The following is a 69,388-nucleotide window of genomic DNA, read 5'->3' as shown; positions in this document are numbered from 1 at the left end:
GACCTCTGAGCTCCCAGAAGCCCAACCCCGGCAGGGAGATCCACCGCCCCCCCCCAACTCCCCCAGAATCCCTGAAGAGCCCTCAACATCCCTGTAAAACCCTCCAAGACCACCTCAAAGACCCCAGCAGCTCCCAGTGCCACCCCAGTATTCCTCAAGACCCCGCCCTGGGATGATCCAGGAATCCCTGAAGACCCCTCCAAAGATCCCAGCAGTCAGAGCCAAGGTCACTGGGGCTCAGTCCCCACCATGTCAGGGGCTGTGGGTGCCACCCCATGGCCCCCCAGTCTTGGGGCCTCTCTCCAAACAAAGGAGCCCCATCCACCCCCATTGTCACCCACCCTTGTGTTGCCACCACTGACAGCTCATGGTGACTCCCAGCAGCAGGACCAGGAACAACAGGGACGCAGCAACCCCTGCAGCCACTGCTGGGGAATGAGGGGTTCTGTGCGTGCTTCCACCTGGAGACAGAAGGTCCTCATCACCCAGGACTGTGACCCACGGCGGCAGCAGCTGTCACGCAGAGTGGGTTGGGATGGGGATGTGATGGATGGGATGGGTGAGATGGGGGCTGCTGTGACTCGTGGGGCCCCCAACCCCGCACTCACTGCGCACCGTGACGCGGAGCCGGGCGCTGCTCTTCCGCACGGCCCCCGCTCGGAGCGCACCTGGCAGCTGTAATTCCCCGAGTGGGAGACCCCCACGGCGGGCAGCAGGAGCTGCGGGGACCCCTGTGGGCCCCCCACCAACCGCCTGTCCCGGTAGAAGAGGTGCAGGAGAGGGGCTCGGGGCCGCAGAGGGCTGGGGGTGCTGAGGCAGCTGAGATTCAGGGGGGACCCCTTGGTGGGCTCGGGGGGACCCTCCAGCACCAGCACCGGGAAGAGCTCTGGGAAGGAGATGGGGTGGGGGCGGTCACCCCGAGCCAGCAGGGGAGGGGATGCTGAGGTGAGGGATTGTGGGGTGCTCACTGTGCAGTATCAGCAGGGGGACGCGGTGATGCACAACCTGCTGGGGATGAGAGTGGGGGTATCAGAGTATTTGGGGTGGCGGCCGTGGGGATGCTCACCGTGCAGTGTCACAGTCACTGGCACTGACTCCAGCCGGTTGGTTCCCATTTGGCAATTGCAGCGGTAGCGGCCACTGTGGTGCAGCTGCAGGGGAGACAGGGACAACTCTGTCCCATTGAGGGGCCCCCCCCAGATCCTTCTCCTTGTACTAAAATCGCACCCTGGTGACTGACTTGTTCTGCCAGGCCCGGCAGCGCAGTGTCACCGTGTCCCCCTCCACCAGCGCCCGTGCCGGCACCTGCAGCACCAGCCGGTCTGTGGGACAGGGGGATCCCGTCACACTGAGGGGATCGAGACAGGTCCCAGGTGGGTCCCCACGGCACTGGGGACCTCTGGGGGGAGTCTCCATTGCCGGGAGGATCCCAGGGACACCAGGGGTAACCCCATGGCACAGTTGTTGCCATGAGGGTCCCATTGCACTGGGATGCACTGGGGTGCACTGGGATGCTCTGGGATGTCCCGGTATGCAGGGGACAGGCTCCCGCCCCATGAGGGGTGTGAAGCCACCCATGGAGTGGAGCCCACCCTGATCTATTATGATCCCCCCTCACCATTGGAGATGCTCACGGGGGGCTCAGCCCCGTGCCGGGTCTGTCACACTGGTAGGTGCCACTCTCGGTGACAATGAATCGGTCGGGTCCCTGCAGCCGCCAGTGCTGCCCGTCCTTGTCCCAGGGATGGGCAGTGCCTGGGGGGGCTCGTGAGTCGCAGCTCCTTCACCGGGTGCCTCAGATTTTGGGGTGACTCAAAGCCCAGCACGGCCCCCCCGGGGCGCTCATTACCTGGGGTGGCATCACAGGGGGGTCCTGGGTAGCTCCGGTTCTGTGTCCCCCCCACCCTTTGGCTTTTTCCTCTTTATTTCTCTTTTGTCCTTCATTTCCTCACATTTGGGCCACGCTGCCTCACACCCCAGTGTGCGGCTCAGTGATCCTGGGGAGCTCCTGAGCAGGGAACGGGTTGGGGAGACCCTGTGCAGGGGGAATAGGGGGTGCGGGGGGGTAGAGAGGGGTGGGGGGGCAGTGGGGGATGGGGGTGTCCGGCTGTGCCCCACAACACTTTCACTTTCTCTCTCTGGCAGCAGAAGGAAGAGGCCGTTTGTGCTGAGAGTCAGACGGGGGCGGGTTCTGACCTGGGGGGGCACATCCAGAGGGGTCCTGTCCTGGGGGGTCCGTGTTCTGGGGGTGACACGTCCTGGGGGGATCCTGTCCCAGGGCTGCCCCATCCCAGCCAGGGGGGTCCTGTCCTGGGGGATGACGGTGCTGGGGGGGTCTCTGGACACATTCCTTGGTGGGGGGGGTGCCCTCTCCCAGTGGTGGCACATCCTGGGGACCCCTGTCCTGGAAGGGCCCTGCCGGCTCCCACTGTCCCTGCTTGGGCACTGTGACCTCTGCAGGGCACAAATTTGGGGCTGCCCTGTCCCTTCTAGGTCCCTTCCCCTTGACGGTCCCCTCCACTCTGGGAGCCCCCAATCCCCCTTTGGGATCCCCCAAGGTGCAGCCCCTCTTCCCCATCCTGCAGCCCCCTATCACCCTTCTGTGGGTGAGAAGCCCCACGGGATGCCAGTGGGGGTGACAGGGGGTGGGTGTCAGTCGGGGAGGGCACAGACCCCGCCACAACCTCCCACAGCCACCCCAAGCCCCCAGCCCTGGCAGGGTCTCAGCGCTGGCAACCAGGAAATGGATGAGACCCTGCAGATGAAACACTCGTGACACTCCTGGCTGTGCCCCGCTCTGCCCACAACACCTGAGCACCAACCTGCCCCCTCTGCCTCAACATCCGCATGGAAAAATGGAGCTTTTTCCCTTCTGGAAATGGCTGATTTGGCCAAAAATTGATACCACACCACTGAGACACCGCAAATGTGGGGGGGCTGAAGCTGTTGTGAGGCTGCACCCCCCTCTCCAGCTCCCACTGCCCCCCTGTGTGGTTTCCATCCTGGGGGGTTGGGACACTTTGGGTTTGTTGGTTTTGGGAGAAAACCTATTCCAGACTTCTCTTCTCGCTCATCCCCTGCAGGATCTGAGCCGGCAAGAGCAGCTTGGGAATGGAGCCCCAGGCAGGAAGGAACTCCCAAACTCCTCCGTGCAGCCAGTGGCCATCCAAGTGTGGGGCCAGGCCACACCACAGCCCCACTGCGAAGGGATGGGCATTGGCCAGCCCTGCTCTGGCCAGCCCCAGGGGCAGCCAGGACCTGAGGGTCCCCCTGCCTCCTGGGCTTTGACTCTCGCAGCTTTAGAGCTGCTGCAAGGTGAGAATTGTGTGGGGAAAAGGCGTGGCTGTGATTTGCTCAGGCCTGTGAGAAGCACAAAAGCCAAGGGGAGCCCAAGCAGTGGCTCTGCGAGCGAGGGCCTTTGATGGTTTGCAGAGCAGGGCTGGCTGGAAAGCGCCCCTGCAGGGGCAGCTGCGAGGGAAGCAGCCCGGAAATGCAGCAATGCATCATTTTGTGCCTCTGCCCAAGGCACTGAGGAAGCCCCAAAACTCAGGCAAATCCCACAAGGATCTGCTCAACACCCTGAGCGGGACCCTCCTCCTTCCCGAGATGAGCAGGCAGAGCTCAACAAACCAACCCCATTTCTCCCCCTTTAATCCAAACGCTGCCTTTTGGGTCCAAGAAGCGGGAAAAGGGTCCTGTGCCCAACCCCCGGCACTGGGAGGGGGAATGGGGAGGCCCTGGGGTGCTGTGAAGGGCAGTGAGGGACCCCTGGGGGGACTCGATGCCTCCCAGTGATCCCCAATTTCCCCCCAGGGTCACATCACACTCTCGTAGGTGGCACCGGGGTCCTGCTGTCCCTCGTAGGGTCCCGGCAGCTGCGCGTTGGTCACTTGTGGATGCCGAGGGGGGGCAGGGCCGGGGGACACCCGTGGGGGCACTGACAGAGACAGCGGTTGTGGGGACCCGGGAGGGGGTGACACCCGTGGGGGACGTGTCCCTGTCCCCAGCCCCGTACTCACCCCCCGCCCGCTCGCTGCCCACGCCGTGGGGCTCCAGCAGCTCCCCCTCCTCCAGGGGGGCCCTGCGGTGATAAGGGGGGGGGTCTGAGGGGGTGTCTGGGGAAGGGGGAAAGGGGAGTCACGGCCGGAGCCCCCCCACTCACCTGTCCTGGGGCTTCCTGGCGGCTGCAAGGAAAAGTGGAGGGGGTGACCGTGGGACCCCGGGACCCCTGGACCTTCCCGGAATCGCTGCAGCTCCGACCACCCACGGGACCCCCAAATGCCCACTGGAGCCCCGATTCCCACCGCCCCCCTGATTCCCCCCTGGACACTCCAAGCACCCCTGAACCCCCAGAACTTCTGCACCACTGCAGTGCCCCTGAGACCCCCGGTGCCCCGGACCCCCTGAGCCCCCACAACCCCAAGCCTAACAGGGAGGGGCACCGCTAAACTCCCCCAGGACCCCACAATGTACCCTCAACATCCCTGCACGGCCCTCCATCAACTCCTCAAACCCTCCAGGAGCTCCCACTTCCAGCCCAATGTTCCTCAAAGCCCACCCAGGGCTGCCCCTAGAGCCCAACCAAGACCCTCCAGAATCCTCCTAAAGCTCCCAGGACCCCCAGCCGAGGTCACTGTGGGCTCCGTTTCCCCCAGGTCAGGGGCTGTGGGTGCTGCCCCATCGCCCCCCCACTCTGGGGCTTCCCCTCACTCCAGCACCCCCGTTGGCCCCATTCTCACCCACCCAGGCGCTGCCACCAGTGACAGCCCCCGATGACACCCAGGAGCAGGACCAGGAACAGGAGGCTCCTGCCAATGTTCACAGCCACTGCTGGGGACAGAGGGGGACACATCAGGGTCAGCTGCCATGCCGGGGCTTCTGCACCCTCCAGTAACCCCGAGTGACCCCACCTGTGTCCCAGTGTCCCCGCAGTGTCACCGTCAGTGCCAGCTCGGGGCTGAGCGCCCAGAACACGCGGTGCCCGTCCTGTCCCAGCTGGTTGGTGGCCACGCACTGGTAGGTGCCGGAATGTCCCACATGGACGTCGCCGAGCTCCAGGAGGGGACCCCGGGCCACCTCGCTGCCGTTGTGCAGCCAGGTGAAGGTGACAGGGGCTGAGCCCACCTGCACCGAGCAGCGCAGGGTCACGGGGTCACCTGCGCGCACCGGCTGTGCCAGGGCACCGGGGCTGATGGTGGCATTGGCCACTGGAACTGCAGGGACACAGACAGGGCTGGCACCTGGCATGGGGGGATGGGAACGGCAGGATCAAAGTGGGATGGGCATGATGGGGTTTACCATGGATGGGGTCACCCCATTCCTGAGGGTCCCACTCACCCAGGACGGTGACATTCATGGGGACACTCTCGGCCACGCTGTCCCCATTGCTGGCCCTGCACTGGTAGTGGCCGCTGTCATTGTCCCCAACGTGGCGCAGCTCCAGGCGGGGGCCGGTGCCCAGCGGTGCCCACGAGTCCCCCCGGTGCCAGGAGAAGGACAGGGGACCTGTCCCCGCGGCCACCGTGCAGCTCAGCACCAGGTGGTCCCCCAGTGTCACCGTGTCCCCCTCCAGCAGCGCCCGCGCCGGCACCTGCAGCACCAGCCAGTCTGGGGGACAGGGGGGTCCGGTCACACCGTGGGGTTCCATGGAGTCCCGATGGCACCGGGACCCCCTATTTGGGTCACACCCAGTGCACCAGGGGTCCCCAATGCCAACACGAGGGTCTGCTTGCACTGGGATGCTCTGGGATGTCCCAGTGCGCAGGACACCGAGGGCCTCTCGTCACACGAAGGGGGGGTGACCCATGGAGCAGAGCACACCCATAGCCCTCGGAGATTCTGTGGGTGCCAGGCCTGGGACACCAAACCCCCCTCACCATTTAAGACGCTCACGGGGGGGCTCAGCCCGGTGCCAGGTCTGTAACATTTGTAGGTGCCACTCTCGGTGACAACGAATCGGTCGGGTCCCTGCAGCCGCCAGCGCTGCCCGTCCTTGTACCAGGTGGTGGCAGCGGCGGTGCCCGAGCCCTGGCAGGTCAGTGTCACCCGGTCCCACAGCACCGGCGGCGTCCAGGGGGGCTCCACGAGGAGCTGGGTGGTCTGGGCGCCTGCGGGTGACAGGGGACACCAGCCTGCCAGGGCCAGCGCGGGATGGGGACAGCGGGGCGGGGACGTGGCATCCCCCCGAGGACTCACCAGCGAGGCCGAGGGTCTGGGCTGGAAGGGAGAAGGGACAGGGCTGGGTGGGGGTGGCATCGTGGGGACAGCGGCACCCGGCACACGGAGTGTGGGGCTGTCCCCAAACTGTCCCCACGGGGTCACCGGTTTAGAATGGAGGACTCAGGGATTGGGACACCTCTGTCACCCTGGGCTGAGGCAGGACATGGGGACACTGTGGACACCCCACGCTTGTCCAAGTCACCTCCACCCACCCCACAGCACCTGTCCTCACGGCCACATCCCCACGGCCCTCTGCCCAGGATCCCATCCCAATGGCACCTGGCCCCATGGCCCATCCTGATGGTGCTTGGCCCTTGTCCCTGTCCCTGCATCCCTGTGCCCCTGGCCCTGTCCCCACAGCTGCCCCAGCCCCAAGGTTCCTTTTGCTACATCCCACTCCCTCCATTCCTGTCTCCCCCTCTTCCTGTCCCCACAGCCACCCCATGACTCAGGTCACATTTAAGGGGTCCATGCCCATGCTCGGGCTCTGCTGGCCTTGGGGACCTCAGGGAAACCCCGAAGCCCCCCTCTGCCCCTCCCCACCACTCTCGGCCTCACCAGGGCCCATCCCTTGGGCGTCAAGCCCGTGCCCGGGGCACTCACCCCAAAGGAGCAGCGCCACCTTCCCGGCCATCCCGCTGTCCCCGGCCACCCGGGCTGGCTGTCACACGCTGCGGGGCCACCTGTCCCCTGGCTGGTGGGCAGGAAGCGAGGTCACGTCTCATCCCCACGTGTTGGTGGCCCTTGGTGGGGGCAGGGTGTTGCAGGGTGGAGACACAGCAGGGGACAGGCTGGAGCCCTGGTGGGACATGGTGTTCCCAGGAGTGGGGGGCTCAGGGCATGTGGGGATCTCAGGATGGGTGTCCCAGGGGAATGGGGAGAGAGGGGAAGTGACAGGGAGTGTCTGTCTGGGGAATGGGGGTCCCCATGTGTCGGGAGGTCCCCAGGATGGGGGCTCCTGAGGGAATGGGGGCAAAGGGGATGGGGGAAGGCGACGGGGATTCTGGGCAACAGGAGACCCAGGATGGGGCTCCGAGAAAAGGGGGACACAGGGAATGGGGCTGCCACAGTCGGGTTCCCAGGAGAATGGGGGTCCCAGGGATGGGCAGTGGCTGGGGGGGCTCGTGGGTCACAGCTCCTTCACCGGGTGCCTCAGATTTTGGGGTGGCTCAGGGCCCAGCACGGCCCCCCGGGGCGCTCATTACCTGGGGGGGCATCACAGGGGGGTCCTGGGTAGCTCCGGTTCTGTGTCCCCCCCACCCTTTGGCTTTTTCCTCTTTATTTCTCTTTTGTCCTTCATTTCCTCACGGTTGTGCCACGCTGCCTCACCCCCCAGTGTGCGGCTCAGTGATCCTGGGGAGCTCCTGAGCAGGGAACGGGTTGGGGGGACCCTGTGCAGGGGGAGCAGGGGGTGGAGGGGCAAAGAGAGTGGTGGGGGGGCAGTGGGGGATGGGGGTGTCCGGCTGTGCCCCACAACACTTTCACTTTCTCTCTGTGGCAGCAGAAGGAAGAGGCCGTTTGTGCTGAGAGTCAGACGGGGGCGGGTTCTGACTTGGGGGGGCACATCCAGAGGGGTCCTGTCCTGCGGGAGGTCCCTGTTCTGGGGGTGACACATCCTGGGGGGATCCTGTCCCAGGGCTGCCCCATCGCGGCCAAGGGGGTCCTGTCCTGGTGGATGGCGGTGCTGGGGGGGTCTCTGGACACATTCCTGGGGGGGTCCCTCTCCCACTGGTGGCACATCCTGGAGAGCCCTGTCCTGGAAGGGCCCTGCCGGCTCCCACTGTCTCTGCTTGGGCACTGTGACCTCTGCAGGGCACAAATTTGGGGCTGCCCTGTCCCTTCTAGGTCCCTTCCCCATGATGATCCCCTCCACTCTGGGAGCCCCCAATCCCCCTTTGGGATCCCCCAAGGTGCAGCCCCTCTTCCCCATCCTGCAGCCCCCTGTGACCCTTCTGTGGGTGAGGAGCCCCACGGGGTGCCAGTGGGGGTGACAGGGGGTGGGTGTCAGTCGGGGAGGGCACAGACCCCGCCACAACCTCCCACAGCCACCCCAAGCCCCCAGCCCTGGCAGGGTCTCAGCGCTGGCAACCAGGAAATGGATGAGACCCTGCAGATGAAACGCTCGGGACACTCCTGGCTGTGCCCTGCTCTGCCTACAACACCTGAGCACCAACCTGCCCCCTCTGCCTCAACACCCACATGAAAAAACGGAGCTTTTTTCCTTCTGGAAATGGCTGATTTGGCCAAAAATTGATACCACACCACTGAGACACCACAAATGTGAGGGGGCTGAAGCTGTTGTGAGGCTGCCCTGCCTCTCCTGCTCCCACTGCCCCCCCGTGTGGTTTCCATCCTGGGGGGTTGGGACACTTTGGGTTTGTTGGTTTTGGGAGAAAACCTATTCCACACTTCTCCATTCTCGCTCATCCCCTGCAGGATCTGAGGCGGCAAGAGCAGCTTGGGAATGGAGCCCCAGGCAGGAAGCAGCTCCCAAACTCCTCCGTGCAGCCAGTGGCCATCCAAGTGTGGGGCCAGGCCACGCCACAGCCCCACTGCGCAGGGATGGGCATTGGCCAGCCCTGCTCTGGCCAGCCCCAGGGGCAGCCAGGACCTGAGGGTCCCCCCCACCCCCTGGGCTTTGACTCTCACAGCTTTAGAGCTGCTGCAAGGTGAGAATTGTGTGGGGAAAAGGCGTGGCTGTGGTTTGCTCTGCTCTGTGAGAAGCACAAAAGCCAAGGGGAGCCCAAGCAGTGGCTCTGGGAGCGAGGGCCTTTGATGGTTTGCAGAGCAGGGCTGGCTGGAAAGCGCCCCTGCAGGGGCAGCTGCGAGGGAAGCAGCCCGGAAATGCAGCAATGCATCATTTTGTGCCTCTGCCCAAGGCACTGAGGGAGCCCCAAAACTCAGGCAAATCCCACAAGGATTTGCTCAGCACCCTGAGTGGGACCCTCCTCCTTCCCGAGCTGAGCAGGCAGAGCTCAACAAACCAACCCCATTTCTTCCACTTTAATCCAAACGCTGCCTTTTGGGTCCAAGAAGAGGCAAAAGGGTCCTGTGCCCCACCCCCGGCACTGGGAGGGGGAATGGGGAGGCCCTGGGGTGCTGTGAAGGGCAGTGAGGGACCCCTGGGGGGACTCGATGCCTCCCAGTGATCCCCAATTTCCCCCCAGGGTCACATCACACTCTTGTAGGTGGCACCCGGGTCCTGCTGTCCCTCGTAGGGTCCCGGCAGCTGCGCGTTGGTCACTTGTGGATGCCGAGGGGGGGCAGGGCCGGGGGACACCCGTGGGGGCGCTGACAGAGACAGCGGTTGTGGGGACCTGGGAGGGGGTGACACCCGTGGGGGACGTGTCCCTGTCCCCAGCCCCGTACTCACCCCCTGCCCGCTTGCTGCCCACGCCGTGGGGCTCCAGCAGCTCCCCCTCCTCCGGAGGGGCCCTGCGGAGATAAGGGGGGGCCTGCGGGGGTGTCTGGGGAAGGGGGAAAGGGGAGTCACGGCCGGAGCCCCCCCACTCACCTGTCCTGGGGCTTCCTGGCGGCTGCAAGGAAAAGGGGAGGGGGTGACTGTGGGGACCCCGGGACCCCTGAACCTTCCTGGGACCTCGGCAGATCCGACCACCCACGGGACCCTCAAATCCCCACTGGAGCCCTGATTCCCACCGCCCCCCTGATTCCCCCCTGGACACTCCAAGCACCACTGAACCCCCAGAACTTCTGCACCACCGCAGTTCCCCAGAGCCCCCCGGTGCCCCCGACCCTATAAACCCCCAGAACCCCAAGCCCGACAGGGAGGGGCATCCCCAAATCTCCCCCAGGACCCCAGAAAGGTCCCCCAGCATCGCTGCATGGCCCTCCAGGAACTCCCCAAACCCTCCAGGAGCTCCCACTGCCAGCCCAATGTTCCTCAAAGCCCACCCAGGGCTGCCCATGGAGACCAACCAAGACCCTCCAGAATCCTCCTCAAGCCCCCAGGACCCTCAGCCGAGGTCACTGTGGGCTCCAATTCCCCCAGCTCAGGGGCTGTGGGTGCTGCCCCATCGCCCCCCCACTCTGGGGGCTTCCCCTCACTCCAGCACCCCCGTAGGCCCCATTGTCACCCACCCAGGCGCTGCCACCGGTGACAGCCCCCGATGACACCCAGGAGCAGGACCAGGAACAGGAGGCTCCTGCCGATGCTCACAGCCACTGCCGGGGGCAGAGGGGGACACATCAGGGTCAGCTGCCATGCCGGGGCTTCTGCACCCTCCAGTAACCCCGAGTGAGCCCACCTGTGTCCCAGTGTCCCCGCGGTGTCACCGTCAGTGCCAGCTCGGGGCTGAGCGCCCAGAACACGCGGTGCCCGTCCTGTCCCAGCTGGTTGGTGGCCACGCACTGGTAGGTGCCGGAATGTCCCACATGGACGTCCCCGAGCTCCAGGAGGGGACCCCGGGCCACCTCGCGGCCGTTGTGCAGCCAGGTGAAGGTGACAGGGGCTGAGCCCACCTGCACCGAGCAGTGCAGGGTCACGGGGTCACCTGTGCGCACCGGGTGTGCCAGGGCACCGGGGCTGATGGTGGCATTGGCCACGGGCACTGCGGGGACACAGACGGGGCTGGCACCAGGCATGGGGGGATGGGGATGTGGTGGGTGGGGTCACCCCATTCCTGAGGGTCCTGCTCACCCAGGACGGTGACATTCATGGGGACACTCTCGGCCACGCTGTCCCCGTTGCTGGCCCTGCACTGGTAGTGGCCACTGTCATTGTCCCCAACGTGGCGCAGCTCCAGGCGGGGGCCGGTGCCCAGCAGTGCCCACGAGTCCCCCCAGTGCCAGGAGAAGGACAGGGGACCTGTCCCCGCGGCCACCGCGCAGCTCAGCACCAGGCGGTCCCCCAGTGCCACCTGTGCCCCGGGGAGCTGCGCCGACACGGACACCCCCGAGAGCGGGACCCCTGCGGGAGGGGGACACCAGCAGGCAGTGAAAGACCTGGGGAGGGGGGGGAGGGGCAGGGTGAGTCCTGTGAGGAAGAGGGGGCCTGAGGCCTGGGAACGGCTTGGAAAGTGTGGGAAGGGACCCTGAGGAAGGATGGGGGTGTTTAGGGAGGGGACACCTGGAGAGGGATGGGGGCGACTCCAGGGAGAAGTGGAGACCCGGAAGGGGATGGTGGGACCTGGGGACCAGGAGGGAGCTCAGAGAGGGCAGAAGGGGGGAGCCGGTGACAGATGGGGGGACCTGGGGTAGGAAGTGGGAAGGGGTGGGAGGACACTGGGCAGGGGTCAGGAAGAGCTGGGTGTCCCCAGGCAAGACTGGGGGACCCGTGGCGGCTGTCGGGGCTCCCCGCGCCCATCCCCGCACTCACTGCGCACCGTGACGCGGAGCCGGGCGCTGCTCTTCTGCACGGCCCCCGCTCGGAGCGCACCTGGCAGCTGTAATTCCCCGAGTGGGAGACCCCCACGGTGGGCAGCAGGAGCTGCGGGGACCCCTGCGGGCCCCCCACCAACCGCCCGTGCCGGTAGAAGAGGTGCAGGAGGGGGGCTCGGGGCCGCAGGGGGCTGGGGGTGCTGAGGCAGCTGAGATTCAGTGGGGACCCCTTGGTGGGCTCGGGGGGACCCTCCAGCACCAGCACCGGGAACAACACTGGGAAGGAGATGGGGCAGGGGGAGCGTGACCCCGAGATTGCTGTGAAGGGGCTGTGGGGGTGTCGGGGTGTCAGGGTGGCTGCTGTGGGATGCTCACCGCGCACTGTCACTGTCACCGGCGCCGACTCCTTTCTGCCGTGACTGCACGGTGTCCACCAAGTCCCTGCAGTGGTAGCGGCCACTGTGGTGCAGCCGCAGAGGGGACAGGGACAGCTCGGACCCACCGCGGGTCTTCTGTTGCTGCCGTTTCCGAGCTTCCCCTCCCCCTCCCAAAGACACATGCTCCTGCCCATGTGCTCCAAGCTCCTTTGTTCCAAGCGCGGGCAAAGCCAAATGTAACTCAGACTCTTTAGCAATGTCTGATTGGCCGGTCACCCCGGGTCCGCCCCCAGTCCTCCCCTTTCCCCTTCTCCTAATAAAAGATGGTCGAGGGGAGGCTACGCCCTCTCTCTCAGCTCAGCGACTTTCCTGTGAACATCTCTGATTTTCTGTCTCATTTGAAATCTTCTAACTGCAGGGAATTGAGCGAGCAGGGAGCTATATTTCTCCCTCTTTGCTTCTGCTGATGGTATTTGCTCTGCAGCTGATTCAGGTACCGATTTTAGAGCTACTAAAGTGCTAGATCACCCTTGCTACCTCTCAAGGCTGCTCGAGGCTTTCTAAGGCATTGAAATACAAGCGCTAGCCGGTATAAAGCTGAAAAGATACCTTCCACAACTTCTGCAGTTGTTTCTCCTCGCGGTAGAAGGACACCCAGGACTCCGGTTTGTCCAACCAGCTCCGGCAGTGCAGTGTCACCGTGTCCCCCTCCAGCAGCACCCGCGCTGGCACCTGCAGCACCAGCCAGGCTGGGGAACAGGGGGGATCCCGTCACACCGCAGGGATCCGTGGGGTCCCGATGGCACTGGGACGCCCCGATTGGGTCACACCCCTCACACCAGGGGTCCCCAATTCCAACACGGGGCTCTGCTCGCACTGGGATGCTCTGGGATGTCCCCGTGTGCAGGGGACGGGCTCTCGTCACACAAAGGGGGGGTGACCCAAGGAGTGGAGCCCACCCAGAGCCCTCGGGGACTCTGCGGGTGCCAGGCTGGGGACACCCAACCCCCCTCACCATTTAGGATGTTCGTGGAGGACCTCAGCCTGGTGCCGGGTCTGTCACACTGGTAGGTGCCACTCTCGGTGACAATAAAGTGGTCGGGTCCCTGCAGCCTCCAGCGCTGCCCGTCCTTGTACCAGGTGGTGGCACCAGCGGTGCCCGAGCCCTGGCAGGTCAGTGTCACCCGGTCCCACAGCACTGGTGGCATCCAGGAGGGCTGCACAGGGAGCTGGGTGGTCTGGGCACATGCGGGTGACAGGGGACACCAGCCTGCCAGGGCCAGCGCGGGATGGGGACAGTGGGGCGGGGACGTGGCATCCCCCCGAGGACTCACCAGTGAGGCCGAGGGTCTGAGCTGGAAGGGAGAAGGGACAGGGCTGGGTGGGGGTGGCACCACAGGGACAGCGGCACCCGAGGCACGGAGTGTGGGGCTGTCCCTGAACTGTTCCCAGTGGGTCACTGGTTTAGCATGGAGGTCTTGAGGACAGGGACACCTCTGTCACCCTGGGCTGAGGCAGGACATGGGGACACTGTGGACACCCCATGCTTGGACAAGTCACCTCCACCCACCCCATAGCACCTGTCCAAATGGCCACATCCCCACGGCCCTCTGCCCAGGATCCCATCCCAATGGCACCTGGCCTCGTGGCCCATCCTGATGGTGCTTGGCTCTTGTCCCTGTCCCTGCATCCCTGTCCCCCTGACCCTGTCCCCACAGCTGCCCCAGCCCCAAGGTTCCTTTTGCTACATCCCTGTAACTCCATTCCTGTTCCCCTGTTCCTGTCCTCCCGTTCCTGTCCCCACAGCCACCCCATGACTCCGGTCACATTTAAGGGGTCCATGCCCATGCTCAGGCTCTGATGGCCTTGGGGACCTCAGGGCACCCCGCAGACCCCCTCTGCCCCCTCCCCACCGCTCTCTGCCTCACCAGGGCCCATCTCCAGGGTGTCAGGCCCTTGCCCGGGGCACTCACCCCAAAGGAGCAGCGCCACTTTCCCAGCCATCCCGCTGTCCCCAGCCGCCCGGGCTGGCTGTCGCATGCTGCCGGGGCCACCTGTCCCCTGGGTTGCGGCTCTTTGGCCAAATGGAAGGAAGAAAGGCCATGTTTCATCCCCACATGTTGGTGGCCCTTGATGGGGGCAGGGTGTAGCAGGGTGGTGCAGGGTGGAGACACAGCAGGGGACAGGCTGGGGACATGGTGGGACATGGTGTTCCCAGGAGTGGGGGGCCCAGGGGATGTGGGGGTCTCAGGATGGGTTTCCCAGGGGAATGGGGAGTGAGGGGAAGTGACAGGGAGTGGCTGTCTGGGGAATGGGGGCCACCATGTGTCGGGGGTTCCCCAGGATTGGTTGGGTTCCTGAGGAAACGGGTGACAAAGGGGTTGGGGGGAAGGGGATGGAGATGCTGGGCAGCAGGAGACCCAGGATGGGGCTCCGAGAAAAGGGGGACACAGGGAATGGGGCTCCCACGGTCGGGTTCCCAGGGGAATGGGGGTCCCAGGGATGGGCAGTGCCTGGGGGAGCTCGTGGGTCACAGCTCCTTCACGGGGTGCCTCAGATTTTGGGGTGACTCAGGGCCCAGCACGGCCCCCCCGGGGCACTCATTACCTGGGGCGGCATCACAGGGGGGTCCTGGGTAGCTCCGGTTCTGTGTCCCCCCCACCCTTTGGCTTTTTCCTCTTTATTTCTGTTTTGTCCTTCATTTCCTCACGTTTGTGCCACGCTGCCTCACCCCCCAGTGTGTGGCTCAATGATCCTGGGGGGTCCTGAGCAGGGAACCAGGGGGGGACTCTGTGCAGTTGGAAGAGCAGGGGCGGGGGCACAGAGAGGGCAGTGGGGGATGGGGGTGTCCGTCTGTGCCCCCCAACATTTTCTTTCTGCAGCAGCAGAAGGAAGAGGCCGTTTGTGCTGAGAGTCAGACGGGGGCTGGGTTCTGACCTGGAGGGGCACATCCAGAGGGGTCCTGTCCTGGGGTGGTTCCCTGTTCTGGGGGTGACACGTCCTGGGGGGATCCTGTCCCAGGGCTGCCCCATCCCGGCCAGGGGGGGCTTGTTCTGGAGGATGGCGGTGCTGGGGGGGTCTCTGGACACATTCCTGGGGGTCCCTCTCCCAGTGGTGGCACATCCTGGGGACCCCTTTCCTGGAAGGGCCCTGCCGGCTCCCACTATCTCCAATTGGGCACTGTGACCTCTGGAGGGCACAAATTTGGGGCGGTCCTTTCCCTTCTATGTCCCTTCCCCTTGACGGTCCCCTCCAGTCTGGGAGTCCAAAACCCCCCTTTGGGATCCCCCAAGGTGCAGCCCCTCTTCCCCATCCTGCAGCCCCCTGTCTTGGTTTGAAAGACAGGAGCCTCCCTTGGAATGGGTGATGAGACCCCCCTCCCCTCCGAGTTATTACAAGTTTTGAAATCAAGGGGCTTTTAGGCAAAGATGTGGAAAATAGGAATAACAGTTCTTTACTATTATGTGTCTAACCAGTCAAACAGTCAACAATAACTATGGCAGTAAAAGCAAACAATCCCAAACCCAGTCCCAGCCTTCTCGGCTGTCGGGCCCTTTCCCCTCGGGTGCAGTTCCGCTCGCAGCCGGCAGGGGCGCTGGCGGCTCCCGGTGAGCAGGGCAGGTGCGATGGTTCCCCCGCGGCTGCAGGGGGCGCTCCGGAGAGAGCTCAGGGAGCACGCAGCACCGGTTGCCTGGGATCCTGGGAAGGGATTGGGCAAAAAAGCTTCACAAACCCCTGGGCAGCTGATCTCGGTGTCCGGCTGGACCCTCGGGAACAGCAGGCTGGGACAGCAGGCTTGAACGGCAGGACGAGCACAAATCCCGACTGGCAGATGAGATGTATCCAAACGGGGAAACCCCTGGAGGTCTGGCCAGGCAGGGCAAGCAGGGCTACAACGCAGCAAAGGCTCCAATTAACGGCAGGGGCAGGGCGGCCACGGCCGGACACCCAGCGGGGCAGGGAAGGTGGGCTTGGGATCCCGGGGTTTCTCTGGCAGGAGGAAAAGCAGCCGAAGAGATCAGCCTCCCTCTCAGTCCAAAGGCTGGGCACCGACTGTCTGCACAACCAGGTGAAACAAAAGAGTAGCCAGATGCACCCCACCCTCCTTGGCCAGGTCTTTTGTTTTTCTGAACTACCCAGCAATATGACCCGATAGCAACACGTATGGGGAAAATTCCTTTAACTGAAAAAAAACCCAGGAGAGCTCCAAAAACCCCAATACCCCCTATGAACCTTCTGTGGGTGAGAAGCCCGACAAGGTGACAGCTGGGGTGACTAGGAGTGGGTGTCAGTCGGGGAGGGCACAGACCCCGCCACAACCTCCCACAGCCACCCCAAGCCCCCAGCCCTGGCAGGGTCTCAGTGCTGGCAACCAGGAAATGGATGAGACCCTGCAGATGAAACGCTCGGGACACTCCTGGCTGTGCCCCGCTCTGCCCACAACACCTGAGCACCAACCTGCCCCCTCTGCCTCAACACCCGCATGGAGAAATGGAGATTTTTCCTTCTGGAAATGGCTGATTTGGCCAAAAATTGATACCACACCACTGAGACACCGCAAATGTGAGGGGGCTGAAGCTGTTGTGGGGCTGCCCCCCCTCTCCTGCTCCCACTGCCCCCCATGTGGTTTCTGTCCTGGGGGGTACGGACACTTTGGGTTTATTGGTTTTGGGAGAAAATCTATTCCAGACTTCTCCATTCTCACTCATCCCCTGCAGGATCTGAGGCGGCAAGAGCAGCTTGGGAATGGAGCCCCAGGCAGGAAGCAGCTCCCAAACTCCTCCGTGCAGCCAGTGGTCATCCAAGTGTGGGGCCAGGCCACACCACAGCCCCACTGCGCGGGGATGGGCATTGGCCAGCCCTGCTGTGGCCAGCCCCAGGGGCAGCCAGGACCTGAGGGTCCCCCCCGCCCCCTGGGCTTTGACTCTCGCAGCTTTAGAGCTGCTGCAAGGTGAGAATTGTGTGGGGGAAAAGGCGTGGCTGTGGTTTGCTCAGGCCTGCGAGAAGCACAAAAGCCAAGGGGAGCCCAAGCAGTGGCTCTGCAAGCGAGGGCCTTTGATGGTTTGCAGAGCAGGGCTGGCTGGAAAGAGCCCCTGCAGGGGCAGCTGCGAGGGAAGCAGCCCGGAAATGCAGCAATGGATCATTTTGTCCCTCTGCCCAAGGCACTGAGGGAGCCCCAAAACTCAGGCAAATCCCACAAGGATCTGCATAGCACCCTGAGCGGGACCCTCCTCCTTCCTGCCTTGCCGTGGGCTGACGCTGCCCGCATGCCCCGCACCCACCAAAGACGCTCTCTCACTGCCCTCCGCAGCCAGACGGGGAGAGAAAGTTTTTAGAAGAAGTAAGAAATTGGATAATCCCATTCGTGAAGACAGAGAGAGTCTAACAAAGAAACACCATTTCTCCCAGTTTCAGCAAAAAGCTGCATTTTGGGCCCAGCAGAAGTCAGTCAGGTCCTCCAGTGTCCCCCAGCGCCCTCAGTGTCCCTGCATGTTCCCGTAGATGTCGCTGGGTGCCCGCGGTCACCCGTGGGGTCCCGGCAGCTCGGCGTAGGTCACTTGGGTATCCTGGGGCGGAGCGGTGCGGGTGGGCCCTGCAGGAGACCCTGGCTGTGGCACCTGTGTGACACCCCCCGTGGGTGACATGTCCCTGTGTGTGTCCCACCCCGTACTCACCATGCTTTGTCATCGTGACGTGGGTGTACAACACCTTCCCCTCCTCCGGGGGGGCCAGGGGCTCCTGGGGAGCCCTGCAGGGATGGGGGGATGTGTGAGAGGGGATGAGAGGTCTTGGAGGCTGTATAAAAGGGGGGGGTCATGGCTGGAACCCCCCACTCACCTTTCCTGGTGCTTCCTGGAGGCTGCAAAGGAAAGGGGTGGGGGTGACTGTGGGGTCCCCAAGGCCCTGACCACCCTCGGGAATCCTCAATTCCCACAGGGCTCTCAATTCCCCCCAGGAGCCCCCAGCATTCCTGGAGACCCCCAAAACCCCTGAACCACACCAGTGCTCCCTGGTCCTGATGCCCCCAGAGCCCCAAGGCTGGCAGAGACGAGCACCCTCCACACTGCCCCAGGATTCCTGAAAGAGCCCCCAGCATCCCTGCACCACCCTCCAACACCAACCCAAATCCTTGAGGACCTCGAGCAAAGGTCACTGGGGGCTCAGCACTGCCCAAGTCAGGGGCTGTAGGTGCTGCCCCATCATCCCCACATTCTCGGTGGCCTCCCAGATCCACAGGGCCCCCATTGGCCCCATTGTCACCCACCCAGGCGCTGCCACCGGTGCCAGCCCCCAGTGACACCCACGAGCAGGACCAGGAACAGGAGGGACCCGGCAACCCCTGCGGCCACTGCTGGGGACAGAGGGGGACACATCAGGGTCACCGGTCACTGCGGGGGTGCTGCAATCCCAATGACCCTGAGTGACCCCACCTGTGTCCCAGTGTCCCCGCGGTGTCACCGTCAGTGCCAGCTCAGGGCTGAGCGCCCGGAACACGCGGTGCCCGTCCTGTCCCAGCTGGTTGGTGGCCACGCACTGGTAGGTGCCGGAATGTCCCACATGGACGTCGCCGAGCTCCAGGAGGGGACCCCGGGCCACCTCGCTGCCGTTGTGCAGCCAGGTGAAGGTGACAGGGGCTGAGCCCACCTGCACCGAGCAGCGCAGGGTCACGGGGGTCACCTGCGCGCACCGGCTGTGCCAGGGCACCGGGGCTGATGGTGGCATTGGCCACGGGCACTGCGGGGACACAGACGGGGCTGGCACCGGGCCGGGGGAATGGGGATGTGGTGGGTGGGGTCACCCCATTCCTGAGGTTCCGCTCACCCAGGACAGTGACATTCATGGGGTCACTCTCGGCCATGCTGTCCCCGTCACTGGCCCTGCACTGGTAGTGGCCACTGTCATTGTCCCCAACGTGGTTCAGCTCCAGGTGGGGGCCGGTGCCCAGCAGTGCCCACGAGTCCCCCCGGTGCCAGGAGAAGGACAGGGGACCTGTCCCCGCGGCCACCGTGCAGCTCAGCACCAGGCGGTCCCCCAGTGCAACCTGTGCCCCGGGGGGCTGCGCCGACACAGACACCCCCGAGAGCGGGACCCCTGTGGGAGGGGCAGAAAGGGAATGGGGGACTTGGGAGGAGTGGGAGACACCAGGGACCAATGAAGGACTCAGGGAAGGGGAGGATCAGGGAGGGGTGGGGGGATCCCAGTGAGGAAGAAGGGGGCCAAGAGATGGGGGAGAGGTTTGAAAGGGATGGAAGGGACCCTAGGGAGGGATGGGAGATTAAGGGAGTGGAGACCGGGAGACGGTTGGAGGGAACCATAGGGAAGGTTTTTTGGAGCCAGGAATGGATGGGACCTGTGGACCATGGAGGGACCTCAGTGAGGGAGACGGGTACCTAGGGAGGGGTGAGGGGACCCCGGTTAGGGATTCAGGGATCAGGGAATGTGAAGGGAGGGTCCAGGGAAGGACCTGGGAAGGAAAGGAGGCACGCAGAGGGTTGAGCAGTACTGAGGGACCTGTGGCGGCTGTCGGGGCTCCCCGCGCCCATCCCCGCACTCACTGCGCACCGTGACATGGAGCCGGGCGCTGCTCTTCCGCACGGCCCCCTGCTCGGAGCGCACCTGGCAGCTGTAATTCCCCGAGTGGGAGACCTCCACGGCGGGCAGCAGGAGCTGCGGGGACCCCTGCGGGCCCCCCACCAATTGCCCGTCCCGGTAGAAGAGGTGCAGGAGGGGGGCTCGGGGCCTTAGGGGGCTGGGGGTGCTGAGGCAGCTGAGATTCAGAGGGGACCCGTCAGCGGGCTCGGGGGGACCCTCCAGCACCGGCACCGGGAACAGCACTGGGAAGCAGATGGGAGGAGGGAAGCGTGACCCCGAGTCCCTGGGAAGTGGTTTGGGACTGTCGGGATATTGGAGTTCCCGCTGTGGGGTGCTCACCATGCACTGTCACTGTCACGGGCACTGACCGTGACAGCCCGAAGCCCTCCAAACCCTTGCAGTGGTAGCGGCCACTGTGGTGTGGCTGTAGGGGGCACAGGGACAGCTCTGCCCCCTTGAGTTTCCCTTCCAAATCCTTCTCGTCCTGGTAAAATCGCACCCTGGTGACCGATGTATCCTTCCTGGTCCGGCAGCGCAGTGTCACCGTGTCCCCCTCCAGCAGCGCCCAGGCCGGCACCTGCAGCACCAGCTGGTCTGTGGGGCAGGAGGGTCCCATCGCACTGAGGGGCTCAAAACAGGTCTGAGGTGGGTCCCCACAGCAGCGGGAACCTCTGGGGGAGTCTCCATTATGCGGGAGGATCCCAGAGACACCAGGGGTAACCCCAAGGCACTGTTGTCGCCATGAGGATCCCATTACACTGGGATGCACTGGGGTGCACTGGGATGCACTGGCATGAACTTGTATGCAGGGGACAGGCTTTCGACATCCGAGGAGGTGAGGCCACCCACGGAGTGGAGCCCACCCAGACTCACTGGGGACCAGCCTGAACATTTAAGATTCCCCCGCACCATTGGAGACGCTCACGTGGGGGCTGCGCCCGGTGCCAGGTCTGTCACACTGGTAGGTGCCACTCTCGGTGACAACGAATCGGTCGGGTCCCTGCAGCCGCCAGCGCTGCCCGTCCTTGTACCAGGTGGTGGCAGCGGCGGTGCCCGAGCCCTGGCAGGTCAGTGTCACCCGGTCCCACAGCACCGGCGGTGTCCAGGGGGGCTGCACTCGGAGCTGGGTGGTCTGGGCGTCTGTGGGTGACAGGGGACACCAGCCTGCCAGGGCCAGGGCGGGATGGGGACAGCGGGGCGGGGACGTGGCATCCCCCCGAGGACTCACCAGCGAGGCCGAGGGTCTGGGCTGGAAGGGAGAAGGGACAGGGCTGGGTGGGGGTGGCACCGCAGGGACAGCGGCACCCGGGGCACGGAGTGTGGGGCTGTCCCCAAACTGTCCCCACGGGGTCACCGGTTTAGCACAGAGGTTTTGGAGGACAGGGACACCTCTGTCACCCTGGGCTGAGGCAGGACATGGGGACACTGTGGACACCCCGTGCTCATACAAGTCACCTTCACCCACCCCATAGCACCTGTCCACATGGCCACATCCCCACGGCCCTCTGCCCATGATCCCATCCCAATGGCACCTGGCCCCATGGCCCATCCTGATGGTGCTTGGCCCTTGTCCCTGTCCCTGCATCCCTGTGCCCCTGGCCCTGTCCCCACAGCTGCCCCAGCCCCAACGTTCCTTTTGCTACACCCCACTCCCTCCATTCCTGTCCCCCTGGCCCTGTCCCCACAGCCACCCCACGACTACAGTCACATTTAAGGGGTCCATTCCCTTGCGTGGGCTCTGCTGCCCTTGGGGACCTCAGGGCACCCCACAGCCCCCGTCTGCCCCCTCCCCACCGCTCTCTGCCTCACCAGGGCCCATTCCCGAGGTGTCAGGCCCGTGCCCGGGGCACTCACCCCACAAGAGCAGCACCACCTTCCCGGCCATCCCGCTGTCCCCGGCCACCAGGGCCGGCTGTCACACACTGCGGAGGCCACCTGTCCCCTGGGCGGCGGCTCTTGGGACCAAGGGGAAGGAAGCGAGGTCACGTTTCATCCCCACGTGTTGGTGGCCCTTGGTGGTGGCAGGGTGGGGGCAGGGTGGAGACACAGCAGGGGACAGGCTGGGGCCATGGTGGGACATGGTGTTCCCAGGACTGGGGGGCTCAGGGCATGTGGGGATCTCAGGATGGGTGTCCCAGGAGAATGGGGAGAGAGGGGAAGTGACAGGGAGTGTCTGTCTGGGGAATGGGGGTCCCCATGTGTCGGGGGGTGCTGGGGATGGGGGTCCTGAGGGAATGGGGGGCAAAGGGGTTGGGGGGAAGGGGATGGAGATGCTGGGCAACAGGAGACCCAGGATGGGGCACCTAGAAAAGGGGGACACAGGGAATGGGGCTGCCACGGTCGGGTTCCCAGGGGAATGGGGGTCCCAGGGATGGGCAGTGGCTGGGGGGGCTCGTGGGTCACAGCTCCTTCACCGGGTGCCTCAGATTTTGGGGTGACTCAGGGCCCAGCACGGTGCCCCCGGGGCGCTCATTACCTGGGGCGGCATCACAGGGGGGTCCTGGGTAGCTCCGACTCTGTGTCCCCCCCCCACCCTTTGGCTTTTTCCTCTTTATTTCTGTTTTGTCCTTCATTTCCTCACGGTTGTGCCACGCAGCCTCACTCCCCAGTGTGCGGCTCAGTGATCCTGGGGAGCTCCTGAGCAGGGAACGGGCTGGGGGGACCCTGTGCAGGGGGAATAGGGGGTGCGGGGGCGCAGAGAGGGGTGGGGGGGCAGTGGGGGATGGGGGGGTCCGTCTGTGCCCACCAACATTTTCACTTTCTCTCTCTGGCAGCAGAAGGAAGAGGCCGTTTGTGCTGAGAGTCAGACGGGGGCGGGTTCTGACCTGGGGGGGCACATCCAGAGGGGTCCTGTCCTGGGGGAAAAGGGCTCCTCTGCTGTGGTGACACCTGGGTCTTGTCCCAGGCAGGTCCTCGTTCTGGGGGTGTCACGTCCTGGGGATTCCTGCCCCAGATGTGGCACATCCCGGGGATCCCTCTCCCGGGGTGCCCTGAGCATTCCCGCTGGGGCACTGTGACCTCCAGGGTGCCCCAAATTCCAGCCTTCCCTGTCACAACCTGCCCCTGACAATGGTAACTGCCAGGCTAAATTTGGTTGAATTCCCCTCATTCTCAATTGGTTTAGACAAAATCCTACATCCATAGGATAAAGGCACAAAGCTTTTCCCACACCAATTTTTTCCCAGTAAACAAAAATCTACTCAGCCAAAATCAAACCGACACTGTTACAAAATGCTCTGGTTTATAGAATCCTTTCAATCATTGATCTCCCAACAGGTCTCTCACAATAAAAACCCAAACAAATCACAGAGAAATGAGGCTTTTTGGTTTCTTTTAGGAGCCCATTGGTGCATCCCACAGCCGCGTTTGCCTGTGGGTAACACGGAGTGGGAAATCTCCCTGAGTGTCCAACAGGTGCATGGGATTGTTCCCTGTCTGCTGGGCAGCAACCCAGCCCACAAGGATGGCTTTTCTGGGGCCATATTTAGGAACTCTTCCCATTTTTCTCATTGTCACCCTGAGACTTGATTGACTTCCCATGGCTTCTGCTGCCAAAAGGGAACAACTCTGTCCATCCTGGGAGCACTGCACAGGAAGCTGTGGAAATGCCTGTGTGTCCCTCAGGGTCTGATTCCCTGGTAAATCCACTCCATCCTACTCTGAATTCCCCTGCCTGGGCACTCCCTGCTCCTGCTCCCACCGCCCATTCCCCAGATCCACGTGTGGAGCCACGGCTCGATATTTCCACACTTCTCCCTCACGTCCGTCAGCTGCAGCCAGAACCCAAACATTCTTTCCAGGAGCTTCCAAAGGGCGGCAGGTTTGAGCCAGGAAGGAGGAGGGTCCCGCTCAGGGTGCTGAGCAGATCCTTGTGGCATTTGCCTGAGTTTTGGGGCTCTCTCAGTGCCTTGGGCAGAGGGACAAAATGATGCATTGCTGCATTTCCGGGCTGCTTCCCTCGCAGCTGCCCCTGCAGGGGCGCTTTCCAGCCAGCCCTGCTCTGCAAACCATCAAAGGCCCTCGCTCGCAGAGCCTCTGCTTGGGCTCCCCTTGGCTTTTGTGCTTCTCACAGAGCAGAGCAAACCACAGCCACGCCTTTTCCCCCACACAATTCTCACCTTGCAGCAGCTCTAAAGCTGCGAGAGTCAAAGCCCAGGGGGCGGGGGGACCCTCAGGTCCGGGCTGCCCCTGGGGCTGGCCAGAGCAGGGCTGGCCAATGCCCATCCCTGCACAGTGAGGCTGTGGCGTGGCCTGGCCCCACACTTGGATGGCCACTGGCTGCACAGAGGAGTTCGGGAGCTGCTTCCTGCCTGGGGCTCCATTCCCAAGCTGCTCTTGCCAGCTCAGATCCTGCAGGGGATGAGCGAGAATGGAGAAGTCTGGAATAGGTTTTCTCCCAAAACCAATAAACCCAAAGTGTCCCAACCTCTCAGGACAGAAACCCCATGGCAGCGGGGGAATGTGGGGATAGGGGCGGGGTAGCCCCACAACAGCTTAACATCCTCCGCCCCCCCCCCCCCCCCCCCCCGATTTACAGGGTCTCAGCCCAGCGCATCAAACTGGGGCCAGATCCGCCACTTCCAGGGGAAAATACCTGCAGTTTTTACAGTCCTTCAGGGGAGGGGGCAGAATGGTCCTCGGGTGTTGTGGGCAGAGGAGGGGACGGTCACGAGCGTTCCAGCCTGGTTCCCAGCACTGAGACCCTGAAGGAGGTGTGGGGGCTGGCTTTGGAGGTTTTTAGGGTTTCCTCCCCTAATGACACCCAGCCCCTCTCACCCCCTGCTGTCCCCCCCAGCGGGGCTTCTTACTTGCGCAAGAGTCTTGGAGGGATGTGGGATTGGAGGGACAGGCTGCATCTTAGCGGCTCCCAAAGGGGAATTTGGGCTTCCCAAATAGGGGGGGACTGTCAAATGGGGGAGTAGAGGGGACAGAGTACCCCCCAGATTGGGCCACGCCCGAGGTCACAGTGCCCCAAGGAGGTCCAGAGAATGGGGATCCTGAGGAGGGGGAGTCACAATGGATGGGTCTTCTGGGGAATGGGGGTCCCATGGGTGGGGGAAGAAAGGGATGAGGCTCCCAGGAGAATGTGGGCTCCAGGGATTTAGTGTCATGGGATGCTGGTCCCAGGGATGGGGCTGGCTGGGGAATGCAGGGTCCTGTGGGACTCTGGATCCTGGGGCAATGGGGAACAATAGGATGGGATCAAGGGTAGGGGAGTGGTGGGGAATGGAGATCCTAGGAAATGGGAGTCCTGGCATGGTGGTCCCAGGGAGGGGGGAGATAAAGAATGGTGGTCCCATAGTTTGGTTCTATGGCGAATGGGGGTCCAAAGGACTGGGAGCGGTTGGGTGGCATGTGGGTCACAGTTCCTTCACTGGGTGCCTCAAATTTTGGGGTGACCCAGGGCCCAGCACACCCCCCCTCATAAGAATGTCCCCATGGTGCTCCAAGTCTGCTACACTGCCCTCGCCCAGGGCTTTTTCCTCTCTTTATTCAATTTTTTCCCTTATTTTCCTCACTATTGCACCACTCCCTCCACCCCAGTTTCTGGCTTGGCGATCCTGGAGGTGCAGGGGCTGCAGAGAGGAGGGGGAGGGGGGCTGTGGGGAATGGGGGTTTTTGGCCGTGCTCCCCAACACTTTCACTTTCTCTCTCGGGCAGCAGAAGGAAGAGGCCGTTTGTGCTGAGAGTCAGACGGGGGGTGGGTTCTGACCTGCGGGGGCACATCCAGAGGGGTCCTGTCCTGGGGGATGGTGGTGCTGGGGCGGTCTCTGGACACATTCCTGGGGGGGGGCCCTCTCCCAGTGGTGGCACATCCTGGAGAGCCCTGTGCAGGGGGAGTCCTGCTGGCTCCCACTGTCCCCAGCTGCCCCTGCTTTTTAGGGTGTTGGAGATCAGCATTTTTCCTTTTGTTTTCTTTCTCTCCGAGAATTTTCTCCCATTTGTTGTTAAGAGACAATAAGGACCATACTTTAGAGAGACAAGGAAGTGGCCAAGGTGTGGGGAAGAGCTGCAGCTGGCTGAAGCCTCTTAGCCAGTGGAGCTTTTCTCTTGGGAAGGGCAGAGATACCGAGAGATTTTGGCTTGAGAGTGAGGGGTGGGCTTAGCTCCAGCTCTCTCTTGGTCTGGGGATCAGAGGGAACAGTCGAGCTGCTGCTCAGTGCAGGGAGAATTCAGAGTCCAGCCCTGTCCTGCTTCTCCCTTACTGTGGGTGAGCCTTTGCTCAGAAGAGCAGCTGTTGAACTGCGACCTTATTAACAGCAGACCCCACTGGAAAAGGACCCTCACCATCTGCTCGGGTGCCTCAGGGGAAAACCTGGGGTCCCGAGCCCCTCCCTCTCCGAGGGAGCCTCTCCCAGCTGCGTTTGGGAGCCGGGCTGCTGCTGCCCAGCCCCGCTGTTTTTCTGCCACTGCTCTGGTTTTTTTCACTACACTCTAACCCAGCACCGCCTGCCTGCCGGGACACCCCGCGGCTCCTGCTACAGCTGCGGAGCTTCTGTTGCATTTTGTTTTGCCACTCCGGGCTCCACTGGCCTATGCCGCCCCAGCTGCCGCTCCCAGGTTCCTGCTGCAGCCCCTTTCACCATCCCGAGGGGCACCGGGCCTGGCTGCCCTTGGGGGTTTGTAAAGGAAGCCGCTTTTCCATCCCTCCCGCCGGCTGCGCCGCCATCGCCGCGTGAGGGAGAGACAGGGCCGAGCTCGCGCCACAGCGCCCCCTGCTGGCGGGCGGGGGGAATCACCGCACCTGCCCCGCCCGGCCGGGAGCCACCAGTGCCCCTGGCGGCCTCGAGCAGAACTGCAGCGAGGGGAACGGGCCCACAGCGAGAGAGGCACCAGCACTGGGTCTGGTTCCAGCGCCGGGTCTGGTCCTGCCACCAGGTTCTGGTTCTTTCACCGGGTTCTGGCTCTGGCACCGAAGTCTGGTTCTGGCACCGGGGTCTGGTCTTGGGACCGGGTTCTGGTTGTGCCACTGGGTTTGTGGTCCTGGCACCGGGTTCTGGTCTTTTCAGTGGATTCTGGTTTTTTCACCGGGTTCTGGTTCCGGCACCGCGTCTGGTGCTGGCACCAGGGTCTGGTCCTGGCACTGGGTTCTGGTTCTGGCACCGGGTTCTGGCACAGGGTTTGTGGTTCTGGCACCGGGTTTGTGGTTCTTTCATCAGGTTCTGGTTCTGGCGCCGGGTTTGTGGTTCTGGCACTGGGTTCTGGTCCTGGCCCCGGGATCTGGTTCTGGCACAGGGTTGTAATTCTGGCCCTGGGTTCTGGTTCTGTTTGCTGTTGCTGCCATTGTTGTTGCTTTGCCCTGTTGTACATATATACACTCACTAGTCAAGAACTGTTATTCCTGTTCCCATATCTTGGCCTGAAAGCCCCATAATTTCACAGTTGCAATAATTCGGAGGATAGGGGGTCACATTCTCCATCCCAAAGGAGGTTCCCACCTTCCTGGGCAGACATGTGTCTTTCAAACCAAGACATAGTGGCAGCCCAAAACTGGAGAATCCCATTCCTAAAGCCCATCAGAGCCGAACAAGCAAACAGCATTTCTGCCAGTTTAACCAAAAAGATGCATTTTTGTCCCAGGAGGACGGAACCAGGTCCTGTGCCCCTTGGAACTGGCAGGGGGGACGGTAAGCCACTTGTTGTATTGGGAGCACTGGGAAGGGGATTGCAGAGACGCTGGGAGCATGGGGGTTGAGAGGAACCAATCTGATTTTCATTTAGGCCTCAACATATGTTACACATGAAGTGGAAAATTACTCTAGGGGGTCTACACGTCATGGGAAGCCTGTCCCAGGGAGGCTTCAGATGGCAGCCAATCAGGGGAGAGAAAGCTTCCATGATGGGGCTGTGAGTGACCCCGCACTGGCCGGTGGGACAGATGCCCGGAGGCCTGGAAAAATGCCCGGGAAAAAATGCCCAGGAAATTGGGCTGTGGGAGGAACCTTAGCACATAAAAGCAGTTAATTCACACAGGAGCCATTTTACTTTGGGTTTCTTGGAGGGATCAGGAGCTTGCTCGGAAGGTCAGCTTGGCCTTCCTCCCCTGCGCCAGTTTGGCCAAATTTAGAACGACATCCTCTGAGAGAAGGCAGGTTCCAAAGCATCCCTCCCCCACCAGGTTTGGGAATAAACACTTTTTCCTCAAAGTGTTGGGGTTTTAGGAGCTCGCCTGGTTTTTTGTTCTTTGTCTTTTGTTTTGGTTTTTTTTCTGTTAAAGGAATTCCCCCATGCATTTTGCTAGGGGAACAAATGGCTGGGTATTTCAGAAAAACAAAAGAGCTCGCTGCTCTTTTTGTTTCACCGGGGTATGTGGGCAGTCGGTCTTGGCGTTCTGACAGAGAGGGAAGCTGCTTTCTTCAGCCACTTTTCCTTCTGCCAGAGAAACCCCGGGATCCCAAGCCCGCCGTCCCTTCCCCACTGGGGAGCCAGGCCATGGCCGCCCTGCCCCACCGTTAATTCGAGCCTTCGCTAAGTTGAATCCCTGCTCACCCTGCCTCCCCAGACCTCTGGGGTGTACCCCGTTTGGATACATCTTGTCTGCCACCCAGGATCTGTGCTTGTCCCTGCCCCTCCAGCCTGCCTTTCCAGCCTGCTGTTCCCACGGGTCCGGCCGGACACCGGGATCAGCTGCCCAGGGGTTTGTGAAGCTCCTTTGTTCCATCCCTTCCCGGGATCCCAGGCCACCAGTGCCGCGTGCTCCCCGAGCTCACTCTGGAGCGCCCCCTGCAGCCACGGGGGAACCATCGCACCTGGAGGAGGAACCATTGCCCTGCTCACCAGGAGCCGCCAGCGCCCCTGCAGGCTGCGACCGGAACCACACCCAAGGGGAAAGGGCCTGACAGCCGAGAAGGCTGGGACTGGGTTTGGGATTGTTTGCTGTTACTGCCATAGTTATTGTTGTTTGTTTGACTGGTGATACACATATAGATACATAATAGTAAAGAACTGTTATTCCTCTTTCCCACATCTTTGCCTAAAAGCCCCTTGATTTCAAAATCATAATACCTCAGAGGGAAGGGGGGTTGCATCTGCCATTCCAAGGGAGGTTTCTGCCTTCCTTAGCAGACATCTGTCTTTCAAACCAAGAAAGGGACCCTCCAGCACTGACACCTGGAAGAGCTATGGGGATGAGATGAAGCAGGGGGAGCATGACCCCAAGTCTCCTGTGAAGAGGCTGTAAGGGTGCTGAGGTGTGTGGGTGTCAGGGTGGCGGCTGGGGGTGCTCAACGTGCACTGTCACTGTCACTGGTGCGGACTCCTTCCACTGTGGCAGCACAGAATACACGCAGCCCCTGCAGCGGTAGTGGCCGCTGTGGTGCAGCCGCAGAGGGGATAGGGACAGCTCGGTCCCACCGCGGAACCTCTGCAGTTGTTTCTCTTCGTTGCAGAAGGACACTGAGGTCACCGATCTGTCCTGCAAGCCCCGGCAGCACAGTGTCACCATGTCCCCCTTCAGCAGCGCCCCCGCCGGCACCTGCAGAACCAGCCAGGCTGGGGGACGGGGGGGTCCCGTCACACCGTGGGGATCCGTGGGGTCCCGATGGCACTGGGTTGCGCTGATTGGGTCACACCCAGTGCACCAGGGGTCCCCAATTCCAACACAGGTGTCCGCTTGCTCTGGGATGCTCTGTGATGTCCCTGTGTGCAGGGGACGGGCTCTCGTCACACCAGGGGGGTGACCCATGGAGCGGAGCCCATCCAGAGCCCTCAGGGACCCCGCAGGTGCCAGGCTGGGGACACCCAACCCCCCCTCACCATTGGAGACACTCACGGGGGGGCTGAGCCCAGTGCCAGCTCTGTCACACTGGTAGGTGCCACTCTCGGTGGCAGCGAATCGGTCGGGTCCCTGCAGCCACCAGCGCTGCCCGTCCTTGTACCAGGTGTACCTTGTACCAGGTGTACCTTGTACCAGGTCAGTGTCACCCGGTCCCACAGCACCGGCGGCGTCCAGGGGGGCTCCACGAGGAGCTGGGTGGTCTGGGCAGCTGCAGGTGACAGGGAACACCAGCCTGCCAGGGCCAGCGCGGGATGGGGACAGCGGGGCGGGGACGTGGCATCCCCCCGAGGACTCACCAGCGAGGCCGAGGGTCTGGGCTGGAAGGGAGAAGGGTGGGGGTGGCAGCGCGGGGACAGGAGCACCCAGGGCACGGAGTGTGGGGCTGTCCCCAAACTGTCCCCATGGGGTCACCGGTTTAGCACAGAGGTCTTGAGGACAGGGACACCTCTGTCACCCTGGGCTGAGGCAGGACATGAGGACACTGTGGACACCCCATGCTTGTCCAAGTCACTTCCACCCACCCCACAGCACCTGTCCTCACGGCCACATCCCCACAGCCCTCTGCCCATGATCCCATCCCAATGGCACCTGGCCCCGTGGCCCATCCTGATGGTGCTTGGCCTTTGTCCCTGTCCCTGCATCCCTTTCCCCCTGGCCCTGTCCCCACAGCTGCCCCAGCCCCAGGGTTCCTTTTGCTACATACCTGTCACTCCATTCCCGTCCCCCTGATCTGGTCCCGACAGCCAGCGCATGATCCCGGTAACCTCATGCATGGGCTCTGCTGGCCTTGGGGACCTCAGGGAAACCCGCAGACCCCCTCTGCCCCCTCCTCACCAGTCTCTGCCTCATCAGGGCCCATCCCCAGAGCGTCAGGCCCGTGCCCAGGGCACTCACCCCACAGGAGCAGCACCACCTTCCCGGCCATCCTGGTGTCCCTGGCCACCCGGGCTGGCTGTCACATGCTGCCGGAGGCCACCTGTCCCCAGGGTGGTGGGCAGGAAGCGAGGTCACGTCTCGTCCCCACATGTTAGTGGCGCTTGGTGGGGGAAGGGTGGTGGCAGGGTGGGGGCAGGGTGGAGACAAAGCAGGGGACAGGCTGGGGACATGGTGGGACATGGTGTTCCCAGGAGTGGGTTGCTCAGGGCATGTGGGGATCTCAGGATGGGTGTCCCAGGGGAATGGGGAGAGAGGGGCAGTCACAGCTAGTGGTTGTCAGGGGAATGGGGTCCCTGTGTTTTTTGGACGTCCCCGGGATGGGAGTCCTGAGGGAATGGGGGGTAAAGTGGGTGGGGGGAATGGATGGAGATGCTGGGCAACAGGAGACCCAGGATGGAGCTCCGAGAAAAGGGGGACACAGGGAATGGGGCTCCCACGGTCGGATTCCCAGGAGAATGGGGGTCCCAGGGATGGGCAGTGGCTGGGGGGGCTCGTGGGTCGCGGCTCCTTCACGGGGTGCCTCAGATTTTGGGGTGACTCAGGGCCCAGCACGGCCCCCCCGGGGCGCTCATTACCTGGGGCGGCATCACAGGGGGGTCCTGGGTAGCTCCGGTTCTGTGTCCCCCCCACCCTTTGGCTTTTTCCTCTTTCTGTTTTGTCCTTCATTTCCTCACGGTTGTGCCATGCTGCCTCACCCCCCAGTGTGCGGCTCAGTGATCCTGGGGAGCTCCTGAGCAGGGAACGGATTGGGGGGACCCTGTGCAGGGGGAATAGGGGGTGCGGGGGCGCAGAGAGTGGTGGGGGGCAGTGGGAATGGGGGTGTCTGGCTGTGCCCCGCAACACTTTCACTTTCTCTCTCCGGCAGCAGAAGAAAGAGGCCGTTTGTGCTGAGAGTCAGATGGGGGGGCAGGTTCTGACCTGGGGGGGCACATCCAGAGGGGTCCCGTCCTCGGGGGAGTCCCTGTTCTGGGGGTGACACGTCCTGAGGGGATCCTGTCCCAGGGCTGCCCCATCCCGGCCATGGGGGTCCTGTCCTGGGGGATGGCGGTGCTGGGGGGGTCTCTGGATACATTCCTTGGGGTCCCTCTCCCAGTGTTGGCACATCCTGGGGACCCCTGTCCTGGAAGGGCCCTGCCGGCTCCCACTGTCCCTGCTTGGGCACTGTGACCTCTGCAGGGCACAAATTTGGCAGTGCCCTGTCCCTTCTAGGTCCCTTCCCCTTGACGGTCCCCTCCACTCTGGGAGCCCCCAATCCCCCTTTGGGATCCCCCAAGGTGCAGCCCCTCTTCCCTGTTGGGGTCTCCTCCCCTGCCGTGCAGCCCTGGCAGAGGGGCCCTGAGGGCACAGACACGGGGTTTCCCTGCCCCTGCTCAGCCTCGTTCCCATTGGTTGGTTTGTGTTCCCTGCGTGGGCAGAAGGACCCTTGGTCCGGTGACTGGAACAGTTCCTCGGCAGAGCCCCGGCCATGCGGCTGGAGAAATAAACATCTCTGAAACATCTAGCAAGAATCTGTCTGTCCATATATATTTCCTTTCCACGGGACTCCTGGTTTGATATATGCATGTTGCAGTATCCCCACTGCAACATAATGGTGGAGAATTGTGAGCAGAACAATCCCCGATCCCTAAGCGACTGATTTGTGTGAGTAAACCCTGGAAACTTTGGATTCCTCTTCTTGGTTTTGCTTTGCTATTCCATATCTAAACTATGGAGGAACCGTGGGAAGACTCTTGGCTCTCAGAGCCGCATATGGACATTTATCTTAAACTTAAAATGATTCTTGAACAACAATTTGTAAATTTTAGCTTGATTCAAGCTCAAAAAGAACTGAAACACTTCCTGGCATGGTTGTTTAAGAACTTTTTCTATGTTTCTTGGGATTTAATTCTTACGAAGGGCTTTTGGAAAACCGTTTGGACACAGTTAATATTGGAGTCAAAATATATGCCGATGGAAGAATATTTTCGTGAATATTATTTCATTACCGAGACTGTTGAGCAATGTCAGCTGTGTCCTGGCGAAGGGAAGCCTGGCGCAGGGACCGTGCAGCCCAGGCCACGTGCACCGAGCGCTCTGCGAGCAGCAGCGAGGCAGTTCCTGCGTGCAGGCGGAGCCAAGCGAGCCACAGTGTCGGTGGCGGAGCGAGGCGCGGCGGGAGCGGTGGGACCCGGCGGTGCCCACATGGCCCCGCGCAGCACATGGTGGAGCGAGCCCCAGGAACACCCGACCGAAAGGGGCGGCGCGCGGGCGGCGGCTGGCGGCGATGGCGGTGGAACGGAGCTGCGCCCGGCCGAGACGCGCGCTAGGGCAGGGCACAGGGGGGTCGTCGCTCGGGGGCCCGGCCGAGACGTGGGTACAGCGCCAGGCAGCGGCAGCGAAGCTGCGACCAGAGGAGGCGACGCACGGAGAACTGAGCGGTGCGGCCCGACCCGGCCAGCGCAGCCCCGAACGCGACCGGCAGAAGAGCGCGCAGGCACCAGCAGCTCCGACAATTGCAACACGGGAGCGACCGAAAGAGAGAGCAAAGACGCAGCGAGACAGAAAACAGCAGCCACTCAGAAAAAGGAAAAGATCATAGTACCTAAGATCTTAGGAATAGTAAAATGGTATAATGTTAAGCAAAATTATGGTTTTATAACAAGGTGTGACAACCAGCAAGACATATTCGTGCATAGAACTGCTATTGAAAAGAATAACCCTGAAAAATGCATCCCAAGCTTGGGAGATGGAGAAGTCGTGGAATTCAAAATTATACGAGATAGAAAAGGGTTACAAGCATCGCAGGTCACTGGGCCTGATGGTGTTCCTGTAAAAGCAGTATATATGCAAAAAATCGTAGTCATGTTAGACAATATGTCCATTGTAAGCCCCCCCTACAGTTTCCCTTTCCTAATCCCACCTTTCCCTTTTACCCTATGTCCTATTACCCCCAGTGTATTCCTAATCCGTTTTTTTATCCATGGCTTCCCTCACAAAACCATGCTTTTGCGAATTGTTTCCCCAAAAATCCCTTTCCAATGCCGAGTGGGGGATGAAAAGGGGGAGGGAAGAAGTTAAACCCTCTCCTGCCTCAGTTTCCCCACAAAGCATGCTCAGAGAGTTCTGTCTCCCTTCTGTCAGCCCTAAGATGTTCCACAGAATCTGATTGGACATTTAAAGACTCAGGAGGGTGGCTTGTTTTGTCTTGAAACTGTTCTTGTTATGTTTATCCAGTTGTTTTCATTCTCCTTTTATTAAAATAAAACGGGTGAGGTGTTGGGGTCTCCTCCCCTGCCGTGTAGCCCTGGGAGAGGGGCCCTGAGGGCACAGACACGGGGTTTCCCTGCCCCTGCTCAGCCTCGTTCCCATTGGTTGGTTTGTGTTCCCTGCGTGGGCAGAAGGACCCTTGGTCCGGTGACTGGAACAGTTCCTCGGCAGAGCCCCGGCCATGCGGCTGGAGAAATAAACATCTCTGAAACATCTAGCAAGAATCTGTCTGTCCATATATATTTCCTTTCCACGGAACTCCTGGTTTGATATATGCATGTTGCAGTATCCCCACTGCAACACTTCCCCATCCTGCAGCCCCCTATCACCCTTCTGTGGCTGAGAAGCCCCACGGGGTGCCAGTGGGGGTGACAGGGGGTGGGTGTCAGTCGGGGAGGGCACAGACCCCGCCACAACCTCCCACAGCCACCCCAAGCCCCCAGCCCTGGCAGGGTCTCAGCGCTGGCAACCAGGAAATGGATGAGGACCCTGCAGATGAAACACTCGGGACACTCCTGGCTGTGCCCCGCTCTGGCCACAACCCCTGAGCACCAACCTGCCCCCTCTGCCTCAACACCCGCATGGAAAAATGGAACTTTTTTCCTTCTGGAAATGGCTGATTTGACCAAAAATTGATACCACACCACTGAAACACCACAAATGTGGGGGTGCTGAAGCTGTTTTGGGGCTGCCCCCTCCTCCTGCTTCCACTACCCCCTCGTGTGGATTCTGTGCCGGGGGTTGGGACACTTTGGGTTTATCGGTTTTGGGAGAAAACCTATTCCAGACTTCTCCATTCTCACTCATCCCCTGCAGGATCTGAGACGGCAAGAGCAGCTTGGGAATGGAGCCCCAGGCAGGAAGGAACTCCCAAACTCCTCCGTGCAGCCAGTGGCCATCCAAGTGTGGGGCACAGCCCCACTGCAAAGGGATGGGCATTGGCCAGCCCTGCTCTGGCCAGCCCCAGGGGCAGCCAGGACCTGAGGGTCCCCCCCACCCCCTGGGCTTTGACTCTCGCAGCTTTAGAGCTGCTGCAAGGTGAGAATTGTGTGGGGGAAAAGGCGTGGCTGTGGTTTGCTCAGCCCTGCGAGAAGCACAAAAGCCAAGGGGAGCCCAAGCAGTGGCTCTGCGAGCGAGGGCCTTTGATGGTTTGCAGAGCAGGGCTGGCTGGAAAGCGCCCCTGCAGGGGCAGCTGCGAGGGAAGCAGCCCGGAAATGCAGCAATTGATCATTTTGTCCCTCTGCCCAAGTGTCATTCGTTAGCAAGCATAGTCCTGGAAGGGATGTCCTTGCCAAGGTGTGCTTACAGCTTCCTCTGAGACCTGACAGAACTTATCAGCTGGCCAGTTTGAATATCGACAATTCTTTAAGCCACTTAAAGTTGTGACTGCCTCTGTGATCCACACTTAAGAATAGACTCAGCCCCCCCACCCCTCTCTTTCTCAATTCCAGTGCTGGGACAGGTGGCTGCGTGTCCCGTGTGGGGGCCAGCGGGCCTGGCCAGTCCCTGCTCGGGCCAGGCTGGGCCGGGCCACGACCATCCTGAAGCCATGGGCCTGTTCCATCCGTGGAAACCCCCCCCACTGCCTTGCTGTGGGCAGCCAGAGCAGCTTGGCTCTCCCCCCCTCCACTGTGATAAGCAACATTCCAGCTGCAAAGCTGAGGTGAGATTAACCCTTTTACTGCTGTGAAGAGCTGAAAACATGAGGGAAGAGAAAGAGGAGATGCTTAAAGCTGAAAGTCTGTTGTGAAGCTATGATATATCAGAGTATCCCGTTGTCATTTCATGAAGATCTGGGGGGTGGAGTGTTCAACTCGTAAGCAAAAGCACCTGCGCTGAGATAGGCAGATGCTGACACAGCTGTAATTTCATGAGAAGTTTGGACAGGGAAAGATGGAAACGATGGGGACTTTTGCTCCAAATGGGAAAGGAGAAAACCTCAGTTCCTAGAGATTCTGCCAGAGATAGTCCTAGAGATGAAGATGAGGAGGACCCTTTGCTCCCAGGGAAGGAGGAGGGCCCCTGTTCTTAGAGATGAAATGCTCCCAGAGATGGGTGAAGAGAACTTTTGTTTCTGAATGGCTCAACCTTAAAATTGTACCCCAGAAAACTTCAAGAGTGGACCCTCAAAAGCAGTTGCAGGAAAAGCTGCAAGTCGGGGGGGAAGGGACTCACATGCGAGCAGAGACACTCCTCTTCCTAAATGGACTGAGCAATATTTGGAAGTGGGCAGCTGTCTCGTTGTGATAATGTTTTCATAGCATGAGCAAGAAGAGACTTCTCTTTCTAAATGGACTGAACATGGTTATTATGGAAGTGGTAAACAAAGTGAACATCTTAAGGGTTGTCTTTTTACATTGTCAGTGGGAGAAGGGAGGAAGGTGGGGGGAGGAGGAGAGTTCTGAAGGCGGTATAATTTTTCTTTTTTTTCCCTTCTTTTAAGGCTGTTAATAAACTCCTTTATATTCTTTCAAGTTTGGTGCCTGCTTTGTGTTTCTCATAATTCTTATCTCACAGAGGATAAACAGTAATGAGTATTTTGGACCAAAGCACTACACCAAGGGACTGAGGGAGCCCCAAAACTCAGGCAAATCCCAAAAGGATCTGCTCAGCACCCTGAGCGGGACCCTCCTCCTTCCTGCCTTGCCGTGGGCTGATGCTGCCCACATGCCCCGCACCCACCAAAGCCGCTTTCTCACTGCCCTCCGCAGCCGGACGAGGAGAGAAAGTTTTTAGTAGAAGCAGGAAATTGGAGAATCCCATTCCTAAAGCAGGAGAGAGTCTAACAAAGAAACACCATTTCTCCCAGTTTCAGCAAAAAGCTGCATTTTGGGCCCAGCAGAAGTCAGTCGGCTCCTCCAGTGTCCCCCAGTGTCCTCAGTGTCCCAGCACATTTCCGTAGATGTCACTGGGTGCCCGCGGTCGCCCGTGGGGTCCCGGCAGCTCGGCGTAGGTCACTTGGGTATCCTGGGGCGGAGCGGTGCGGGTGGGCCCTGCAGGAGACCCTGGCTGTGGCATCTGTGTGACACCCCCCGTGGGTGACGTGTCCCTGTGTGTGTCCCACCCCGAACTCACCCTGCGTCTGCTTCGTCCCCGTGACGTGGGTGTACAGCACCTCCCCCTCCTCCAGGGGGGCCGGGGGCTCCGGGGGAGCCCTGCAGGGATGGGGGGATGTGTGAGAGGGGATGGGAGGTCTTGGGGGCTGGGTAAAAGGGGGGGGGCTCATGGCTAGAGCCCCCCACTCACCTTTCCTGGTGCTTCCTGGAGGCTGCAAAGGAAAGGGGTGGGGGTGACTGTGGGGTCTCCAAGGCCCTGACCACCCTTGGGAGTCCTGAACTCCCACAGGGCTCTCAATTCCCCCCAGGACACCCCCAGCATTCCTGGAGACCCCCAAAACCCCTGAACCACACCAGTGCTCCTGGCCCCCTGAGCCCCCAGAGCCCCAAGGCTGGCAGGGATGGGCACCCTCCAAACTATTCCAGGATTCCTGAAAGAACCGCCAGCATCCATGCACCACCCTCCAACACCACAACAAATCCTCAAGGACTTTGAGCAAAGGTCACTGGGGACTCTGCGCTGCCCAAGTCAGGGGCTATGGGTGCTGCCCCATCATCCCCACATTCTAGGTGGCCTCCCAGCTCCCCCGGGCCCCCATTGGCCCCATTGTCACCCACCCAGGCGCTGCCACCGGTGCCAGCCCACAATGACACCCACGAGCAGGACCAGGGACAGGAGGGACCCGGCAACACCTGCAGCCACTGCTGGGGACAGAGGGGGACACATCAGAGTCACTGCAGGGCTGCTGCAATCCCCCGGGTGACCCCGAGTGAGCCCACCTGTGTCCCAGTGTCCCCGTGGTGTCACCGTCAGTGCCAGTTCGGGGCTGAGCGCCCGGAACACGCGGTGCCCGTCCTGTCCCAGCTGGTTGGTGGCCACGCACTGGTAGGTGCCGGAATGTCCCACATGGACATCCTCGAGCTCCAGGAGGGGACCCCGGTCCACCTCGCTGCCATTGTGCAGCCAGGTGAAGGTGACAGGGGCTGAGCCCACCTGCACCGAGCAGCGCAGGGTCACGGGGTCACCTGCGTGCACCGGGTGTGCCAGGGCACCAGGGCTGATGGTGGCATTGGCCACGGGCACTGCGGGGACACAGACGGGGCTGGCACCTGGCCAGGGGGCATGGGGATGTGGTGGGTGGGGTCACCCCATTCCTGAGGGTCCTGCTCACCCAGGACGGTGACATTCATGGGGACACTCTCAGCCACGCTGTCCCCGTTGCTGGCCCTGCACTGGTAGTGGCCACTGTCACTGTCCCCAGCGTGGCGCAGCTCCAGGCGGGGGCCAGGGCCCAGCGGTGCCCACGAGTCCCCCCGGTGCCAGGAGAAGGACAGGGGACCTGTCCCCGCGGCCACCGTGCAGCTCAGCACCAGGCGGTCCCCCAGTGCCACCTGTGCCCCGGGGGGCTGCGCCGACACGGACACCCCCGAGAGCGGGACCCCTGCGGGAAGGGCAGAAAGGGAATGGAGGACCCGGGACGGGTGGGGGACCCCAGGGACCAGTGAAGGACTCAGGGCGGAAGGGGAGGATCAGGGAGGGGTGGGGGGATCCCAGTGAGGAAGAAGGGGGCCAAGAAATGAGGGGGAGGCTTGGAAGGGGTGGAGGGACCCCAGGGATGTTCAAGGAGGGGAGACCTGGAGCAGATTGGAGGGAACCACAGGGAAGGTTTAGGGAACCCAGACATGGATGGGACCTGTGGACCATGGAGGGACCTAAGTGAGGGAGAGGTGTACCTAGGGAGGGGTGAGGGGACCTAGTGAGGGATGCAGGGATCAGGGAATGTGAAGGGAGGTTCCAGGGAGGGAGCTGGGAAGGCAGGGAGGCAAGCAGAGGGTTGAGCAGGACTGGGGGACCCGTGACGGCTGTCAGGGCTCACCGCACCCATCCCCGCACTCACTGCGCACCGTGACGCGGAGCCGGGCGCTGCCCTTCCGCACGGCCCCCCTCTCGGAGCGCACCTGGCAGCTGTAATTCCCCGAGTGGGAGACCCCCACGGCGGGCAGCAGGAGCTGCGGGGACCCCTGCGGGCCCCCCACCAATTGCCGGTCCTGGTAGAAGAGGTGCAGGAGGGGGGCTCGGGGCCGCAGGGGGCTGGGGGTGCTGAGGCAGCTGAGATTCAGAGGGGACCCCTCGGTGGGCTTGGGGGGACCCTCCAGCACCGGCACCAGGAACAGCGCTGGGAAGCAGATGGGAGGGGGTATGGTGACCCCGAGTCCCTGGGAAGTGGTTTGGGGCTGTCGGGATATTGGAGTTCCCGCTGTGGGGTGCTCACCATGCACTGTCACTGCCAGGGGCACTGACCGTGACAGCCCGAAGCCCTCCAAGCCCTCGCAGCGGTAGCGGCCGCTGTGGTGCAGCTGCAGGGGAGACAGGGACAACTCTGCGCTCTTGAGTGTCCTCCCCAGATCCTTTTCGTCCTGGTAAAATCGCACCCTGGTGACCGATGTATCCTTCCTGGTCCAGCAGCGCAGTGTCACCGTGTCCCCCTCCAGCAGCGCCCGTGCTGGCACCTGCAGCACCAGCTGGTCTGTGGGGCAGGAGGGTCCCATCGCACGGAGGGGCTCGAGACAGGTTCGAGGTGGGTCCCCACGACAACGGGGACCTCTGGGAGGAGTCTCCATTGCATGGGAGGATCCCAGGAACACCAAGGGTAACCCCATGGCACTGTTGTCTCCATGAGGGTCCCATTACATTGGGATGAAACGGGGTGCACAGACACGTCCCTGTATGCAGGGGACAGGCTTTCAACACCCGAGGGGGTGAGGCCACCCACGGAGTGGAGCCCACCCAGACCCACTGGGGATCACCCTGATCATTTAACATCCCCCCCTCACCATTGGAGATGCTCACGGGGGGGCTCACCCCCGTGCCAGGTCTGTCACACTGGTAGGTGCCACTCTCAGTGACAACGAATCGGTCGGGTCCCTCCTCCCACCAGCGCTGCCCGTCCTTGTACCAGGTGGTGGCAGCGGCGGTGCCCGAGCCCTGGCAGGTCAGTGTCACCCGGTCCCACAGCACAGGCGGTGTCCAGGGGGGCTCCACGAGGAGCTGGGTGGTCTGGGTGCCTGCGGGTGACAGGGGACACCAGCCTGCCAGGGCCAGCGGGGGATGGAGACAGCGGGGCGGGGACGTGGCATCCCCCCGAGGACTCACCAGCGAGGCCGAGGGTCCGGGCTGGAAGGGAGAAGGGACAGGGCTGGGTGGGGGTGGCACCGCGGGGACAGTGGCACCCAGGGCACGGAGTGTGGGGCTGTCCCCAAACTGTCCCCACGGGGTCACCGGTTTAGCACAGAGATCTTGAGGACAGGGACACCTCTGTCACCCTGGGCTGAGGCAGGACATGGGGACACTGTGGACACCTCATGCTTGTCCAAGTCACCTCCACCCAATCCACAGCACCTGTCCCCACGGCCACATCCCCACGGCCCTCTGCCCATGATCCCATCCCAATGGCACCTGGCCCCGTGGCCCATCCTGATGGTGCTTGGCCCTTGTCCCTGTCCCTGCATCCCTGTCCCCCTGGCCCTGTCCCCACAGCTGCCCCAGCCCCAAGGTTCCTTTTGCTACATCCCACTCCCTCCATTCCTCTCCCCCTGTTCCTGTGCCTCCCATTTCTGTCCCCACAGCCACCCCACGACTCCGGTCACATTTGAGGGCTCCATGCCCCTGCTCGGGCTCTGCTGGCCTTGGGGACCTCAGGGCACCCCGCAGTCCCCCTCTGCCCCCTCCCCACTGCTCTCTGCCTCACCAGGGCCCATCCCCGGGGCGTCAGGCCCGTGCCCAGGGCACTCACCCCACAGGAGCAGCACCACCTTCCTGGCCATCCCGCTGTCCCCGGCCACCCAGGCTGGCTGTCACACGCTGCCGGGGCAACCGGTCCCCTGGGTGGCAGGCAGGAAGCGAGGTCACATCTTGCCCCCACGTGCTGGTGGCCCTTGGTGGGGGCAGGGTGGTGGCAGGGTGGAGACACAGCAGGGGACAGGCTGGGGCCATGGTGGGACATGGTGTTCCCAGGACTGGGTGGCTCAGGGGATGTGGGGATCTCAGGATGGGTGTCCCAGGGGAATGGGGAGAGTGGGGAAGTGACAGGGAGTGTCTGTCTGGGAATGGGGGTCCCCATGTGTCGGGGGGTCCTCAGCATGGGTGTACGGAGGAAATGGGGGGCAAAGGGGATGGGGGGAAGGGGATGGAGATGCTGGGCAACAGGAGACCCAGGATGGGGCTCCTAGAAAAGGGGGACACAGGGAATGGGGCTGCCATGGTCAGGTTCCCAGGGGAATGGGTGTCCCAGGGATGGGCAGTGGCTGGGGGGGCTCATGGGTCACAGCTCCTTCACCGGGTGCCTCAGATTTTGGGGTGACTCAGGGCCCAGCACGGCCCCCCCGGGGCGCTCATTACCTGGGGCGGCATCACAGGGGGGTCCTGGGTGGCTCCGGTTCTGTGTCCCCCCCACCCTTTGGCTTTTTCCTCTTTATTTCTCTTTTGTCCTTCATTTCCTCACGGTTGTGCCACGCTGCCTCACCCCCCAGTATGCGGCTCAGTGATCCTGGGGAGCTCCTGAGCAGGGAACGGGTTGGGGAGACCCTGTGCAGGGGGAATAGGGGGTGCGGGGGCGCAGGGAGTGGTGGGGGGCAGTGGGGGCTGGGGGTGTCCGGCTGTGCCCCCCAACACTTTCACTTTCTCTCTCTGGCAGCAGAAGGAAGAGGCCGTTTGTGCTGAGAGTCAGACGGGGGCGGGTTCTGACCTGGGGGGGCACATCCAGAGGGGTCCTGTCCTGGGGGAGTCCCTGTTCTGGGGGTGACACATCCTGGGGGGATCCTGTCCCAGGGCTGCCCCATCCCGGCTGCCAGGGGTGTCCTGTCCTGGGGGATGGCGGTGCTGGGGGGGTCTCTGGATACATTCCTGGGGGGGGGGGGCCTATCCCAGTGGTTGCACATCCTGGGGACCCCTGTCCTGGAAGGGCCCTGCCGGCTCCCACTGTCCCTGCTTGGGCACTGTGACCTCTGCAGGGCACAAATTTGGCAGTGCCCTGTCCCTTCTAGGTCCCTTCCCCTTGACGGTCCCCTCCACTCTGGGAGCCCCCAATCCCCCTTTGGGATCCCCCAAGGTGCAGCCCCTCTTCCCCATCCTTCAGCCCCCTGTGACCCTTCTGTGGGTGAGAAACCCCACGGGGTGCCAGTGGGGGTGACTAGGAGTGGGTGTCAGTCGGGGAGGGCACAGACCCCGCCACAACCTCCCACAGCCACCCCAAGCCCCCAGCCCTGGCAGGGTCTCAGCGCTGGCAACCAGGAAATGGATGAGACCCTGCAGATGAAATGCTCGGGACATTCCTGGCTGTGCCCTGCTCTGCCCACAGCACCTGAGCACCAACCTGCCCCCTCTGCCTCAACACCCGCATGGAAAAATGGAACTTTTTTCCTTCTGGAAATGGCTGATTTGGCCAAAAATTGATACCACACCACTGAGACACCGCAAATGTGGGGGGGCTGAAGCTGTTGTGGGGCTGCCCCCCCTCTCCTGCTCACTGTCCCCCATGTGGTTTCCATCCCGGGGGGTTGGGACACTTTGGGTTTGTTGGTTTTGGGAGAAAACCTATTCCAGACTTCTCCATTCTCGCTCATCCCCTGCAGGATCTGAGACGGCAAGAGCAGCTTGGGAATGGAGCCCCAGGCAGGAAGGAACTCCCAAACTCCTCTGTGCAGCCAGTGGCCATCCAAGTGTGGGGCCAGGCCACGCCACAGCCCCACTGTGCAGGGATGGGCATTGGCCAGCCCTGCTCTGGCCAGCCCCAGGGGCAGCCAGGACCTCAGGGTCCCCCCCACCCCCTTGGCTTTGACTCTCGCAGCTTTAGAGCTGCTGCAAGGTGAGAATTGTGTGGGGGAAAAGGCGTGGCTGTGGTTTGCTCAGCCCTGCGAGAAGCACAAAAGCCAAGGGGAGCCCAAGCAGTGGCTCTGCAAGCGAGGGCCTTTGATGGTTTGCAGAGCAGGGCTGGCTGGAAAGCGCCCCTGCAGGGGCAGCTGCGAGGGAAGCAGCCCGGAAATGCAGCAACTGATCATTTTGTCCCTCTGCCCAAGGCACTGAGGGAGCCCCAAAACTCAGGCAAATGCCACAAGGATCTGCTCAGCACCCTGAGCGGGACCCTCCTCCTTCCTGGCTCAAACCTGCCGCCCTTTGGAAGCTCCTGGAAAGAATATTTGGGTTCTGGCTGCAGCTGACGGACATGAGGGAGAAGTGTGGAAATATCGAGCCGTGGCTCCACACGTGGATCTGGGGAACAGGGGGTGGGAGCAGGAGCAGGGAGTGCCCAGGCAGGGGAATTCAGAGTAGGATGGAGTGGATTTACCAGGGAATCAGACCCTGAGGGACACACGGGCATTTCCACAGCTTCCTGTGCAGTGCTCCCAGGATGGACAGAGTTGTTCCCTTTTGGCAGCAGAAGCCATGGGAAGTCAATCAAGTCTCAGGGTGGCAATGAGAAAAACGGGAAGAGTTCCTAAATATGGCCCCAGAAAAGCCATCCTTGTGGGCTGGGTTGCTGCCCAGCAGACAGGGAACCATCCCATGCACCTGTTGGACACCCAGGGAGATTTCCCACTCCGTGTTATCCACAGGCAAACGCGGCTGTGGGATGCACCAATGGGCTCCTAAGAGAAACCAAAAAGTCTCATTTCTCTGTGATTTGTTTGGGTTTTTATTGTAAGAGACTTGTTTGGAGACCAACGATTAAAAGAATTCTATAAACCAGAGCATTTTGTAAGAGTGTCGGTTTGATTTTGGCTGAGTTGATTTATCTTTACTGGGAAAAAATTGGTGTGGGAAAAGCTTTTTGCCTTTATCCTGTGGATGTAGGATTTTGTCTCAACGCATTGGGAATGAGGGGAATTCAACCAAATTTAGCCTGGCAATTACCATTATCAGGGGCAGGGTGTGACAGGGAGCGCCTGAATTTGGGGCACCCTGGAGGTCACAGTGCCCCAGCGGGAATGCTCAGGGCCCTACAGGAGAGGGATCCCCAGGATGTGAAACCTCTGGGGCAGGAATCCCCAGGACATGGCACCCCCAGAACGAGGACCCACCTGAGATAAGAGCCAGGTGTCACCACAGCAGAGGAGCCCTTTTCCCCCAGGACAGGACCCCTCTGGATGTGCCCCCCCAGGTCAGAACCCGGCCCTCGTCTGACTCTCAGCACAAACGGCCTCTTCCTTCTGCTGCCGAAGAGAGAAAGTGAAAGTGTTGGGGGGCACGGCCGGACACCCCCATCCCCCACTGACCCCCACCCCTCTCTGCGCCCCTGCACCCCCTATTCCCCCTGAACAGGGTGCCCCCAACCCGTTCCCTGCTCAGGAGCTCCCCAGGATCACTGAGCCGCACACTGGGGAGTGAGGCAGCGTGGCCCAAACGCGAGGAAATGAAGGACAAAAGAGAAATAAAGAGGAAAAAGCCAAAGGGTGGGGGGGACACAGAACCGGAGCTACCCAGGACCCCCCTGTGATGCCACCCCAGGTAATGAGCGCCCCGGGGGGGCCGTGCTGGGCCCTGAGTCACCCCAAAATCTGAGGCACCCGGTGAAGGAGCTGGGACCCACGAGCCCCCCCAGCCACTGCCCATCCCTGGGACCCCCATTCCCCTGGGAACCCGACCGCGGCAGCCCCATTCCCTGTGTCCCCCTTTTCTAGGAGCCCCATCCTGGGTCTCCTGTTGCCCAGCATCTCCATCCCCTTCCCCCCAACCCCTTTGCCCCCATTCCCTCAGGAACCCCCATCTGAGTACCCCCCGACACATGGGGACCCCCATTCCCCAGACAGACACTCCCTGTCACTTCCCCTCTCTCCCCATTCCCCTGGGACACCCATCCTGAGATCCCCACATGCCCTGAGCCCCCCACTCCTAGGAACACCATGTCCCACCATGTCCCCAGCCTGTCCCCTGCTGTGTCTCCACCCTGCCCCCACCCTGCCCCCACCAAGGGTCACCAACACGTGGGGGCGAAACGCGACATCGCTTCCTGCCCACCAGCCAGGGGACAGGTGGCCCCGGCAGCGTGTGACAGCCAGCCTGGGTGGCCGGGGACTCCGGGATGGCCAGGAAGGTGGTGCTGCTCCTGTGGGGTGAGTGCCACGGGCACGGGCCTGACGCCCCGGGGATGGGCCCTGGTGGGGCAGAGAGCGGTGGGGAGGGGGCACAGGGAGCACAGGGGGTGCCCTGAGGTCCCCAAGGCCAGCAGAGCCCGATCATGGGCATGGACCCCATAAAGGTGACCGGAGTCATGGGTGATTGTTTGGGGACAGCCCCACACTCCGTGCCTCGGGTGCCGCGGGGGGGTCCCCACGGTGCCACCCCCACCCAGCCCTGTCCCTTCCCCCTTCCAGCCCAGACCCTCGGCCTCTCTGGTGAGTCCTCGGGGGGATGCCATGTCCCTGCCCCGCTGTCCCCATCCCGCGCTGGCCCTGGCAGGCTGGTGTCCCCTGTCACCCGCAGATGCCCAGAGAACCCAGCTCCTCGTGGAGCCCCCCTGGACGCCGCCGGTGCTGTGGGACCGGGTGACACTGACCTGCCAGGGCTCGGGCACCGCCGATGCCACCACCTGGTACAAGGACGGGCAGCGCTGGTGGCAGAAGGGACCCGACCGATTCGTTGTCACCGACAGTGGCACCTACCAGTGTGACAGACCCGGCACCGGGCGCAGCCCCCCCGTGAGCGTCTCCAATGGTGAGGGGGGTTGGGTGTGCCCGGCCTGGCACCCGCGGGGTCCCCGAGGGCTCTGGGTGGGCTCCGCTCCATGGGTCACCCCCCTGGTGTGACGAGAGCCGGTCCCCTGCACACGGGGACATCCCAGAGCATCCCAGGGTGAGCGGAGCCCCGTGTTGGAATTGGGGACCCCTGGTGCGCTGGGTGTGACCCAATCGGCGCGACCCGGTGCCATCGGGACCCCACGGATGCCCGCGATGTGATGGGATCCCCCGTCCCCCAGCCTGGCTGGTGCTGCAGGTGCCGGCGCGGGTGCTGCTGGAGGGGGACACGGTGACACTGCGCTGCTGGGGCGGGCAGGACAAACCGGTGGCTTCGGTGTCCTTCTACCACGAAGAGAAACAACTGCAGCGGTTCCGCGATGGGACCGAGCTGTCCCTGTCCCCTCTGCAGCTGCAGGACAGTGGCCGCTACCGCTGCAGGGGCTTGGTGAACTCCGAGGTGTCATCGGAGTGGAAGGAGTCGGTGTCGGCGCCGGTGACAGTGACAGTGCACGGTGAGCACCCCACAGCCGCCACCCTGACACCCCGACACCCCTACAGCCCCTGCCCAATGGACTTGCGGTCACATCCTCCCCCTCATCTCCTTTCCTGTCATCCCTGTGCCGGTTGCTGGAGGGTCCCCCCAAGCCCTCCGAGGAGTCCCCCCTGAATCTCAGCTGCCTCAGCACCCCCAGCCCCCTGCGGCCCCGAGCCCCCCTCCTGCACCTCTTCTACCGGCACGGGCGGTTGGTGGGGGGCCCGCAGGGGTCCCCGCAGCTCCTGCTGCCCGCCGTGGGGGTCTCCCACTCGGGGAATTACAGCTGCCAGGTGCGCTCCGAGCGGGGGCCATGCGGAAGGGCAGCGCCCGGCTCCGCATCACGGTGCGCAGTGAGTGCAGGGATGGGCGCGGGGAGCCCCGACAGTAGCCACGGGTCCCCCAGTCCTGCCTGAAACCCTCCCTGGGTCCGCCATCACTGCCCCAGTCCCGTTCATCCCTCCCTGGGTCCACCTTACCCCTCCCTCCATCCTTTCCCCAGTCCCTTCCCAAGTGCCCCCATTGCTGCCCCAGGTCCCTCCACCCCTCACTGGATCCCCTTCCTGGGCCCATCTGCTCCCTCTCTGAGGTCCCCCAATGTTCCCCAAGTCCCACCATCCATCTCCCTGTCCCCTCACCACTTCCAGGAGTTCTCCCACACCCCCCTCCAGGTCTCCCGTCCATCAATCCTCCCTCCTTTCCTGGGGCCCCTCTCTCTCACTGAGTTCCCCTCCTACTGCCCCTTTTTCTCTTTCTCCTCCTGTGTCCCCTCCCGCAGGGGTCCCGCTCTCAGGGGTGTCCGTGTCGGCGCAGCCCCCCGGGGCACAGCTGGCACTGAGGGACCGCCTGGTGCTGAGCTGCGCCGTGGCCGTGGGGAAAGGTCCCCTGTCCTTCTCCTGGCACCTGGGGGGCTTGTGGGCACCGCTGGGCACCGGCCCCCACCTGGAGCTGCGCCACGTTGGGGACAATGACAGCGGCCACTACCAGTGCAGGGCCAGCAACGGGGACAGCGTGGCCGAGAGTGTCCCCCTGAATGTCACCGTCCTGGGTGAGCGGAACCTCAGGAATGGGGTGACCCCACCCACAACATCCCCATCCCCCCTGGCCAGGTGCCAGCCCCGTCTGTGTCTCCACAGTGCCCGTGGCCAATGCCACCATCAGCCCCGGTGCCCTGGCACAGCCAGTGCGTGCAGGTGACCCCGTGACCCTGCGCTGCTCGGTGCAGGTGGGCTCAGCCCCTGTCACCTTCACCTGGCTGCACAACGGCCGCGAGGTGGCCCGGAGTCCCCTCCTGGAGCTCGGCGACATCCATGTGGGACATTCCAGCACCTACCAGTGCGTGGCCACCAACCAGCTGGGACAGGACGGGCACCGCGTGTTCCAGACGCTCAGCCCCGAGCTGGCACTGACGGTGACACCGTGTGGACACTGGGACACAGGTGGGCTCACTCGGGGTCACAGGGGGGTGCAGAACCCCCAGGGTTCTAGGTGACCTCGGTTTGACCCCCTCTCTGTCCCCAGCAGTGGCCGCAGGGGTTGCCGGGTCCCTCCTGTTCCTGGTCCTGCTTGTGGGTGTCATCAGGGGCTGTCACTGCTGGCAGCACCTGGGTGGGTGACAAGAGGAGGATAGGGGTCCCAGGGAGAGGTAGGAAGCTCTCAGATTTGGGGAGCAGTAGGGGAGCACTCACAGCCTCCCACAATTGTGAACCCACTGGGGGTCCTGGGGGATTTGGGGCAGTGCTGGAGGGTCTTACAGGGATGCTGGGGGTTTTTTCAGGGTTCCTGGGAGATTTTTAGGGGGTCCCTCTTCCTCCTGAGCTTTGGGTTCTTGAGGCTGAGCTGGTCAGGTGCACCGGGGAGGTCCATGAATTCTGGGGGGGGGGGGGGGCTCCAGGGATGCTCAGGGGTGCTGAGCAGAGCTGAGAGTCCTGTAGGGGTTCAGGATTCCTGTGTGGGGTCAGGGACACAGGGACCCCACAATCACCTCCCCTCTTTCCTTTGCAGCCACCAGGAAGCACCAGAAAAGGTGAGTGGGGGGCTCTAGCCACAATCCCCCCCTTATCACCCCCCCACAACTCTCCATCCCCTCCCACACATCGTCTTTATCCCCACAGGGCCACCAAGGAGCCCCTGGCCCCCCCAGAGGGTGGGGAGGTTCTGTACACCCTCGTCGTGAGCACCAAACGGGGCGTGAGTACAGCGGTGGGAGGGAGACGCGCGGCCAGCAGGGGGCGCTGCAAGGATCACGCACGGCCAGCAGGGGGCGCTGCAGGGATCACTCACAGCCAGCAGGGGGCGCTGCAGGGATCACTCACAGCCAGCAGGGGGCGCTGCAGGGATCACGCCCGGCCAGCAGGGGGCGCTGCAGGGATCACACACAGCCAGCAGGGGGCGCTGCAGGGATCACTCACAGCCAGCAGGGGGCGCTGCAGGGATCACTCACAGCCAGCAGGGGGCGCCCCGGTGCGAGCTCGAACCCCTCAGGGGCGATGGCGGCCTCGGACGGGAGGGAGGAGGGGAAATCGCTCCTTTTGCAAACTCACGGGCACCAATCGGTCCCGGCACCACCAGCGGCAGCGGGCAGAAGCGGCCAAGGCAGCAGCTTCGATCGTAGTGCCCAATGGCAGCGTAGCAGTGTCCCGGGGCCAGGCACACACCCTGCGTACCACCCGCGACCACTCTCCCCGATCCCGAAGGGAAGGAAGGCAGCACCCACTCCCAGCCCAGTCTCGGGTCCACAATACCCATAAACGCCCAGCTTTTCACTCCCTTTTCATCCTTCAGCCCCGCCACAGCAGCTTTGGGAATGCTGAATTCCCCACGGATGTTCAGCAAAGCAGGTGCTCGATGCTGAGTCTGCCAGGGCTCCTCAGGGGGCTCCACAGCACGTTTGGAATTCCTGCTCTTCCTGGGCCACTGCTGGTCCTGACACAGCAGCCGCAGGATGAGGAGGAGGATGAGGAGGAGGAGCAGAGGAGAGCCACAGCCCCGAGGGCTCTGCAGCTGCAGCTGCAGCACAGGGACAGCGCGGGCTGGGAGCAGTGGCTTGGGAGGTCAAAGCGGGGCTGAATTGGAGCTGCTTGGGCCAATGCCCGCGTTGTGCTCTGGGTGCTGCAGACCCTTAATGAGGTGCTGCAATTAGAGCTGGAGTTCCTAAAGTTCAGCCGTGCTCCTAAAGCATCCCTGTGCACAAACACACGGCTCCGCTGCCTCTTGCGAGCGTTTTGGGATCCTGAGGCAGCACTGGACACAATTTGAGGGACAGGTGCCCTCAGCTGTGGCCAGAAGGAGCTGTTTTGGCTGCCGGGAAGGTTGTGTGGTGCTCACTGCTGGTGTTGGGGATGATTGAGCACCTCTGCCATGTGGCCGGTGCTTGGCGCTGGGCGGCCGGGAAGGCCGAGCTGGAGCAGCGGCTGAGGCGGGAGCAGCTGGAGCAGGCGGCCCACGGGAGCAGCAGCTGGCCACGCCGGTCGAGCAGGAGCGCCGGGAATTCCGCAAGGTGCTCAGGTGAGGCACAGGGGATCGGGGGGCACTGGGTGGGAGGGGCCGGGATGGAGGGACCGGGAGCCCACAGGGGAGCCCCGAGGGGGGAGGGACCAAAATGGCCGAGGGGAGACCCCGGGACGGTGGGGGAGCAGAGACCCCGGCGTGGAGCCTGCGGAAAGGACGGACCGCAATGGTGGTCCCAGAGCACTGGGAAGGGGCCCGGCTGCCATCGAGCTGCGGGTGCCGGGACTGTCACGGGGTGTCTGAAGCGACTGTGACAGCGCCTCCGAAGCCGCTGTCGCGATGTGTGGGGACCGACTGTTGCCATGGCAACGCCTCCCACAGATCCTGGAACTAGAGGCGTGTGCTGGAACAGGCCAGAGTAGTGGGCCTGGAGCCGTCCTGAGCTGGGAAGGGCAAATCCAAGGCATGGCAGAAATACAGCTGCAGCAGCCCAGAGGAGCCAGAGGGCTGGGAGAGGAACAGCCCTGCAGGCAGCGAGTGCAGGAGGAGGGAGTGGCACGAGGGGCTGCAGGTGCTGGAGCAGGTATTTCAGGGAGCCCAAAGGGCATTGTTGGGCTTTGGCAGAGCTGCTGTGGAGACAGAGGCAATTCCACAGCTCAATCCCTGGCCTGGGCTCTCCCACCACCCTTCTGCTGTGGGGCTGCTGAGGGTGCACGAACAACAGGGAGCTACGGCCACCACAACAGGGCCCCGTCGGCAACACGGCACCGACCAGGACTGCGGGACCCCATCCCTGGGATGAGCCATGACCTGGAGAACTGGGAGTGCTCAGGCAGACCTGCTGAGCCTTCAAGAGCCCCACATGGCCAGAGCATGAGTCCAGTGGAGAGTGGCCACTGACAGGGACTGGGGGGGCCTGAACCAAGTGCCAGCCCCACTGAGAGCGGCTGTGCCAGACATGCCCGAACTCCAGGGAGAGCTGGAGTCCAAGACAGCCAAGTGGTGCCAGCATGGACATTGGCAATGCCTTTGTCCCCATTCCTGTGGCAGCAGAGGGCAGGCATCAGTTTGCCCTGACCTGGAGGGGCGTCCAGAGCCCCTGGAACTGACTGGAAACACAGCCCCACCCTGTGCCACGGACTGATCCCAACTGCCCTGGGAAAGGGGGAGGCTCGGGAACACCCCCAGGGCCTTGGTGACATCATGGTGTGGGGCAGCACGGCAGAGGAGGGTTTGGGAAAGGGCCCAACAGAATCCAGAGCCCCCCAGTGCCCCTTTAGTGGCCCCAGAATCACATCTTGTTGTCCCTGATGTCACTGGGTTCCCACAGCCGTGTGTGGGCTCCTGGCAGCTCTGCATAGGTCACCTGGAGGTCCTGGGGTGGGGTGGTGCAGAGGGATTCTTTGAGAGATACTGGTTGTGGGTACCTGGGTGGGGGGGTGACACCCATGGGTGACGTGTCCCCATCCCTCCCCTGTACTCACCCCCTGCCCACCCAGTGCCTACAATGTGGGTGTACAGCACCTCCCCCTCTTGCCAGGGGCCTGAAGGCTCCGGGGGGGGCCCTGCAGGACAAAAGGGGTGTGAAGAGTATCTGCAGAGGAGGGAAAAGGCGGTCCATGGCCACAGCCCCCCACTCACCTGTCCTGGGGCTTCCTGGCTGCTGCAAGGAAAGGTGGGGGGATGACTGTGGGGTCCCCAGGGCTCCTGAACCCTCCTTGGACCCTGGGTCATCCAACCCCCCATAGGACTCCTGATTCCATCCAGGACCTCCAAACACCCCCAAAGCCCCCAGAACCCTGAACCACCCCAGTACCGCTGACTTCCCTGTGACCTCTGAGCTCCCACAAGCCCAAGCTCGGCAGGGAGATCCACCCCACCCAACTCCCCCAGAATCCCTGAAGAGCCCTCAACATCCCTGTAAAACCCTCCAAGACCACCTCAAAGACCCCAGCAGCTCCCAGTGCCACCCCAATATTCCTCAAGGTCCCCCCTCCGGGATGATCCAGGAGTCCCTGAAGACCCCTCCAAAGATCCCAGCAGTCAGAGCCAAGGTCACTGGGGCTCAGTCCCCACCATGGCTGGGGCTGTGGGTGCCCCCCATGCCCCCCCAGTCTTGGAGCCTCTCTCCAAACCAAGGAGCCCCATCCACCCCCATTGTCACCCACCCTTGTGTTGCCACCACTGACAGCTCATGGTGACTCCCAGCAGCAGGACCAGGAACAACAGGGACGCAGCAACCCCTGCAGCCACTGCTGGGGAATGAGGGGTTCTGTGCGTGCTTCCACCTGGAGACAGAAGGTCCTCATCACCCAGGACTGTGACCCACGGTGGCAGCAGCTGTCACGCAGAGTGGGTTGGGATGGGGATGTGATGGAGGGGATGGGTGAGATGGGGGCTGCTGTGACTGGTGGGCCCCCCATTCCCGCACTCACTGCGCACCGTGACGCGGAGCCGGGCGCTGCTCTTCCCCACGGCCCCCGCTCGGAGCGCACCTGGCAGCTGTAATTCCCCGAGTGGGAGACCCCCACGGCGGGCAGCAGGAGCTGCGGGGACCCCTGCGGGCCCCCCACCAACCGCCCATCCGGGTAGAAGAGGTGCAGGAGGGGGGCTCGGGGCCTTAGGGGGCTGGGGGTGCTGAGGCAGCTGAGATTCAGGGGGGACCCCTCAGTGGGCTCAGGGGGACCCTCCAGCACCCGCACCGGGAACAGCTCTGGGAAGGAGATGGGGTGGGGGCGGTCATCCCGATCCAGCAGGGGAGGGGATGCTGAGGTGAGGGATTGTGGGGATCTCACTGTGCAGTATCAGCAGGGGGACGCGGTGATGCACAACCTGCTGGGGATGAGAGTGGGGGTATCAGAGTATTTGGGGTGGCGGCCGTGGGGATGCTCACCGTGCAGTGTCACAGTCACTGGCACTGACTCCAGCCGGTTGGTTCCCATCTGGTAATTGCAGCGGTAGCGGCCACTGTGGTGCAGCTGCAGGGGGGACAGGGACAACTCTGTCCCATTGAGGGGCCCCCCACAGATCCTTCTCCTTGTACTAAAATCGCACCCCGGTGACTGACTTGTTCTGCCAGCCCGAGCAGCGCAGTGACACCGTGTCCCCCTCCAGCAGCGCCCGTGCCGGCACCTGCAGCACCAGCCGGTCTGTGGGACAGGGGGATCCCGTCACACTGAGGGGATCGAGACAGGTCCCAGGTGGGTCCCCACGGCACTGGGGACCTCTGGGGGGAGTCTCCATTGCCGGGAGGATCCCAGGGACACCAGGGGTAACCCCATGGCACAGTTGTTGCCATGAGGGTCCCATTGCACTGGGATGCACTGGGATGCTCTGGGATGCTCTGGGATGCTCTGGGATGTCCCGGTATGCAGGGGACAGGCTCTCGCCACATGAGGGGTGTGAAGACACCCACGGAGTGGAGCCCACCCTGAACATTTCTGATCCCCCCTCACCATTGGAGACGCTCACGGGGGGGCTCACCCCCGTGCCAGGTCTGTCACACTGGTAGGTGCCACTCTCAGTGACAACGAATCGGTCGGGTCCCTGCAGCTGCCAGCGCTGCCCATCCTTGTACCAGGTGGTGGCAGCGGCGGTGCCCGAGCCCTGGCAGGTCAGTGTCACCCGGTCCCACAGCACCGGCGGTGTCCAGGGGGGCTCCACGAGGAGCTGGGTGGTCTGGGCGCCTGCGAGTGACAGGGGACACCAGCCTGCCAGGGCCAGCGCGGGATGGGGACAGCGGGGCGGGGACGTGGCATCCCCCCGAGGACTCACCAGCGAGGCCGAGGGTCTGGGCTGGAAGGGAGAAGGGACAGGGCTGGGTGGGGGTGGCACCGCGGGGACAGCGGCACCCGAGGCACGGAGTGTGGGGCTGTCCCCAAACTGTCCCCACGGGGTCACCGGTTTACCACAGAGATCTTGAGGATCTCTGTCACCCTGGGCTGAGGCAGGACATGGGGACACTGTGGACACCCCATGCTTGTACAAGTCACCTCCACCCAATCCACAGCACCTGTCCCCACGGCCACATCCCCACGGCCCTCTGCCCATGATCCCATCCCAATGGCACCTGGCCTCGTGGCCCATCCTGATGGTGCTTGGCCCTTGTCCCTGTCCCTGCATCCCTGTCCCCCTGGCCCTGTCCCCACAGCTGCCCCAGACCCAAGGTTCCTTTTGCTACATCCCACTCCCTCCATTCCTCTCCCCCTCTTCCTGTCCCCATTCCTGTCCCCACAGCCACCCCACGACTCCGGTCACATTTGAGGGGTCCATGCCCATGCTCGGGCTCTGCTGGCCTTGGGGACCTCAGGGCACCTCGCAGTCCCCCTCTGCCCCCTCCCCACCGCTCTCTGCCCTACCAGGGCCCATCCCCGGGGCCTTAGGCCCGTGCCCGAGGCACTCACCCCACAGGAGCAGCACCACCTTCCCAGCCATCCTGGTGTCCCCGGCCACCCGGGCTGGCTGTCACACGCTGCCGGGGCAACCGGTCCCCTGGGTGGCAGGCAGGAAGCGAGGTCACGTCTCGCCCCCACGTGTTGGTGGCCCTTGGTGGGGGCAGGGTGTTGCAGGGTGGAGACACAGCAGGGGACAGGCTGGGGCCATGGTGGGACATGGTGTTCCCAGGAGTAGGTGGCTCAGGGGATGTGGGGATCTCAGGATGGGTGTCCCAGGAGAATGGGGAGAGAGGGGAAGTGACAGGGAGTGTCTGTCTGGGGAATGGGGGTCCCCATGTATCAGGGGGTGCTGGGGATAGGGGTCCTGAGGGAATGTGGGTAAAGGGGGGTGGGGAAGGGGATGGAGATGCTGGGCAACAGGAGAGGAAGGATGGGGTTCCGAGAAAAGGGGAACACAGGGAATGGGGCTGCCACGGTCGGGTTCCCAGGGGAATGGGGGTCCCAGGGATGGGCAGTGCCTTGGGGGGCTCATGGGTCACAGCACCTTCACCGGGTGCCTCAGATTTTGGGGTGGCTCAGAGCCCACCACGGCCCCCCCGGGGTGCTCATTACCTGGGGCGGCATCACAGGGGGGTCCTTGGTATCTCCGGTTCTGTGTCCCCCCCACCCTTTGGCTTTTTCCTCTTTATTTCTGTTTTGTCCTTCATTTCCTCACATTTGTGCCAGGCTGCCTCACTCCCCAGTGTGCGGCTCAGTGATCCTGGGGAGCTCCTGAGCAGGGAACGGGTTGGGGAGACCCTGTGCAAGGGGAATAGGGGGTGCGGGGGAGCAGAGAGGGGTGGGGGGGCAGTGGGGGATGGGGGTGTCCGGCTGTGCCCCACGACACTTTCACTTTCTCTCTCCGGCAGCAGAAGGAAGAGGCCGTTTGTGCTGAGAGTCAGACGGGGGCCGGGTTCTGACCTGGGGGGGCACATCCAGAGGGGTCCTGTCCTGGGGGAGTCCGTGTTCTGGGGGTGACACGTCCTGGGGGGATCCTGTCCCAGGGCTGCCCATCCCGGCCATGGCGGTCCTGTCCTGGGGGATGGCGGCGCTGGGGGGGCTCTTGATACATTCCTGGTGGGGGGGGGGGTCCCTCTGCCAGTGGTGGCACATCCTGGGGACCCCTGTCCTGGAAGGGCCCTGCCGGCTCCCACTGTCCCTGCTTGGGCACTGTGACCTCTGCAGGGCACAAATTTGGGGGTGCCCTGTCCCTTCTAGGTCCCTTCCCCTTGGCGGTCCCCTCCACTCTGGGAGCCCCCAATCCCCCTTTGGGATCCCCCAAGGTGCAGCCCCTCTTCCCCATCCTGCAGCCCCCTGTGACCCTTCTGTGGGTGAGAAGCCCCACGGGGTGCCAGTGGGGGTGGCAGGGGGTGGGTGTCAGTCGGGGAGGGCACAGACCCCGCCACAACCTCCCACAGCCACCCCAAGCCCCCAGCCCTGGCAGGGTCTCAGCGCTGCCAACCAGGAAATGGATGAGACCCTGCAGATGAAACGCTCGGGACACTCCTGGCTGTGCCCTGCTCTGCCCACAGCACCTGAGGACCAACCTGCCCCCTCTGCCTCAACACCCGCATGGAAATATGGATCTTTTTTTCCTTCTGGAAATGGCTGATTTGGCCAAAAATTGATACCACACCCCTGAGACACCGTCAATGGGGGGGGCTGAAGCTGTTGTGGGGCTGCCGCTGCCTCTCCTGATCCGCAATGCCCCCCCGTGTGGTTTCTGTCCTGGGGGGTTGGGACACTTTGGGTTTATTGGTTTTGGGAGAAAACCTATTTCAGACTTCTCCATTCTCACTCATCCCCTGCAGGATCTGAGCCGGCAAGAGCAGCTTGGGAATGGAGCCCCAGGCAGGAAGCAGCTCCCAAACTCCTCCGTGCAGCCAGTGGCCATCCAAGTGTGGGGCCAGGCCACGCCACAGCCCCACTGCGCAGGGATGGGCATTGGCCAGCCCTGCTCTGGCCAGCCCCAGGGGCAGCCAGGACCTGAGGGTCCCCCCCACCCCCTGGGCTTTGACTCTTGCAGCTTTAGAGCTGCTGCAAGGTGAGAATTGTGTGGGGGAAAAGGCGTGGCTGTGGTTTGCTCAGGCCTGCGAGAAGCACAAAAGCCAAGGGGAGCCCAAGCAGTGGCTCTGCGAGCGAGGGCCTTTGATGGTTTGCAGAGCAGGGCTGGCTGGAAAGCGCCCCTGCAGGGGCAGCTGCGAGGGAAGCAGCCCGGAAATGCAGCAATGCATCATTTTGTCCCTCTGCCCAAGGCACTGAGAGAGCCCCAAAACTCAGGCAAATGCCACAAGGATCTGCTCAGCACCCTGAGCGGGACCCTCCTCCTTCCCGAGATGAGCAGGCAGAGCTCAACAAACCAACCCCATTTCTCCCACTTTAATCCAAATGCTGCCTTTTGGGTCCAAGAAGAGGCAAAAGGGTCCTGTGCCCCCCCGGCACTGGGAGGGGGAATGGGGAGGCTCTGAGGTTCTGTGAAGGGCAGTGAGGGACTCCTGGGGGGACTCGATGCCTCCCAGTGATCCCCAATTTCCCCCCAGGGTCACATCACACTCTCGTAGGTGGCACCGGGGTCCTGCTGTCCCTCGTAGGGTCCCGGCAGCTGCGCGTTGGTCACTTGTGGATGCCGAGGGGGGGCAGGGCCAGGGGACACCCGTGGGGGCACTGACAGAGATAGCGGTTGTGGGTACTTGGGAGGGGGTGACACCCGTGGGGGACGTGTCCCTGTCCCCAGCCCTGTACTCACCCCCCGCCCGCTCGCTGCCCACGCCGTGGGGCTCCAGCAGCTCCCCCTCCTCCGGGGGGGCCCTGCGGGGATAAGGGGGGGCCTGAGGGGGTGTCTGGGGAAGGGGGAAAGGGGAGTCACGGCCGGAGCCCCCCCACTCACCTGTCCTGGGGCTTCCTGGCAGCTGCAAGGAAAAGGGGAGGGGGTGACCGTGGGCACCCCGGGACCCGTGAACCTTCCTGGGACCTCGGCAGCTCCGACCACCCACGGGACCCCCAAATCCCCACTGGAGCCCCAATTCCCACGGCACCCCTGATTCCCCCCTGGACCCTCCAAGTACCCCTGAACCCTCAGAACTTCTGCACCACCGCAGTGCCCCTGAGCTCCCTGGCACCCCGGGAACCCCTGAGCCCCTAGAACCCCAAACCCGACAGGGAGGGGCACCCCCAAAAGTCCCCCAGGACCCCAGCATCGCTGCACAGCCCTCCAAGAACTCCTCAAACCCTCCAGGAGCTCACACTGCCAGCCCAATATTCCTCAAAGCCCACCCAGGGCTGCCCCTGGAGCCCAACCAAGACCCTCCAGAATTCTCCTAAAGCCCCCAGGACCCCCAGCCGAGGTCACTGTGGGCTCTGATTCCTCCAGCTCAGGGGCTGTGGGTGCTGCCCCATCGCCACCCCACTCTGGGGGCTTCTCCTCACTCCAGCACCCCCGTTGGCCCCATTGTCACCCACCCAGGCGCTGCCACCAGTGACAGCCCCCGATGACACCCAGGAGCAGGACCAGGAACAGGAGGCTCCTGCCGATGTTCACAGCCACTGCTGGGGACAGAGGGGGACACATCAGGGTCAGCTGCCATGCCGGGGCTTCTGCACCCTCCAGTAACCCCGAGTGAGCCCACCTGTGTCCCAGTGTCCCCGCGGTGTCACCGTCAGTGCCAGCTCGGGGCTGAGCGCCCGGAACACGCGGTGCCCGTCCTGTCCCAGCTGGTTGGTGGCCACGCACTGGTAGGTGCCGGAATGTCCCACATGGACGTCCCCGAGCTCCAGGAGGGGACCCCGGGCCACCTCGCGGCCGTTGCGCAGCCAGGTGAAGGTGACAGGGGCTGAGCCCACCTGCACCGAGCAGCGCAGGGTCACGGGGTCACCTGCGCGCACCGGGTGTGCCAGGGCACCGGGGCTGATGGTGGCATTGGCCACGGGCACTGTGGGGGCACAGACGGGGCTGAGGCCGGGGGGAGGGGATGGCACCGGGCGTGGGGTCAGGGGAATGGGAGGGGAGGGACTGTCAGATGGGGGGATGAGGGAGTCCGTGCATGGTGGCACCTGGGGACAGAGGGAACCTTTCAGCCAGGACTGGGACGTGTGGCGGTGTTTACCGTCACCCATTGGGGATGCCGTGGGTGGGAGCATCCAAAGCCAGAGGGTCCCAGTCCCCCAGGACAGTGACCTTCAGTTGGGGGGTTGTGACCTGGGGTAGGATGGGGGATGCTGTGCTTGGGGTCACCCCCAGCCCAAGAGGGACATGGGAAGGTGTGGGTGAGCCAGGGAGGGTTGAAGGGAGGGATGAGGGACCCAGCAGTGGTGGGGGAATGCTGGGAAGGTGTTGGGGTTTCCCGTCCCCATTCCCACATTCACCATGCACTGTCACTGTCACAGGAGCCGACTTCTCCCACCACAGTGACGGCCCAGAGTCCACCCAGCCCCCACAGCGGTAGCGGCCACCGTGGAGCAGCTGCAGGGGGGACAAGGACAGCTCAGTCCCATTAAGGGGTCCCCCCAGATCCTTCTCCTCATGGTAAAATTGCACCCCAGTGACCGCGCTGTCCCTCCAGCCCCGGCAGCGCAGCGTCACCGCGTCCCCCTCCAGCAGCGCCCACGCCGGCACCTGCAGCACCAGACGCTCTGTGGGACAGGAGGGACCTGTCACATCTGGGGAGTCTGAGAAATCCCAAAGGCCCCGGGAGGCACCAGGGGTCCCCCATTGCAACAGGGAGGTCTCATGTCACTGGGATGCTCTGGGATGTCCCCGTGTGCAGGGGACGGGTTCTTGTCACGCCCGGGGGTTGACCCATGGAGCGGAGCCCACCCAGAGCCCTTGGGGACCCCGTGGGTGCCAGGGCACTCATCGTCCCTCACCATTTAAGATGTGCATGGGAGGGCTCAGCCCGGTGCCGGGTCTGTCGCACTGGTAGGTGCCACTCTCAGTGACAACGAATCGGTTGGGTCCCTTCTGCCACCAGCGCTGCCCATCCTTGTACCAGGTGGTGGCAGCGGCGGTGCCCGAGCCCTGGCAGGTCAGTGTCACCCGGTCCCACAGCACCGGCGGTGTCCAGGGGGGCTCCACAAGGAGCTGGGTGGTCTGGGCATCTGCGGGTGACAGGGGACACCAGCCTGCCAGGGCCAGGGCGGGATGGGGACAGCGGGGCGGGGACGTGGCATCCCCCCGAGGACTCACCAGCGAGGCCGAGGGTCTGGGCTGGAAGGGAGAAAGGACAGGGCTGGGTGGCTCTGTGGGGCAAGTGGCACCCAGGAGACTGGGTGTGGGGCTGTCCCCAAACTGTCCCCAAACTGTCCCCATGGGGACACCGGTTCTCGTGAGAAAGTGCTCAGGAATGGTCGTCAACAGGTCTGGAGAGGCTGGGGGATGTGTCTGTGTCACAGCTGTCCATGTGCCACATCCGTGTGGCATGGAAGCCCCAGGGTTTGGGACAGTGCAGCCACCTCGAGCTGAGGCAGGACACGCGGATACTGTGAACACCCTGGAAGTGGGGACCCCGTAGACCCCCTGTGCTGGCACAGGTCACCCCCAGCAGCCCCACGGCACCTGTCCCGCATGGCCCATCCACACAGTGCTTGTCCCCTTGTCCCTGTCCCTGCATCCCTGTGCCCCTGGCCCTGTCCCCGCAGCTGCCCCAGTCCCAGTGTGCCTGTCATGATATCCTTGTCCCCAGATCTCAATCGCCCCATTCCGGTCCTCCTGTTCCTGTCCCCACAGCCACGCCACAACCCCCATCACTCCACGGTCCACCCCCATGCTCGGGCTCTGCTGGCCTTGGGGACCTCAGGGCACCCCGCAGACCCCCTCTGCCCCCTCCCCACTGCTCTCTGCCCCACCCGGGCCCATCCCCGGGGCGTCAGGTCCGTGCCCAGGGCACTCACCCCACAGGAGCAGCACCACCTTCCTGGCCATCCCAGAGTTCCCGGCCACCCGGGCTGGCTGTCACACGCTGCCGGGGCCACCTGTCCCCTGGGTGGAGGCTCTTTGGCCAAAGAGGAAGGAAGAGAGGTCAGGTCTGTACCCATGTGCTGGTGGCCCTTGGTGGGGGCAGGGTGGAGACAGGCTGGGGACATAGAGGGACATGGTGGGACATGGTGGGGACATGAGACTTGGGAGTCCCAGGAATGGGGGCTCCAGGAATGTGGGGAGCTCAGGATGGATTTCCAGAGGAACAGGGGGCCCCAGGGATGGGGATCCTGGGGAATGGGGGTCCCCACTGGTGGGGGGACCAGGGATGGGGGTCCCAGGGAATATGGGTCCCAAGGATTTGGGGTCATGGGATGAAGATCCCAGGGGTGGAGGGTCCTGAGGGACTGGAGAGCCCATGGGATGGGGTCAAGGAGAGGGGGGTGCTGGGCAATGGAGGCTCTGGGAAATGGGTGGCCTGGGATGGGGGTCCCCAGGAGAGGGGACTTAGGGAATGAGGTCCCATGGTTGTGGTTCCTAGAGGAATGGGGGTCCCAGGCATGGGCAGTGCCTGGGTGGGCTCGTGGGTCGCAGCTCCTTCACTGGGTGCCTCAGATTTTGGGTGACGCAGACAAAAGCAGAGACTCCCGTAGTGTTGGTGGTCTGTGGGGAACACCACGGGGTTCTCACGGAGCTCCGGCTCTGTGCTCCCCACCCTGGCACTTTTTCTTCTCTTTGTTTCTATTTTTCTTCTTTACCTCACTTTTGTGCACTCCCCCTCCCAGTTCATGGCTCGGCGATCCTGGGGAGCTCCTGAGCAGGGAAGGGGTACAGGGGACCCTGTTCAGGGGGAATAGGGGGTGTGGATGTGCAGAGAGGGGTGGGGGCGCAGTGGGGGATGGGGGTGTCCGGCTGTGCCCCACAACACTTCCACTTTCTCTCTCTGGCAGCAGAAGGAAGAGGCCGTTTGTGCTGAGAGTCAGAGGGGGGGCGGGTTCTGACCTGGGGGGGCACATCCAGAGGGGTCCTGTCCAGGGGAAGGTCCCTGTTCTGTTCCGGGGGTGACATATCTTTGATGAGGGGTTCCTCATTCTGGGGAGTGGCGGTTATAGAAGTGTCCCTGCACGTTCTGGGGGGTGTGCCTGTCCCAGGGGTGGCACAACCTGGGGACCTCCGTCAATCCAAGTTTGGGGCCACGCCACGCCAGAGCCCCACTGTGCAGGGATGGGCATTGGCCAGCCCTGCTCTGGCCAGCCCTAGGGGCAGCCAGGACCTGAGGGTCCCCCCTGCCTCCTGGGCTTTGACTCTCACAGCTTTAGAGCTGCTGCAAGGTGAGAATTGTGTGGGGGAAAAGGCGTGGCTGTGGTTTGCTCAGGCCTGCGAGAAGCACAAAAGCCAAGGGGAGCCCAAGCAGTGGCTCTGCGAGCGAGGGCCTTTGATGGTTTGCAGAGCAGGGCTGGCTGGAAAGCGCCCCTGCAGGGGCAGCTGCGAGGGAAGCAGCCCGGAAATGCAGCAATGCATCATTTTGTGCCTCTGCCCAAGGCACTGAGGGAGCCCCAAAACTCAGGCAAATCCCACAAGGACCTGCTCAGCACCCTGAGCGGGACCCTTCTCCTTCCTGCCTTGCCGTGGGCTGATGCCGCCCGGATGCCCCGCACCCACCAAAGCCGCTCTCTCACTGCCCTCCGCAGGCGGACGGGGAGAGAAAGTTTTTAGTAGAAGCAGGAAATTGGAGAATCCCGTTCCTGAAGCAGGGCATAGCTGAACAAAGAAACACCATTTCTCCCAGTTTCAGCAAAAAGCTGCATTTTGGGCCCAGCAGAAGTCAGTCGGCTCCTCCAGTGTCCCCCAGCACCCTCAGTGTCCCAGCACGTTCCCGTAGATGTCACTGGGTGCCCGCGGTCGCCCGTGGGGTCCCGACAGCTCCGCGTAGGTCACTTGGGTATCCTGGGGCGGAGCGGTGCGGGTGGGCCCTGCAGGAGACCCTGGCTGTGGCATCTGTGTGACACCCCCGTGGGTGACGTGTCCCTGTGTGTGTCCCACCCCGAACTCACCCTGCGTCCACTTCGTCCCCGTGACGTGGGTGTACAGCACCTCCCCCTCCTCCGGGGGGGCCAGGGGCTCCGGGGGAGCCCTGCAGGGATGGGGGGATGTGTGAGAGGGGATGGGAGGTCTTGGGGGCTGGGTAAAAGGGGGGGGCTCATGGCTGGAGCCCCCCACTCACCTTTCCTGGTACTTCCTGGAGGCTGCAAAGGAAAGGGGTGGGGGTGACTGTGGGGTCTCCAAGGCCCTGACCACCCTTGGGAATCCTGAACTCCCACAGGGCTCTCAATTCCCCCCAGGACACCCCCAGCATTCCTGGAGTCCCCCAGAGGCCCTGAAGCACACCAGTGCTCCTGGCCCCCTGAGCCCCCAGAGCCCCAAGGCTGGCAGGGATGGGCACCCTCCAAACTATTCCAGGATTCCTGAAAGAACCGCCAGCATCCCTGCACCACCCTCCAACACCACAACAAATCCTCAAGGACTTTGAGCAAAGGTCACTGGGGACTCTGCGCTGCCCAAGTGAGGGGCTATGGGTGCTGCCCCATCATCCCCACATTCTCGGTGGCCTCCCAGCTCCCCAGGGCCCCCATTGGCCCCATTGTCACCCACCCAGGCGCTGCCACCGGTGCCAGCACACAATGACACCCACGAGCAGGACCAGGGACAGGAGGGACCCGACAACACCTGCACCCACTGCTGGGGACAGAGGGGGACACATCAGAGTCACCGGTCACTGCAGGGCTGCTGCAATCCCCCGGGTGACCCCGAGTGAGCCCACCTGTGTCCCAGTGTGCCCGCGGTGTCACCGTCAGTGCCAGCTCGGGGCTGAGCGCCTGGACCACGCGGTGCCCGTCCTGTCCCAGCTGGTTGGTGGCCACGCACTGGTAGGTGCCGGAATGTCCCACATGGACGTCGCCGAGCTCCAGGAGGGGACCCCGGGCCACCTCGCGGCCGTTGTGCAGTGTCATTCATGAAATCCCTATTTGTGCTTGGTCTTTGCATAATAAGTGCTTTAAATAATTAATTTTGAGTTAATTATTTTTAAATTGAATGTTACAATTAACCCATCAGCCCAGGTACAAAAATCCAGTTCCATTATCAGTGTTTCCATTTGTTTAAAGTTTATTAATAGAGTTGCACCCTTCCCAGTTAAAATTTCCCCTGTTAAAAATCACAAACTTGCCCCTTTTCAAGCTACAAACCACTGGTACACCATAAGAGTTACCTTTCCTGTGTTTACTGTATACTTTTACAAGTGTTTTGAGGTGTGTTGGATGTATTTTAATACCTTTTGTAGGTGTTTCACTTGCATTTTGATTCCAAGGCCAAACCCCCCCACCCAGTCTTAATAGCCAGCAGCTATTTTTAGCTACAGAGCCATTACTCTGCAGGCAAGTTCCATGGCAACCTGAATACCTGAATTTTAATGAAGGCATTGTATTCCCTTATCTCTAACTGATACCACCCCCCTTGACAACGATGAGCCATTGGTGGACAGAGATGATCCATCAAAGGGAAAGCACCAATCGCCTTGGACCGAAGGGGCGGGCTGTGGGCGGGCTGTAGGCAGACTGGGGGCGGAGCAAAAACTATAAAAAGGACGAAGCCGAGAGGCGGGCCCTCTTCTCTCTTCCCCTCTTGCTCTCTCCAGACTAGCTGTGGGAGACATCGGTGCTGGGCATTAAAAGCCTTACCCCTTTTAAGGGGCTTTTAGTAATTTTTTAAGTCAACCCAGCACTGCAAGTTTTTTTTCTCTACCTGAGGTCTAGTGCTGTCTCAGCCAGAAGATCTCAAATCCCTGCGCTCCTGGGGCATACTATCTACCGAGCCATAGGATCCCAAATTTTTATATTTTTTTTAATTTCTGTAATTTTTCAATTTTTCTGTTTTCAATAAATTAATCTCTTAAAGAGTTGTCTCATTTCTCACATGCAGCCAGGTGAAGGTGACAGGGGCTGAGCCCACCTGCACCGAGCAGCGCAGGGTCACGGGGTCACCTGCGCGCACCGGCTGTGCCAGGGCACCGGGGCTGATGGTGGCATTGGCCACGGGCACTGCGGGGACACAGACGGGGCTGAGGCCGGGGGGAGGGGATGGCACCGGGCGTGGGGTCAGGGGAATGGGAGGGGAGGGACTGTCAGATGGGGGGATGAGGGAGACTGTGCATGGTGGCACCTGGGGACAGAGGGAACCTTTCAGCCAGGACTGGGACGTGTGGCAGTGTTTACCGTCACCCATTGGGGATGCCGTGGGTGGGAGCATCCAAAGCCAGAGGGTCCCAGTCCCCCAGGACAGTAACCTTCAGTTGGGGGGGCTGTGACCTGGGGTAGGATGGGGGATGCTGTGCTTGGGGTCACCCCCAGCCCGAGAGGGACATGGGAAGGTGTGGGTGAGCCAGGGAGGGTTGAAGGGAGGGATGAGGGACCCAGGCAGTGGTGGGGGAATGCTGGGAAGGTGTTGGGGTTTCCCATCCCCATTCCCACATTCACCATGCACTGTCACTCTCACAGGAGCCGACTTCTCCCACCACAGTGACGGCCCAGAGTCCACCCAGCCCCCACAGCGGTAGCGGCCACCGTGGAGCAGCTGCAGGGGGGACAAGGACAGCTCAGTCCCATTAAGGGGTCCCCCCAGATCCTTCTCCTCATGGTAAAATTGCACCCCAGTGACCGCGCTGTCCCTCCAGCCCCGGCAGCGCAGCGTCACCGCGTCCCCCTCCAGCAGCGCCCACGCCGGCACCTGCAGCACTAGACGCTCTGTGGGACAGGAGGGACCTGTCACATCTGGGGAGTCTGAGAGATCCCAAAGGCCCCGGGAGGCACCAGGGGTCCCCCATTGCAACAGGGAGGTCTCATGTCACTGGAATGCTCTGGGATGTCCCCGTGTGCAGGGGGCGGGTTCTCGTCACGCCCGGGGGTTGACCCGTGGAGTGGAGCCCACCCAGAGCCCTTGGGGACCCCGTGGGTGCCAGGGCACTCATCGTCCCTCACCATTGAAGATGTGCATGGGAGGGCTCAGCCCGGTGCCGGGTCTGTCGCACTGGTAGGTGCCACTCTCAGTGACAACGAATCGGTCGGGTCCCTGCAGCCGCCAGCGCTGCCCATCCTTGTACCAGGTGGTGGCAGCGGCGGTGCCCGAGCCCTGGCAGGTCAGTGTCACCCGGTCCCACAGCACAGGCGGTGTCCAGGGGGGCTCCACGAGGAGCTGGGTGGTCTGGGCATCTGCGGGTGACAGGGGACACCAGCCTGCCAGGGCCAGGGCGGGATGGGGACAGCGGGGCGGGGACGTGGAATCCCCCCGAGGACTCACCAGCGAGGCCGAGGGTCTGGGCTGGAAGGGAGAAAGGACAGGGCTGGGTGGCTCTGTGGGGCAAGTGGCACCCAGGGGACTGGGTGTGGGGCTGTCCCCAAACTGTCCCCAAACTGTCCCCATGGGGACACCGGTTCTCATGAGAAAGTGCTCAGGAATGGTCGTCAACAGGTCTGGAGAGGCTGGGGGATGTGTCTGTGTCACAGCTGTCCATGTGCCACATCCGTGTGGCATGGAAGCCCCAGGGTTTGGGACAGTGCAGCCACGTCGAGCTGAGGCAGGACACGCGGACACTGTGAACACCCTGGAAGTGGGGACACCGTGGACCCCCCGTGCTGGCACAGGTCACCCCCAGCAGCCCCACGGCACCTGTCCCGCATGGCCCATCCACACAGTGCTTGTCCCCTTGTCCCTGTCCCTGCATCCCTGTGCCCCTGGCCCTGTCCCCGCAGCTGCCCCAGTCCCAGTGTGCCTGTCATGATATCCTTGTCCCCAGATCTCAGTCGCCCCATTCCGGTCCTCCTGTTCCTGTCCCCACAGCCACGCCACAACCCCCATCACTCCACGGTCCACCCCCATGCTCGGGCTCTGCTGGCCTTGGGGACCTCAGGGCACCCCGCAGACCCCCTCTGCCCCCTCCCCACTGCTCTCTGCCCCACCCGGGCCCATCCCCGGGGCGTCAGGTCCGTGCCCAGGGCACTCACCCCACAGGAGCAGCACCACCTTCCTGGCCATCCCAGAGTTCCCGGCCACCCGGGCTGGCTGTCACACACTGCCGGGGCCACCTGTCCCCTGGGTGGAGGCTCTTTGGCCAAAGAGGAAGGAAGAGAGGTCAGGTCTGTACCCATGTGCTGGTGGCCCTTGGTGGGGGCAGGGTGGAGACAGGCTGGGGACATAGAGGGACATGGTGAGACATGGTGGGGACATGAGACTTGGGAGTCCCAGGAATGGGGGCTCCAGGAATGTGGGGAGCTCAGGATGGATTTCCAGAGGAACAGGGGGCCCCAGGGATGGGGATCCTGGGGAATGGGGGTCCCCACTGGTGGGGGGACCAGGGATGGGGGTCCCAGGGAATATGGGTCCCACAGATTTGGGGTCATGGGATGAAGATCCCAGGGGTGGAGGGTCCTGAGGGACTGGAGAGCCCATGGGATGGGGTCAAGGAGAGGGGGGTGCTGGGCAATGGAGGCTCTGGGAAATGGGTGGCCTGGGATGAGGGTCCCCAGGAGAGGGACATTAGGGAATGAGGTCCCATGGTTGTGGTTCCTAGAGGAATGGGGGTCCCAGGCATGGGCAGTGCCTGGGTGGGCTCGTGGGTCGCAGCTCCTTCACTGGGTGCCTCAGATTTTGGGTGAGGCAGACAAAAGCAGAGACTCCCGTAGTGTTGGTGGTCTGTGGGGAACACCACGGGGTTCTCACGGAGCTCCGGCTCTGTGCTCCCCACCCTGGCACTTTTTCTTCTCTTTGTTTCTACTTTTTCTTATTTACCTCACTTTTGTGCACTCCCCCTCCCAGTTCATGGCTCGGCGATCCTGGGGAGCTCCTGAGCAGGGAAGGGGTACGGGGGACCCTGTTCAGGGGGAATAGGGGGTGTGGATGTGCAGAGAGGGGTGGGGGGGCAGTGGGGGATGGGGGTGTCCGGCTGTGCCCCACAACACTTCCACTTTCTCCCTCTGGCAGCAGAAGGAAGAGGCCGTTTGTGCTGAGAGTCAGAGGGGGGGCGGATTCTGACCTGGGGGGGCACATCCAGAGGGGTCCTGTCCAGGGGAAGGTCCCTGTTCTGTTCCGGGGTGACATATCTTTGATGAGGGGTTCCTCATTCTGGGGAGTGGCGGTTCCAGAAGTGTCCCTGCACGTTCTGGGGGGTGTGCCTGTCCCAGGGGTGGCACAACCTGGGGACCCCCGTCAATCCAAGTTTGGGGCCAGGCCACGCCACAGCCCCACTGTGCAGGGATGGGCATTGGCCAGCCCTGCTCTGGCCAGCCCCAGGGGCAGCCAGGACCTGAGGGTCCCCCCCACCCCCTGGGCTTTGACTCTCGCAGCTTTAGTGCTGCTGCAAGGTGAGAATTGTGTGGGGAAAAGGCGTGGCTGTGGTTTGCTCAGCCCTGCGAGAAGCACAAAAGCCAAGGGGAGCCCAAGCAGTGGCTCTGCGAGCGAGGGCCTTTGATGGTTTGCAGAGCAGGGCTGGCTGGAAAGCGCCCCTGCAGGGGCAGCTGCGAGGGAAGCAGCCCGGAAATGCAGCAATGCATCATTTTGTGCCTCTGCCCAAGGCACTGAGGGAGCCCCAAAACTCAGGCAAATCCCACAAGGATCTGCTCAGCACCCTGAGCGGGACCCTCCTCCTTCCCGAGATGAGCAGGCAGAGCTGAACAAACCAACCCCATTTCTCCCCCTTTAATCCAAACGCTGCCTTTTGGGTCCAAGAAGAGGCAAAAGGGTCCTGTGCCCCCCCCCGGCACTGGGAGGGGGAATGGGGAGGCCCTGGGGTGCTGTGAAGGGCAGTGAGGGACCCCTGGGGGGACTCGATGCCTCCCAGTGATCCCCAATTTCCCCCCAGGGTCACATCACACTCTCGTAGGTGGCACCGGGGTCCTGCTGTCCCTCGTAGGGTCCCGGCAGCTGCGCGTTGGTCACTTGTGGATGCCGAGGGGGGGCAGGGCCAGGGGACACCCGTGGGGGCGCTGACAGAGACAGCGGTTGTGGGGACCTGGGAGGGGGTGACACCCGTGGGGGACGTGTCCCTGTCCCCAGCCCCGTACTCACCCCCCGCCCGCTCGCTGCCCACGCCGTGGGGCTCCAGCAGCTCCCCCTCCTCCGGGGGGGCCCTGTGGGGATAAAGGGGGGGGGTCTGAGGGGGTGTCTGGGGAAGGGGGAAAGGGGAGTCACGGCCGGAGCCCCCCCACTCACCTGTCCTGGGGCTTCCTGGCGGCTGCAAGGAAAAGTGGAGGGGGTGACCGTGGGACCCCGGGACCCCTGGACCTTCCCGGAATCGCTGCAGCTCCGACCACCCACGGGACCCCCAAATGCCCACTGGAGCCCCGATTCCCACCGCCCCCCTGATTCCCCCCTGGACACTCCAAGCACCCCTGAACCCCCAGAACTTCTGTACCACTGCAGTGCCCCTGAGACCCCCGGTGCCCCGGACCCCCTGAGCCCCCAGAACCCCAAGCCTAACAGGGAGGGGCACCGCTAAACTCCCCCAGGACCCCACAATGTACCCTCAACATCCCTGCACGGCCCTCCATCAACTCCTCAAACCCTCCAGGAGCTCACACTGCCAGCCCAATGTTCCTCAAAGCCCACCCAGGGCTGCCCCTGGAGCCCAACCAAGACCCTCCAAAATCCTCCTAAAGCCCCCAGGACCCTCAGCCGAGGTCACTGTGGGCTCAGTTTCCCCCAGGTCAGGGGCTGTGGCTGCTGCCCCATCGCCCCCCCACTCTGGGGGCTTCCCCTCACTCCAGCACCCCCGTTGGCCCCATTCTCACCCACCCAGGCGCTGCCACCAGTGACAGCCCCCGATGACACCCAGGAGCAGGACCAGGAACAGGAGGCTCCTGCCGATGTTCACAGCCACTGCTGGGGACAGAGGGGGACACATCAGGGTCAGCTGCCATGCCGGGGCTTCTGCACCCTCCAGTAACCCCGAGTGACCCCACCTGTGTCCCAGTGTCCCCGCGGTGTCACCGTCAGTGCCAGCTCGGGGCTGAGCGCCCGGAACACGCGGTGCCCGTCCTGTCCAAGCTGGTTGGTGGCCACGCACTGGTAGGTGCCGGAATGTCCCACATGGACGTCCCCGAGCTCCAGGAGGGGACCCCAGGCCACCTCACTCCCGTTGTGCAGCCAGGTGAAGGTGACAGGGGCTGAGCCCACCTGCACCGAGCAGCGCAGGGTCACGGGGTCACCTGCGCGCACCGGGTGTGCCAGGGCACCGGGGCTGATGGTGGCATTGGCCACTGGAACTGCAGGGACACAGACGGGGCTGGCACCTGGCATGGGGGGATGGGAACGGCAGGATCAAAGTGGGATGGGCATGATGGGGTTTACCATGGATGGGGTCACCCCATTCCTGAGGGTCCTGCTCACCCAGGACGGTGACATTCAGGGGGACACTCTCGGCCACGCTGTCCCCATTGCTGGCCCTGCACTGGTAGTGGCCGCTGTCATTGTCCCCAACGTGGCGCAGCTCCAGGCGGGGGCCGGTGCCCAGCGGTGCCCACGAGTCCCCCCGGTGCCAGGAGAAGGACAGGGGACCTGTCCCCGTGGCCACCGCGCAGCTCAGCACCAGGCGGTCCCCCAGTGCCACCTGTGCCCCGGGGGGCTGCGCCGACACGGACACCCTCGAGAGTGGGACCCCTGCGGGAGGGGGACACCAGGGGACAGTGAAGGACCTGGGGAGGGTGGGGGAGGGGCAGGGGGACCTCTCTGAGGAAGACGG

The 69,388-nt window shown here is 63.0% G+C and overlaps 2 protein-coding genes across 2 annotated transcripts; one reads left to right on the top strand and one right to left on the bottom strand.

Annotated features, from left to right (window-relative positions):
* Positions 1-44,954: 44,954 nt before the first annotated feature.
* LOC309583067 (low affinity immunoglobulin gamma Fc region receptor III-A-like) lies at positions 44,955-48,876 on the top strand (the record flags this gene model as incomplete). Its single annotated transcript, XM_082298586.1, has 6 exons — positions 44,955-45,252; positions 45,515-45,787; positions 47,332-47,415; positions 47,812-47,833; positions 47,922-47,997; positions 48,592-48,876. 6 exons carry the CDS (start codon positions 44,955-44,957, stop codon positions 48,874-48,876), a joined length of 1,038 nt encoding a protein of 345 aa, XP_082154712.1.
* A 2,541-nt stretch (positions 48,877-51,417) lies between these two features.
* On the bottom strand, positions 51,418-53,691 carry LOC309583066 (low affinity immunoglobulin gamma Fc region receptor III-like; the record flags this gene model as incomplete). The annotated part of the gene is made up of 5 exons (XM_082298585.1): positions 51,418-51,545; positions 52,151-52,235; positions 52,312-52,406; positions 52,713-52,943; positions 53,661-53,691. The coding sequence occupies 5 exons, from the start codon at positions 53,689-53,691 to the stop codon at positions 51,418-51,420; spliced, it is 570 nt and encodes a 189-aa protein (XP_082154711.1).
* Between the last annotated feature and the right edge of the window lie 15,697 nt (positions 53,692-69,388).

This window comes from Coloeus monedula (genome assembly GCF_965178545.1).
Source record: "Coloeus monedula genome assembly, chromosome: 29".
NCBI classification, from domain to species: domain Eukaryota; kingdom Metazoa; phylum Chordata; class Aves; order Passeriformes; family Corvidae; genus Coloeus; species Coloeus monedula.
Note: the sequence above shows the minus strand (reverse complement) of the source record. Positions and strands in the feature narration are given on the sequence as shown.